At 45.4% G+C, this 69,815-nt stretch overlaps 2 protein-coding genes across 8 annotated transcripts in view; both read left to right on the top strand.

The window, feature by feature from the left end:
- Positions 1-2,917: 2,917 nt before the first annotated feature.
- Positions 2,918-42,193, top strand: C2CD2 (C2 calcium dependent domain containing 2). 2 transcript variants are annotated; one of them, XM_064647023.1, is made up of 15 exons: positions 2,918-3,313; positions 5,240-5,338; positions 14,791-14,910; positions 15,278-15,379; positions 18,500-18,622; positions 18,765-18,885; positions 22,082-22,190; positions 25,033-25,094; positions 26,638-26,777; positions 27,030-27,201; positions 27,940-28,053; positions 30,420-30,547; positions 31,655-31,967; positions 33,643-33,679; positions 36,552-36,661. In XM_064647023.1, the coding sequence occupies exons 1-14, from the start codon at positions 3,020-3,022 to the stop codon at positions 33,666-33,668; spliced, it is 1,923 nt and encodes a 640-aa protein (XP_064503093.1). In that variant the 5' UTR covers positions 2,918-3,019; the 3' UTR covers positions 33,669-33,679; positions 36,552-36,661. The 2 variants fall into 2 exon arrangements, with proteins under 2 accessions (XP_064503093.1, XP_064503092.1); XM_064647022.1 differs by lacking the exon at positions 33,643-33,679 and having other exon boundaries at positions 2,919-3,313; positions 36,552-42,193.
- Positions 42,194-45,869: 3,676 nt separating this feature from the next.
- The window catches only part of PRDM15 (PR/SET domain 15), a 34,199-nt gene continuing 10,253 nt past the window's right edge, over positions 45,870-69,815 (top strand). For 3 of the 6 annotated variants that reach the window (XM_064647025.1, XM_064647028.1, XM_064647030.1), the window contains exons 1-14: positions 45,870-45,955; positions 50,243-50,288; positions 53,483-53,576; positions 56,167-56,320; positions 57,118-57,370; positions 58,486-58,605; positions 60,828-60,926; positions 61,698-61,922; positions 63,345-63,480; positions 64,558-64,739; positions 65,372-65,466; positions 66,343-66,430; positions 67,886-68,053; positions 69,299-69,393. In XM_064647025.1, the coding sequence (XP_064503095.1) occupies positions 50,252-50,288; positions 53,483-53,576; positions 56,167-56,320; positions 57,118-57,370; positions 58,486-58,605; positions 60,828-60,926; positions 61,698-61,922; positions 63,345-63,480; positions 64,558-64,739; positions 65,372-65,466; positions 66,343-66,430; positions 67,886-68,053; positions 69,299-69,393 (1,746 nt within the window). In that variant the 5' untranslated portion in view covers positions 45,870-45,955; positions 50,243-50,251. Of the gene's footprint in view, positions 45,956-46,597; positions 46,660-50,242; positions 50,289-53,482; positions 53,577-56,166; positions 56,321-57,117; positions 57,371-58,485; positions 58,606-60,827; positions 60,927-61,697; positions 61,923-63,344; positions 63,481-64,557; positions 64,740-65,371; positions 65,467-66,342; positions 66,431-67,885; positions 68,054-69,298; positions 69,394-69,815 lie in introns of those variants that run through there. The other 3 variants (XM_064647027.1, XM_064647029.1, XM_064647026.1) reach the window with 3 other exon arrangements.

Consider the following 69,815-nt stretch of genomic DNA (forward strand, 5'->3'; position numbering starts at 1 on the left):
TTGTGCCATCCAGAGGGACGTGGACAGGCTGGAGAAATGGGCTGACAGTACCTTGCAAAGTTCAGCAAGGGGACCCATGAAGTCCTGCACCCAGGGAGGAACAACTCCAGCCACCAGCACATGCTGGGGGCCAGTTGGCTGGGAAGCAGCTTTGTGGAAAGGACCTGTGGGTCCTGGTCAACTGCAAATTTAATATGAGCCAAGGAATATCCTTCCAGCAAAGAAGGCCAATGGTGTCCTCAACTGCATTAGGAGGAGTGCTGCCAGCAGGCTGAGGGGAGTAAATCCTTCCCCTCTACTCAACAGGGGTGAGACCACACCTGAAATGTTGTGTCTCCACTGAAGACAGTCCAGTGAAAGGCCACTAAGATGATTAATGGGCTGGAGCATCTCTCATATAAAGAAAGGCTGAGGGAATGGGAGGGGAAAGAGAGGTGTCATGGAGGGGATTTTATCAGTGTATATAAATGTCTGGAGGGATGGTGAAAAGAGGACAGAGTCAGGCTCTTTTCAGTGGTGCCCAAGTGACAGAACAAGATGCAAGGGGCACGAACTGAAACACAGGAGGTTCCCTCTGGACATAAGGAGAAACTTTTTCACTGTGAGGGTGACCAAGCACTAGAACAGGTTGTTCAGAGAAGTTGTAGAGTGTAGGGAGATATTCAAGAGCCATCAATCTGGCCATGGTCCTGGGCAATGGGCTCTGAGTGGCCCTGATTGGAATGGGGGACTGGACCATCTGACCTCCAGAGGTCCCTTCCATCCACAACCATTCCATGATTCTGCCATGTACTCCCCTCCCTTTTCTTCTTACCTTTGCTTCTAGCCATGAATGTGCTTGAAAATGTCCAGCAAACAAGCATTTGCTGTCTGCTCTGTGAGCCCATGTGGCTTCTGCACCTCATCACCTGCACCTGCACAGCTCCCACACCAGAGCCAGCACTGTGGGATTGGCAATTCCCCTCTGTGATCCACGGCACACATTCGAGGGGGCTGGAATTCCAGTTTCCAGCAACAAAAATATCTTTCTGCCCTTAAAAAGGCCAAAGCCCAAGCAGAGCAAGAACTTACAGTGACACTTCACTACAGCCTCAAAGACAGGTTGTTTTAGCACATGGATTGGGAAAAAAATTCAGGTGAGGTTCTTTGGATGGGAGCTGCCAGGGATAAACACAGACAGAGCAGGCAAAAAAAGGCAGTAAAAAAATGAGGACACAAACAGCGATAAGCTGATAAGGCAGCACTCTGAAAACCAAACAGGAACTTACTGAAAATGAACGTGGCAAAAATAAATAATTCTGGAACTTTTATTTACTATCAAAACACAATTTCCTCCCCTTTATCGCAAAACTCCCACTGATAACAACAGTCATTCAGCACAGTCTGCAGAAAGTGCTTAGTCCTGAATTGATGTTCCAGGCTGCAGATCACAATGAAACACGGAATTGGGTTTTTCCTCCTTCCAGTGAGTTTGACATCCTGAGCAGAGGAGATCAGGAAGCACTGGGAGGAAAAGGGAAGCTCATGTTCGACCTTCCATAGGAAGCAGAGGGGAAAAATAAATGTCTCGTAATCTCCTTGGCTGTTCCCTCAGCCTATGAAGGCTGATCCCAAACTCCCAAGTGTTATCCTGACGTGTAAAGGGGTGCCTTCCTGGAATGCTTGCTTGGTACTGAGGGGAAGTGTGGCAATTTCATCCACTGGGATTCATAATTTTGCCACAAACCAGCTGAGTAAACCTCAGCCTCCTGAACACAAAGATTATATGATCTTCCTTTTTGGGGGAGGAAGCCAGGCCCATCTGTAGCCAACCCACCATGCCCTCAAGTGACATTAAAAGGGTTATTTATGTGTGCAAAGACACGCAGGGCTCTCCACATGGCTTTTCATTTGCAGTTGTTGCTTAGCGTGCAAACGGCATCACTCAGTAGGGAAGGGGAAACCTTTTGCTGCAAGAAAAACAACAAAAATTATTATATTTGATGCCTGTGTCTTCACTCTCCCTACTGAAACTCCCCCTTTTAGCCCATCCTTGGGAGCACTCTTTTTGTCCCGTTCTGCCCCGGATTTTGGTGAGAAGCACCAGCTCAGGGAACACCTGCCCCTGCCCCCTGCCCACCCCGAGCCCCTCCTACCCCAGGGCACCAGGAGCCCACCCAGAGCCCCTCTACCCCCAGGGCATCAGGAACCCACCCAGAGCCCCTCTATCCCCCGGGGCACCAGGCATCCATTCCAAGGGAACAAAGCATCCATCCCAAACCCCTCTCATACCCAGGGCACCAGAGATCCACCCCGAACCCCTCTTACACCTGGGGTACCCAGCACCCACCACGGAGCCTCTCTACCCCCCTCTACCTCCGGGCACCAGGCATTCACCCGGAACCCCTCTTATCCCCGCATCACCAGGCGCCCACCCCGAGCCCCTCTACCCCCAAGGCATCAGGGGCCCACCCCAAGACCCTCTTAGCCCCGGGGGCACTGGGCGCCCAGTCCAAGCCCCTCTACCCCCCTCTACCTCCGGCCACCCGGTATCCACCCCGAGCCCCTCTTCACCCGGGATACCAGGCGCCCACCACGAACCCCTCTACCCCCTTGTATCTCCGGGAACCAGGCATCCGCCACGAACCCCTCTTACACCCTGGATACCAGGAGCCCAACCCAAGACCCTTTTACCCCCAGAGGCACCAGGCGCCCACCACGAGCCCCTCTACCCCCCTCTACCCGCGGGGGCACCAGACACGCATCACCGCAACCCCATCACCCCCCGTCCCCTCCCCGCAGGCGCCGCCCGTGGCCATCCCCGGGGCCGTGTCCGTGCCGGTGGCCGTGTTCGCGCTCCCCCCGCACCGCCCCGGGGCGGGGACTGCACCGTGGGCGGGCGGGGCAGGCGGCGCGTCCCGGGGCATCCGATCCGCCGCTCCCTGCTCCGCCCGCGGGTCGAGCCCAGCGCGGGGCTGCGGCCGCCGCCGAGCGCTCCGCGGAGAGGGCTCCGGAGCCGCGGCCCCCATTATGCTCAGCCATGGCGTGGCTGCCGGGCGGGCTGGCCGAGCTGCGCTGGGGCGCGCTGGTCGCCCTGTTCGTGGCGGCGCTGGCCACGCTGGCCGTGTACCTGGTGCAGTACGCGCTGCTGGCGCTGCGGCGCCGCCGCCGCCCGCCGCCGCCTCTCCCGGCTCCCGCCGCTCCCGGCCCGCGGGACGAGCTGCTGGACGAGGGCGGCTCGGTGCTGGCCTGGGCGCTGTCGCGGGGCAGCTGGAGGCGGCAGTGGCGGCGGGCCTGGGTGGCCGCGCTGCGGGCCGAGGCGGCGGAGCGGGCGGTGAGTGCCGGGGATGCAGGTGAGGGAGGGATGGGAGAGGGGGAGATGCCCGGTCGGGATGCTCCGGGCGGCGCCCCGCGCTCGCCGGGATGGGGGGACGCGGCTCCGGGCTGTCCCCGCTCCTAGGGACGCTGCGATTTGCTTCAGGGATAAACGAGGGTGCTGGCGGCGTGTTTCTGCCCCTCCGTGTGTTTGTGTATTTACACGTGTGCGTTTGGTGGCTGCTCGGCAGGGGTTTGCAGGAAGGAGCCGGGCACAGGCACGGGATGGGCGCACGCGTGGGAGCTGGGAAGGATGGGGAGAAAGGGAAGCCGCGACCCCCGCAGCCCCTGGCAGGGGTTCGCACCGCCGATAACATTGTTCGGGCGTGGGGAGGAGGAAACAATGGAAACTTCCTGGCCTGGGCCTACGGCCCGTCCTTCGGCAAATAATTCCCAGAGCTGGGCTTCCCCCGTGTTGCCTGAGGCCCTGCTGAACCCGTGTGTGTGTGTGTAGTGTAACTCCAAAGGCTGGCGTCCCTCAGACCCGCTGGGTGGTGGGATGCTCAGGGTTTGGTCAGTTTGCTTTTAACCTGGGTCAGGGAGGATGGCAATCCTTCCCATCCCAACCTGCCCTTCCCGCAAATGGCACAGTGTGGGATCCTGCTCGTTTGTGTGTAATGGTATGCCCGGGTCTAAGAGGTGAGGAGCTTAGGCGAGGCTGTGGCAACCTGATTTCCTTGTCCCGAGGACTGAACCCTTGTCATGTCAGTGAAGAATGCTGAGGCTAAACTGTCTAGGAAGCAGCATGTCCCCAGGTCTCCAAATTTCCTTGCATCCCTCTCCCTGGGGGAGACTTCTTAGACCTAGGAGGTTCCGTTCTTCTTGCATGCCAGGGAGCAGGCTGGGGAAGAAGGAAGAGTGGGGCAACATGTGTGTATGAAAGATAAGGAATATAAATTTAACACTTTCCAAATACCACTGTGAGTAAGGGCAGTGGGAGGAAAATACTTCGTCCGCCCTTTCAGATTGCACGAGGAGAAAAGCAGGGGCTGTGCTGAGAAATGAAGGTTTGCCCTGCACTTGTGGAAGAGAAGAGCCCAGACAGCTCGGGCACAGGTGCTGGGAACTGAAAATGAACCGGGCACAAGTGGCAGCTTCCCGTCCCTGCGCAGGGACCGAAGCCGCTCTGACAGGGACACGCACACCCTCCCTGCCCGGGCGAGCAGCTGGAGCGCCGAGTTCCCCGCCTGGCACTGCAGCGTGGCCGTGCTCCCGCTGTCAGGCTCCCAAAACAATGTCAGCGGCACGCAGCTAATGAAATTCCTGCCTGCAAAACAAGGCCGGGTGACGAGGGGAGCGGGGCTGGCGGCCCGGTGCGGGGAGCAGGTGGGGAATGCAGCGCTGATGCTTCTGAAAGTATGACCTCACTGCCAAAACGCTGCCTTCCCCTCGCTGCCTGCGTGGAGGCTGGGTGGCTGTCGGCACTGCCTGCCGTCACAGACAGGGAGGACTGGGGAGGGGAAGCTTTCTTTCCTCACCTCTGCAAGACGATATTTGGGGTTTCTTAGTTTTGGCACAGCCTAGTGCAGCCGTGTTATTAGGCCAAAGCAAACAGGCCTTTTCAAACTGCAGCACTGATAAATCCTCGCTCAAGAGGAGCAGTTTCACTGAACTCAGTTGCTTTGCTCTGCACTGTGCTGTTGTGCACCTTGGTATTCTACTGCAGAGAAAGATGAGTTATGATTAGGCCCATGGTTATGTCCTAAGTATATGTTTTCAGGCTCTACCCTATATTATGTAGTGAGGTGTCGTGCAATTAATACGTAGAAGTTTTGACATACATTTGCAATTCCAGGAACTTGACTGGCGGTGCATTTTTTATCACTTGTTTTCAAGCAGTGGCTTTGTCACCTAATGATGGTTCTTTTTTTTTCTTCTTTCTCAGGATTCTCAGTTGCTCACGTTTGAGGAAGATGACCCACTAGAACCACTTGAGCTGGCAGTTAAAGAAGTTATTAGTGTTGTAAAGTCAGCTGAAGAGAAGGTAAACTTTGGATTTGTTGTGTTCCGGTGTACTTTGGGGCAGGAAATGTTACCTTTTATTAGCGTGGGTGGGAGCTTTGTTTGTCAATACTCCTGTACCCTTGCCCTGCGTTTGCAGAGGCTGGTAAGAGGCTGCCTGTCTTAATAAACCTCTGCATTGATTCACTTCTTTTGCAAGTCACGAGCAGAAGGTGCTCCAGGGCTTCTACCAAATGAACAATAACCAGGGTTATGCCAAGTTTATGGGTACGCCCTCAGTGAGCTCACAGAGCACCCCCACCTCCACAGTCCTTAGGATGGTTCCCCATCCTATTGCTGAAGTGTGGAGTGGGGACTCCACAAAGAAAGAAAGGGACATTTCTCCTCTGGGACAGGAAAACATCCTTGTCTGCCTCTTGCTGTTTGTGTGGCTGATGACAGGTTTGCTTCATAAGTGGGAGCTGAGTAAGGATCATTGGAAGAGGTGCAAAGCCCTGGGGGTGAAGTCTTGACTGTGCTGAATCCTATGAGGAGCAAGTGATTTCTTTCTTCCTCTCCCACTGCACATACTGGGAGGTGTTTTAGTATCTGTGAAATTAAAATAAGGCAGAATGTGGCTCTTAGAACAGGGCAAAAATGCATTAAAAGGGAAAAAAGATCTGTGTATGCTTATTATTATTCTGTATTTTTGTCCTAGTGACTGTAAGTGCTACTTACATCCAAGCTTGTGCTCAGCTTTAGGCACCTGCATCAAATTAGCCTGCAGCTTTTCTTTTAGTTTTGCTCTGTTATTTTGCTTTGCTTGTCTGATTTAGATGTTAAGCAGCTCTACTATGATTCCTCTGAAAACTATGCATGCTTATCTGCCTGATACACAACTTAGAGGCACACCCTGACTGGTGGCAGCTGGGGAATTGTGAACTTGTAAAGTTGTTTGTGCACTTGTTTTCTCTCTTTTTATTTGGTGGTGTTTTGGGGTTTTTTCCCCTCCCAGAAATGGGGCTGGAGAGACTGGATTTAGTGAGGCTGTAGAGGTGACACAAGTGTTAACTCTGTGCCACTGGAGGACACCAGGATGGGGAATTGTAAGGACAGGGGGCTGCTGGGTCTGAAAGGGATGTGCTGTGTAATGTGTGAAGCCAGCACCCGAGGGAGATCTGCTGCAAATAAAAGCTGGCAAGTAACAGCACAAAAAACTGCTGTCTTGCAGTGCAGTGTTTCTAAAACATTGCTGAAAATTGGGCAGGGCTGCAAGGGTTGGACTTGATGATCTCGGAGGTCCCTTCCAACCCAGCTGATTTTGTGATTCTATGAAATGTGCTTTCATGGGAGATGGCCAGGAGGAGGTCTGGGTCTGCTGGCTGCCCTTGGGCAGTGAGAGCATCATCATCTCCAGGCTAAAACTGGTGCCTGTGTGCCAGAACCAAGGCACAGTGCTGCAGTCCTGGGTTCCCCTGAAGTCTTGTCGTACCCAGGGAAGGTTGTGCTGCAGTCCTCAGCTAACCTGGGTGTTGTTTACCTGTAGGTTCTGGCTGCCGTAGCAGGGAGGTAAGTTAGTGCCCACAGTGCCCTGTGGGCACCTTCCCCTGCTGTGGTGAAATTTGGGCAGCTGGAAGCAGTAGGTGCTGACTCCCTGGCAGCCTGAATCCAGGGAACTTCTCTCCTGTACCTGTGGCTTTGGAATCCTCCGCCCTCCCTTGTGCAGTCTCTGGTCCTTCTCTCTGACCTTTGGTTGAACCATTTGAGCATGTTAATCGAGCTGTTCCACTGCAGACAGCAATCTAATGTGGTTTCAAAGCAGCTTAAATATAAGCACATTTAAAAATTTATTCGACTAAACCAGGTTTGCTTTCATCCTCTGGGTTGTTCTGAACTGTTCCAAAAAACCCATTTCTATAGCCTTGTGCACAGCTGCTGGAAGAATTTCTCTAAATTGTTCTTACTCCTTCAGTTAAAGTTACAACCTGAGTATTTATTTGAATTTCAGTGTATAATAACCTTAGAGTGGCACTCTGGTACCTACTTTCCCTTCTTCTTTAGTTGCATACCTTTCTCTAAACACCTCAGGAGTTCTCTTATATGATAATTGTCTCTTACATATTCCTCAGGTAATACCAGGGTCCAAAGGGTTTTTTGGTGGTGTTTTCTTTCGCCCCCCCCCCCCGCCCTTGCTCTTCAAACTCTCAGTATTTGCATATGAAATTGAAATCTCTCTTTGCAGTTTGTCCAAACTCAAGCTTCTGGTACATGTTTGTAAGTCTCTACCGGTGCGACTGGCTCTGGATGCAGTTTGTGACCACGTGCTGTGTGTTTGTCAGTGTTGTAGCATCCCACAGAGCTCTGTACTTGCCTGAGGCATCACCTCACACAAGACTCTTTTCCTGCAACCTGTTCAACGTGCTGCTTTACTTGTGATCTGTATGGAAGGAGCGTGTGGGTGCCTTGGCTCAGCAGCCAGGGTTTGATTTATTGCACGTCGTTTCAAATATGACTTAGACCTTGCATCAGAAGGGTTGTGGCCATCAAAGGAAGCAGAGGATTGAGGGTGAGGGATCAAAATAGCAGTAAACATGGGATGTGCAATGCTTTCATGCAGCTGTGTGCTGATAGAGGCCTCTATCAGGTGGGTGGTCCTCTGTCCTCTTGTATGCTGGGCCATGGAGCACAGCCAGGTGATGAGCCTGGGAAGTCTTGCTCCAAAAAAACAGCCAGGCAGACTGTAATTATTATATTACTGCTGTCAGCCCTGTTTATGACCAGGACATGGGCTGGCACCTGCAGTCCTTAGGTATGTACCCGCTGTCCTGGCCTTGAAGAAGCTGGAAGTGGTGAAACTGTGTTTGCTCCACAGTGAAATGCTGCAGACACGGTTGGAATGCTGCTGCTTCTCAGCTTGGCCAAAGCTGTTGTGATGGGAACAGAGCTGCTCTGTGGCTGAAGGTTACACCACACTGCTCCTTGATAAAGCCTCTGTTTATGTGTCGCCTTCACTCCCAGTTTTGGGCCAGAGCCTAAATATATAGAATGAAGTGGCCTGTTTTCATTGTGTGGTATTGGTTGTTTTGTTTTAATAAAGTAAACATTAGGAATATTCTTAGCTATTTCTGCCAGCCTTTCCACTAGTGCAGTCTGTTTCCAGAGGATTTGAGCTTCACAACAGTGACAGCAACAAAAAAGGCAACAAAAAGGAAGATTCTCTTGCTGGGGACTTGGCACAGAGGGTTTGGATGGAGCAGGCAACCACAGAATTCTTCTTTCTTTTTCTGCTTCATGCTTAACTGGAAAGGGATAAAATTTCTTCAGAGGGCCATTCCTTTAATGAGTGATAATAAGTTGCTATATTGTCTCTTACCTTCAGTTTTGCTTGAAAAGCTGTCCCAGAGCTTTGCTGCTTCAATGACTGGGGTTTTTTTACAAACCTAGGTGGAACTATGGCCCATGCAGCTTTTATTACTTTTTTTTTCTTTTTTTCAGTTTCTGTACTAGTATAACCCTTTATCCTTACTGTGTTTACTCTTCTTCCATGGTTCTTGCTGTCAGTAAATGTATTATGAAGGAATTGTATTTTCTTTGAGCTTTTGTTTAGCTTGGCTACGTAAGTTGCTCCTTAAGTCTGCTTTCACAACGTTGTCTTGGCTCATAAGTCTCTCCATTCTCAGCAGCAGCTCCAATTAAATCCATGTTCTTGAATGTGGTGGCTGAAGTGACACACAACCCTACAGGTGAGGTCTCACTGTGCAAGGAGATAGCTTCTTTTAGTCCCTGTAAGTACTTCCTTGAGGGGTTTTAGGCTCCAATCTGCCTCCTGTGGCTGCTTCGCACTGTGACTGATTTGTTGCAGCCAGGTCTCTCTCCCTGTGGTGTTCTCCCAGTGATAAGATGTTCTCTGTGTGAGTAGTAGTTGTTAATTCTTACACAAACACACACACTGCATATTTTGTATTGCATTTCTCTCCTACATTTCAAGGTTTTTCAGCTTTCCTGTGTGACGTCCTAGTCTTCCTTTGTGTTGCTGTTTCCCAGCTTGCTTTCCTGAGCATCACATTTGCTTTCAGGTTTCTCCTGAGGGATTTTGGATGTTAATTGTGCAATAGGTTTGATGCCTGACAGGCTCCTTCGTAACTTCTTTCCAGCTTTCACCTCCTTGCTCGCTGTCCTCTCCCTATTCAAAAGCACATCCCTGTTCCCCTTAATGTGGGAATGACAGACAAAACAACAAAACGATCCAAGGTACTTCAGAAGTGGGTGTCTTGTCCAAGGAGCACATCAAGCTGTTTGCTTCCCTGGAGATTACGCTGGTTTTGGCGCTGTCAGGTGACCTGTCTTGTCTTTGGTTGCTACTGCAGATGTGTGTGGGCCTCCTGAAGGCTTGTGCCACATCTGCTGGCTTGGCACAGGGAGCAGGGATGCCTCAGTACACCCACACAGGTACATTCTGTCTCTGCAACTGAATTGCTCTCCAAGCTACTGTGGCACGAACTGGCAAACCTCTCCTGGGGTTTGTTGTCTCCTGCTGGCCTCTGTGTCTTCAGCTGTGCTGTCTCTCAGGTGGTTTGACAAGACTTGCAGTTAGTGAGGCCAAACCAGCAGGTCTGCTTCTGGTGTTTATTTATTTCCCCCCTTCTGAAGTGTGAGGACTGCTTCCTGTCCTTGCACCGTTTGATACTCACTTAATTTGATAGGTGGATTGAAAATTCTTCCTGTCCTGTCTCCTTGTACTCCCTGCTTGTTTGTTTTACTCCCTCTCCCCTTTTTTTCCCCCCATACTTGAATCTGTATGTGTCGTTCTCAAAGGAGTGGATAAATTCACATGTTTTATCAGTTTCTGCCTTGTTTCTGTGGCTGAGCTGGAATCTCTCTCTCCTGCACTCATTCCATCACTCACCCTGCCTTCACCATGGTGTTTACCATCAGGTTGGAAAACTGACTTGAGGTTGTCTCATTGCATTTGCAGGCAAATTCACTTTGATACCAGCTCCTAAAAATCCACACCTACCTGTGCCTGGATTAGATATTTCGTTTGTCTTCTCTCCTTCATTTGGTCTGTGTCGCTTGGTAAACTGGGTGAAGAGGGATTGGTGAAGAAGCTGGAGAAACCCCCCTCAAAGAATTTAAGGCACTGGCTCTGGTAAACAAAGAAGATCATGTAATTCTTCTTCTGAACAGCTCAGTGTTCATGACTATCAAAAGGCACAAGTTTCTGGCTGGAAAAATTATCTTATGGTGAAGTTTTAAGCCAAGCACACAAACTGTGTGGCCATTGAAAAGATAAGTTTTCCATGCCAAAAAAGAGCCTTCCTGGAGAAATATGGGAGAAATATTTCTATGGGAGAAATATTTCTCTGGGAGAAATATGGGAAATTGTGAGGATCCTAAATCTGATCCCTACAGTTGAGATCAAGGCAGCTTTCACTGTATGGTTGCCTCATGGTGAATACTAATTTTCTTGTGAAAATGTTAAATGTCTGTGCTACTTACATACTGGTGAGTAACCCCGAGTAACCTGTCCTTTCTGCAAATAAATACCACGTGCTATAAAACTTGATTTCCTTCCAGAAAACAAACAAAAAAAGGCAATCAAGGCCTGTACTGCTGGGGGTTTTACACACACGTGTGATGTGGTCAGGGCCTGGGGAAGGTGAAGAAGATCTTCCCCATCAGGTCTGTCAGAACTTCCCCCTGAAGTCACAGCCCTTCAGCTCAGGGAGGGAACCTGGTGCTGCCCTGGGAGAGGGGAGGGAGGAGTAACAAAAAGGGACTGTGTAAGGTGCAGATTGTTGGGGTGCCAATGCCAAAGCTGAAACCTCAAGGTGAGAGGACACCACATGTGAGGAGCAAGGGCAGCACGGTGCTTCTTGAGATGAAGGAAGGAATAAAAACTGAGATTTTGCAGCTCTGTCCAGAGGAACTGCAAAGGGAAAATGTCAAGATACAGAGGGGGAGGGCAAAGCAAGGGGGGAAGGGTTTTAATAGCTGTGAGTGCACAAGTTTGGACACTTGAGTGTCTCAGAAAAATAGTCTTGCTCCAACTGTAGTGCTTCTTCAGTCTCCTTTGTTCCTGCTCTTGTTTATCTGGAAGAGAATTGTTTTCAGGATAATTGTACTAACAGTTTTAGATACCTGTAAGCAAGCTGTGTCACAGCACCTGCAGCTCACTGGGGGACAAAGCCCAGTTGGGCCGAGGAGTTTTGCCATCACAGCTCACCCCCATCGTGGGCCAGTGTGGTCAGAGATGGAGAGGGGAGGCTGGAGGGTGTCGAGGAAGCAGCAGGAATAACCCTGGTATAGGGGTGATCACGTCCCAGGAGTCAGCTGAGTATGGGAAGGGATGGCAGAGGGCTGAGGAGGAGCAGGGACACAGCCTTGCAGGCAAAGGTACCTGAGGAAGGGCTGGGAACCCCTTCCATGGGAGATCCCCAAAGCACATGGAGAGACCTTGGCTGGTGATGGGGTATTTGTGCCAGGGGAGGTGCTGGAGGGGGAAAATAGCTTGGTCTTGGTTTCTTTGTGCTGCTGCTTTACCTCCTCAGAAGATCTGTCTTGCCTAGAGGTAGGATCACAAAAGAGAGCTGGGGGTGACCCCTCCGGGAGTCCAGAATTAGCTGGTCCCAGCTGCTGTGCAGGGCTTAATTTTTCAAGAGCTGCTTGTTATAAAAATGAACAGTTTTCTAGACTCTAAACCACAAAGTGTTGATGACCGGGGATGTCCCTGGTAAGTGGGGTGGGAGAGAGAGGAACAGAAATGAAGTTGAAGGGCAACTCTCTTCCCATTCAGATTCCTCTGGATGTCTGTCCTTCCTCTTTCTCTCCCCTGTCGACCAGAAAGGGATGCTTTGCCTGATCATCCCTTCTCCAGCTCTTCATCTGTGCAGAGAAAATGAATTTGAGGAAGCAGGTTGGATGGAGGGGAGAGGAACACAGCACAGAAAGCTTCAGTATTTGTCTTTGTGTGACTCCTGGAGAAGTTGGCCTTTATGTTTCTGCTCTGGTCTATCAAAGTCATCTACACTTCTAAAGGAAGGTCGCTTAACAAGGGAAACAATAGTTGTGGTCTCTTTAATCAGCTTCTCACCACTTGTGGCAGGATCTTAAATGGAAACAAAGTCACTTTCTCGTCAAGTTCTAGCCCAGAATTCTACTGCTCTCAGTATTCTGACCCCTTCATCCACCCTGATCCCAGAACAAAGGGATTCAACTGATATAAAGATATGTTATTTTCCTTTTACAAACATGAAACTGCTCTTTTTTCTGATTGGATTAAAAAAATAACACGTCTGTACCCAAAGGCCACAGTTATTTTATTAGAAGTGAAGGCAGAAGGGGAGTAGGACTTAGTAGATGTCTTGGCAGAAAATAAATTCATCAAGGAGACAAAGTGCAAGCCGTACTGGTCTGGGCTTTGAAGCTAAAGGTAAAAATATTTTTAAAAAATAGTTCAGCATCTCTTGACAAAGTGTAGAAATGCACCACCTGCACTGTCTGTTTCCATGCTTTACTTGGAATTAAACATGATTAAGAAACAAGTGGCACATAAACTCTCTGGCCACACTTTGTTTTTTTTTAAAGCATTAATCAACCACATACCTGGCAAGCTTGGCTCCTGGACATCCAGAAATTCCAGATGATTGGCTCTGCATCACATGTGCAGCAAGTCCAACTTGTTTTGCATGCACTGAACTTCCTGTGGATGTGTGGATGAAATGTGCATGGATGATAAACCACTGCATTTAGGACTTGCAAGTGCCAGGAGCTTTTGCATCAGGCCTGTCCTTTTTGCTCCTCTTCCCTCTAAAAAGAGGGAAGAACCTGTTTATTTCTTAGGTGTTCCAAGAGCCACCATGTCAGGCCCTCATGAATGGAGTGATTCTGTGTTTCAGCTCAGCTACAAGTGAAATAAGCAGTTGAGCTCTTCATTCCTGTTAGCTATTAAAAATACCTTAAAATCTTTTATATATTACCATAATAGCGGGTGTTCATGTTGATTGTGTGGGATTAATGTCAGAAATCACTTCCGAGGGAATTTAGACTTTGGGAAAGGGGAGAGGTGAGCTCTCTCTATTTGTCCACTTCTAAACTATAATTTGCAGAAGGCAAACCTGAAAAGGCAAATCTTGTTGCTTGTGGGTGTGGTTGGGATTTTTATTTGTCATCTTTGCCCCCCCACTCCCCCTGCTCCTTTGTAATTAAGTCTCTACCTTAATGGATGTGCTCTGAAACCCTTGATAATGCTCTGGTCATCCTTAAAACGTACCCTAGAGAGCCCAGGGAGATGAAATATATTTAAGGAGAGGCCGATAAGGATCTTCCAGAAGGAACATGATTCACTTTAAAGCCTTCAGCTTCAATTCCAGTGCCCATAAGTGGAGCAGTGAGTGCACAAACACAGTTTAATAGCATCATGCAGAGTTTCTGTCAGACAGATCTCGCAGCGAGTTAATTTGTCTGCGCATTGCATTGACCTGATTACCTTCTCCTGAGTCAGTCTAAGGAGGGCTCAGCTGTCCTTTCCAGTGGAGCTGTGGGGACAGTAACCACAGAGGAGGGACAGTGACAAGCAGATGTCTCCAGCCAGCAGGTCTGGTTGCAAAGTGATCGTGTCTCTGTGGTGTAATGAATGTTTTCTGACTTCTACCCTTGGGGGCTTTTCCTGTGCCGCCAGCCTGCACACTCCAGGAATTTTGCCTGGCAGCTCCAGCACCTCAGTTTGCAGAGGAGAGAGAGGAAAAACTATTTGGTGTTTGTAAACTCAGTGTGATAACAAGTTAAATTACTGCTCGTAAAAGTGAGGGAGTGGACTCGACAAAGTCTGTCGCAGTCTGGTGGCATACAGAGTTTTCTCAGATGTTTAGTTTTCTCACCAAATTTCAGGACCTTTCTTGTTTTGGCCAAAGGCTTGAATAAACTTGTGAAGGCTCCTGTTCTTTCCCATCCCCCTGGGAACTGGAATTATTCAGGCAAAATCCTCTTCTGTAGCAGCAGGGTTATGCCAAAGTTTCACATTCGTAGGATACCACTAAACTAAAGATTGTTTGGTAAAAACAGCTGTCCTGTTTCAGGCTACCTAGTTCTTACCAGAAGAGGAAGAAGAACAAACATCTTTGTCTCCCTTATGCAAAATTGCCTCTTTGAGCTTTTAATATCTAGATATATGAAATTGAAAGGAGTCTTTGTCAGGTGAGGAGTTACTTTTGAATTAGATAATAATACAAAAGAAATTTTGAGAAACACCATAATTTGCAGGCATTAAATTTCATGTGCAGAACTGAACACTGGAACTACATCTTTTTAGAAGAACGTACAGAAGGAGGCAGGAACAATCATGAAATTGCTCAGGAATTTCCCACCTGTGGAATTTGGCATAGTTCTGATAGCCTAAAGTCCTTCCTTAGTTCCTTTCTTGCTTTCACCAGACCTTCTGAAGACTAACTTGTTTTTCTCTTCCTTTGTTTCCCCTCACCCTTTTTACTCCTTCAGGTGGTTTCTTGCAATGTTGTGGGAGGTTCTGTAAGGTTTGTTGTCGCCGTCTCTGACCCTTCGCCCGCGGCTGCCGAACCTCGGTCCTACAGCGTGAAACTGTCTCCACTTCACTTGCAGGTAAAGGGTTCCTCTCTCTTCCCTTTGTTTTGTTACATTTCATCCCTCAGCTGTTTGCAAACTGCGTATTCACTTGTGTTAGCTCTGGTAAAATGTTTAGTAACGTTACACTTTCCCTCTGGGGCAAGTGGTAAATTCATAAATTACGGATAAATAACACGTTGGGTAGAGTAGTCGGATGTATAGAACAGTTCCCTTTCTTGACTGGCAGGCACTCACAAAGATTAAGCACCTTCTGCCTTCTTGGATTGTCACTTTGAAGTTACTTATAACATTCTTCCTTTGTCAAGCCTTAGTATGGGGCTTGGCCTACAGTTTCTTGACGGGACACCAGAACATTCTCCAATAACTGGTTTCTTATCCACAGCTCCAGCTCTCCGTGAAAGACAAAGGAGAAGATGTCAAAGTTGAGTGGTTCCTCATTAACACCAATGAAATCAACTTTGAAATCCAGCCAGCAGTGCAGGAGGTCAGTCAGTAAGTTTTATTTGTTGTAGTGGTAGAGAAAACAGTTCTCCATCCCTTCGGTCCAAAATGTAGTGTAAAGCCTTTGCCATGGCTCAGTCACCAAACCCCTCCATCTCTGAAATCTGGGATCATCTCTAGAGATTACTGAGGCATTAGAGATAAGTCAAGTCTGTATTCGATGGACAAATAACTTTGCAAACATTTTTTGTCCAAATTCAAAAGCGTGAAAAAGTCTGTTCCTAAATACCTTCTCTCTGAGCACTTCCAAAATAATTAAAAAACCCAGTTGTAATGGTATCCCCATCAAAGCGATTGCAAAGTTGCTCCTTTCCTTAATTTAAACCAGTTTTGAAATCTGGCAATGATGGTTCAGAAATAGCTGTGAAAAAATACAGTTGTTTAAGGAAATGATGGACGATCTAAAAATATTTTGATGCTTTTGGAATTGCATCTTATCTTTGTATATAAACAACTGATTTGTTGGGGATTGTTTTACTGGGACATCCCCTGAAAGAGTTTCTTCGTGATTCAAGATTCTCTTCTGCCTTTGACCCTTCACAATTATATTTTTTTGGCATAAATGTGGTGACTTAAGCCTTTCTTACAACAGAGGGTGAAGACTTGCTTGTGTTTTGTGAAGTTGCTTTTCAGACTGAAGGCCTTGTTAAAAAATAGGTTTATTGTAGAGCTACTTCTAAAGACCTGTACTGAATGCCCTAATTTATTACCACAGCTTTTATACACAAATATGTGAAACTCATAACTAAAGACAGACAAGTCTTTTGAAGTGTGCTTTAATGTAGATTTTACTGTGCACACGTAGCAGTGTAAATGACCCTCACGTGCTGGGGTGACATGCTGATTATCCACATATTGAACAGTCATTAAATTATTCCTGACAAACACAGATGACTCTGCAGTCACTGTGAACTTCACAACCAGCTTTTTGAGAGGTGCCCAAGTCCAGCCTTGCAAGGTTGCAACTTGTTATGCTTTGCCCATGTTTTTAGAATGAGCCTGTTAAGTTCTTAATAGTTAAAGGCTTTATTTTCCCTTTGAAGTTTCTATTAGCACTCAGGGAAGAGGGGAGGCAATAAACAAAGATCTAAAACCTGTGAGCAACCTACACCTCAGAAATTGCTTCAGCTCCTAAACTTAAGCATCAGCTTTTGTGTCCTGTTTTTTTTTCCTCTTTTGGAAGCGAGATCGTGTGTACAAATAAATACCTGTAATTACTTGTGATTATCTACACAGTGGTTTTGTCATCACACAGGCTGGGTATAACAACCCATTTTCTGTTGATAATGGCTGGGTGAACCTGAGCTGTGTTTGGCAACCTGGCTGACTCGTAGGGCTTGGGTTTGCATGGGGTGACTTGGTGTGCTGGTTTGCCCCAAGGTGGCTGTGGTGACTGGCTGTGCACCCCTAGCCCATGTCAAACCCAAAGTGAAACCTGTTGACTTCATCATTTTGGGCTTGCCCTGTCGAGGGTGTCGTGGTGGAGCATGACTTTCTGACTAAGGATGGCTAAAAATGAGGTTGGGCTGACAGGAGGCTCTTTAATTGATCTCTTTTCCAAGTAACTATGGAAGCAACAGAAAATACCTATGAGTAGAAGTCCAGTGACTGTGGTTGTTGTTGGTTTTTTTAAATAACAAATATCAGAGAAGGTTGATGGCAAAGCAAGTGGCAACTGGGATTTTAGAATCTGATTTGTTCATCAAGCAGCGTTAAGGTAAAGGCAGGGGAGGGAAATTACCTCCAAAACAGCAAGGACTAACCACAGTTTATCTGCTTATTTAAATAACTTAAGTAATGAAATTGCTGAAAAGGAAATAGCTTTAAACAGCCTAATTTGCTTAAATCTTTTTTAAAGTAGACAAGTATTCTCTGCAAGTTGCAGAGGTGCCTCTTTCCTTGGCAGTTGTTTGAGGGAGCACAGTGTGAGTGCAGCAGAGTTTCTGTGAGACTGGCCCATGCTGTTGTATGTTTTGAACCTGTCATCAAAGGCCAGTTGGGTAAGAAGGCAGTAAAACAGGAATTCTGTACACTGGCATTCCTGGGATTTTTATGAAACACCCTAAATGTTTCTGTAACACTTGGGTAATTGGGGAAGGGCTGTTACTCCAAATCTGTTTGGCCTCTTGTGTAACCTCCCAACAGTAAAGTCTCCCAGTGTGGTATCAGATGGGAAAAGATGGATGAGTCCTCTGTTTTTAGGTCAGATGATTGTCTCCTACTTAAATCTTTTCTTTAAAGAAGAAACCTCACTGAGATTTCTCCTGTGCTACCTTCAGAGCTGTTGGGTGTCAGACTGTCCCTTCTGGGGAAGCTTAATTTAAAAATCTACTCCCTGTAGGCAGCTGAGCAGAAGAGAATTCCTGAGGAGCATGCTATGGGAAGCAGGCATTCTCCAGGAACACAGAAAGGGCAGGGGCAGGTCGCTGTCTTCATACACCTTATCATACCAATCGTGAAGCTACGTGTGTAATCAAAATCTGTGGTCTGTTCTGATCCCTCAGAGATTGTGGTGCTAAGCACAGACAACCTTGAGATTTTTTGAACGGGCAACCTCACGAGCCAGTCCCCCAGAGCACCACGACTACCTGTCCTTGCAGTGCACTTTTTCAGCAAGGTTGAAGACCTCCAGGAGATGCTGTAATATTTTTTGTGTCAGTGCAGCACAGGATTAGTTTCTCCTCAGCTGCTGCAGGCTGGCATAACTCCCATTAAATCTGTGGAACGGTGCCGATCTGCTTATCTGATGACCTGATCTGCTCCCTCCGTGGAGTGCAGAGCAGCACACAATCTTTAAAACACCCATCATAAGATAAAAGCTGTTAGTGAAACTTCTTGTTTTGTGGCTAATAGTCTTCCTTGCTCTCAGAACAGCATGTGACTTTTTTAACTGTTTAATCCTAGTTTTCCTTTAAGGCACAATATAGAAATTTAAGTAATTCTTTGCATGATCTCTTGTTAAATTCTGTTGTTGGCAACAGAAACCACGTCTCCCTCTGACAAAGTTAATGTTTGATAGCTTTGGTGGTTTAGGTACACCAAATTTAATTTTGCCTTACCTTCTTCTGAGTTTTGAGAAGCCTGATTGTTTGTTTCCTCCTAGGGACAGGCAGCAGGGAAATGTGCAATACCTGAAACGCTCAGAGATGTCTTGAAGAACCTCTTTAGCTCAGCTTCTCCATCTGTGGTGTTGAGTGTGAGGCCTGCAGATACAAAGGAGGTTCAGGTAAGTCTTGCTCCTGCCAAAATCCTTTGAGAAGCGTCCTTCTGCTTAGTGTTTTTATTACATATCCATGACTCACAAATGTGACACTAGTCCGGGGTGCTTTCACGTGCACAATCCCTCTTGTTCTGCTTGCCTTTTGCAGAATGTACAGAACACAAGCCTTCTCCCTCAGGCCACTAGTCCTCCCAAACCTCCAAGGGCTCATGAACTCAAGCTGCTGGTGAAGAACATCGCGGTAAACCCGACCCATCACCGTGCTGCAGGTAACGCAGCCCATGAGGTGCTGCTCGTGTCCAGGCAGGGTTGGATTGTTTGGTTTGTGTTTTTTTTTTTCCTTTCGGGCGAAATAATTTGGAAGTTCTGGGTTACGACCTTCTCTCAAAAGGGAGTTGCTTTACTCCGAGAAACAGACTTCATGGAATCGTAGAACTGTTTGAGTTGGAAGGGACCTTAAAGATCATCCTGTTCCAACCCCCCTGCCATGGGCAGGGACACCTTCCACTGGACCAAGCCTCATCCAACCTGGCCTGGAACACTTCCAGGAGCGGGGCATCCACAGCTTCTCTGGGCAACTGCTGCCAGTGCTGACTTAGTCCTGCTTGTGCAGGTTTTGGCTTATGCTGTTGGCAGTGACATTGGTTTGATTGAGTGTTATCTTATTTTTACAGCTGCTTTTCTTTACTTCTCAGCAATTTGCTGGTTCATCTGAAACTCTCCTCCTCTGTGTAAACTCTTCAGAGGTGATCTTTTTTTGTCAGGATTTCTCCCCCTAAGGAAGTACCTCTGGGGGTAAGGGAGGCAGTACCTCTTGCAAGTGGAGACTGAAGCCAGAAAGGAGGTCACTGCCTAGTGAAGTTACTGTATTGGTTTTGCAAAGTAGCACCAAGCCTGTCTTACAAGTACTCAGACTTCTCCAGGTGCAGTCAGGCCTCTGTTGCTGACTGAGGCACGAGGAGGAACATTTCAGGTTTTATCAGCAGAAATACGAATTTGAGGCTCTGTTATTTACAGTCACTAAACAGTTCTGTAACAGTCTTTTTAATGGAAGCTTTTGGCTGCTAAATTAGGCAGGGCACAAGTTTTGGATAAATATATCCTACTTGCTGTACTCCTTTTTTCAGTTAGATGTAATAGGTTTCTGCCCTAGACTCTTGCATAATGCTGCTTTGCTTATCCTGATTGGAAGTGATTTCCCTAAAAATTTCTGCAGGCTGTTTTTTCTTTTAAAAACAAATTATTTTTAAAGCAGTTCTGGAACTCTGTGCTGTGAAATGTCCTCTATAAATAAAACTGTGCTGGAAACTGCAACCTGGTCTAGTGGCAAGTGTCCCTGCCAATGGCAGGGGGGTTGGAACAAGATGATCTTTAAGATCCCTTCCAACCCAAACCATTCTATGATTCTGTGATTTGTTATTACTGTACAATTTTGTAGTGCAAATTAAGCTTTCCAAAAGAGCAAGTCATTTTGACTGCATTTAAAAGCCATGATATGAGATACCTTTATGTGCATACAGTGCATAGAATAGAAGATTGACCTTATGAGAAACCTCTCTGCACCTTCCCTGAAAATGAGAGGAAGAGAGGACAATGAATGTGCTCTGTTCTGGGAACACAGATGTTGGGAGGCAAAATCCCCATTTGCTATTGTCAAAGGAGATGGAGGGAGTTTTGCTGGTTCCTTAGCAACTCTGGGAGTGTAAACATTTGGAATTGAGTTCCAAATGAGAAGCAAAACTTCACACCATGGTTTAACTGGTACACTTGAATTCCAGTGGAAATACTGCACAGCTGGAAAGGTGCTATCTGCTGGACATAACTTGCTGCCTTTTAATTATTGATCCTTTCCATTTTCCTGTCCTTATCTTGCAATAATTCATTATCCTGTTGGAACTCTGAGACCCCATAAGAGTGTGCAGTATTTCAGGCCAACCTGCACAGGTACATGGAGGGTTGGAGAGGGGCAGTTTGTCTGTCTTGACCATTTATCATCCATGATAATGATCGTAAACCAAGTATGATTTATCATAAACCGTGGATGCTAACATGGTTTATAGGAGCTTGTGGCTCTGCTGTTGATGTGTTAGTTCAACTGGTGAATAACCAGTAGCAGAACTGGTCTCTGCTTATGGGCTGTGCCCATTTTTATCTCCTCGGTTTGTGTATGTAAACAAAGATTACCCTGGATTTTGTACTGCATAGTCCACAGGGAATCATCTAGGGCAAAAGTGATTTCTGCTGTTAAGGAAGAAGTTGTTGGTTGTTCACACCAGGGTGTGCAGGGCACAAATGCCACAGTCCCCTGCTGGCTACGGTCGGTGAGTGGCTCTGGTTGTAGTTTCAGGCAGAGCTGTGCAGCTCTTTCTGCCCTGGGCTGCTGAGCACAGGACAGGCTGCAGGGACATATGGCTGGGTGAGCAGAAACCACCCCAGGTTCATTAACTCAGGCTCAGCTCACTTGGAAAGCAGCTCAACTACTTACTCCAGGGTCAGCTTGGATCCCAAATAAGCTGCGTGTACGCGGTGCTTTGTCTCCTCTAATAACCTTGCCAGGCCCAAGCTGCCTCTGTGCCTGAGACAGGGATGATCCACAGCCCTGAGTCATCAGCAGAGGACAGCTGAGAGCTGATGATAGTAAATATAAACCAGTAAATATTCTGGAGAAAGGGAGGCAGCATCTTTTGTTTGCTTTGCTCGCAGTTAGTACTGAGCTTTTTTTGTCTCTTTCCTTGATATTTTGGAACTCTGGGTCTGAAATTTTTTTTCCGAGGCTGTGAAAGCCTTACAAAAGAAGTTGTTTTAAGAGCAACACATTTTGCAAACTATTTCCCCCCTTGGAGCAGCAATATGACTACTGTAATACGCCAATTTGCCACACTATCAAATTCCAAGATCAAGGCAGAGATAAGGCTGCAGCAGTGCTTTAAAATGCCATGAACTTGTTAAAAACCGCAGTCCACAGAGCCATTGTGAATTAGCACTGCTGTCATCAGTCACTCGCCAGCAGAGAAAGCTTGTTTCCATGTCCAAATAAACCACTGTGACCGTGGTCAGTAGGGACTTTAAAAACTTATGGGTTTCTTAAGGCAGCTGGAGGCAACTTTGCTCCCTCCCTGCCTTGCACCCACACCACCACCTCCTCACCGTGCTGTCTCCCCACCCTTTTTGATCTCTTTATGCCTTCACTTTCTTGCTTCACGCCAGAATTTAAATTGGGTTGTCATGTTTCACACTGTGTAGAGCAGCACATAAGACACTGGTGATGCAATGTTGACCTTTGCCATTAATGTTGTCGCTGTACAAACCAAGGGAGGGAATTTATTCTGTGGGAGGGTGAGAAAGTGTTTGCAACAGTCTGTTCTGAAGTGCAGGATGCAATGAAACGGGGTTCTTTGCTTTCTTTTGGGTAAGTGGCCTCTTGCTGGTGGAGTATTAATGGCTTGGTTTTTCTTGCCCTCACAGGCAGCACAGACCTTGTGTGTATAGTTCAGTTGAATGACCCTATGCAGAAGTTTTCCAGCTCTGTAGCCAAAAATGCTGCACATCCCTTTTGGAAGGAAGAGTTTATCTTGTAAGTAACTTACCTACTGAGAGTACTTTTGCAGTAAAGCATCTTTTTGTACTTGAACTGTATGAGGGAAGAGTGGCATTTGGAAATACAAGCAGTTGGGTGGCCTCAGAGAAATCTGGAGCTGATGAGGACTTCAGGATATCTAATTACCCTCTGCATGGACATGAGATCAAGTAGGTCTCTAGATCATCCGTGGCAGGTATCAGATTCCAGTAAATGACAGCAGTAACAGGCATAATAAATCACCCTGTGCTTTCATACAGTGCCAAACCAAAGTGTTAGCAAGGTTTTGAAGTCACTTTACCTTGAAAACTGCTTTTGAGGGAATGTAATGTCTCTCCATTCACTCCCCTGAGTGGAAAAAGTAAATGTGCAAAAACGATTGACCGTCTGAAAAAATGGTGGCTGTGACTAAAAAGGGAGAGTAAAACTTAACTAGCTTTTTTTATTCCTGTAGAGCAAAAATGGGACTTTTGGGCAGCTTACACGGTGTTCTGTGATTCACACAGTTGCTGTAAATAAGGTCAAAAGGGAGCAGTTCTAAAGCTATTTTCATTTTCACTTTTGAACAGCAGAGCAAAAATACCTGGTAGCTTCTGTATGTACGAGTATAGGAAGGAGGAATCACTGATGGCAGGGTAGGTCAGAGGATGTTCCTTTAGTGGCTTTAAGCACATGCACAGTGAGGCAGAAGCAGCTTTCCAAGGGAATTGTGTAGAATTGTGTATGCTGCCATACAACATACTGCAGACACTGCTTTCTTATTTTTTCTACCAGATTATTAAGGTGAAAGGCACTTCACGTGCAGTGGAGTCTCTCTGGTTCTTTCTGTAGCTTCCCTCTTCTATCTCAGTTCCATTCTTCTTTACATATATATAAAAAATACATATTTTTTATATGAGAGTAATGCTGCATGGTTTTGTGTGACATTTTTCTTCATTGTCTAGTCACAGCCTGGCATCCACTGGATCTGTTCCTTCTCTTGCAAAGCAGAGATTTGGTCACAAGGAACTGAACCTGTGCCTGTCTGTGCTCTCTTCCTTGAGGAGTGATGTGCTCCTCCTCACCTTTGACCAGTCATCACAAGTTGTACAGGGCTTGGAGAACACCCCTCTGCATGTGCAGGGGATGATGATGATCAGAAGTCACTGTAGTTAGCAAAGAAACAGTGATATTGTAGAACAACACTGGAAGGCCTCCACCTTTCTATGTGGCCTGAGGGAGGTGTGTGCACCTGGTTCCTGCTGTTCAGTGGAAAACCATCCAGGAAGCTTTATCCCTTCAACCAACAATTTGTGAGGTCTGATTTTAGTTATGAGCAGCTACAGCTTTGGAAGACAGCCACAGACCAGACAACCTTCTTCTGTGACACTGTGCTGTGTTGCCATCAAGACTTAAGGATTAACATGATATGATTTCTTCTCCGTGGTGAGAAGGGGAGAATTGTCCTTCTGTTGCAGCTTTCTGTTCTGGAGCATCACAGAGTGCTTCAGCCACCAGTGGGTCTGTGAATCACTTCAGCCATCTGTTGGTGGAACAGCACCCGTGCTCGATGCTGCAGAGCAGACAGGTTCCCAGCAGTTTTGGGCAGGAAGTTTGTAAGAATAATACCCTTTCTAACTGAAAGTGCAGACAGAGGGCAGGCAGGATGTGATTAACTTGACTGGAATTTGGCCTTGACACCAGGGATAATGCTGGGGTTTCCACACTGCTTTTCAGAAGTGCATGAGGTAAGCCTGGGGACTTTTACAGATGAGTGATTAGGATTTTGGCAGGATTTTTTCTGAACTTCATTCAAGTTCATGGACAAGCCCTTTTCTTTCTTCACAACCAAAAATATCCTCCACTCTGAGGACCAGTGTACTGAACACCATGTCAGGCTCTGCTTTAGCTTTGTGGCAAAAGCAGCAAGAGTACCAACAAAGTGCTTCCTTTCAAGTTTTGGAGGTGCAGGAGAGGGTGGTAGTGGCAGGGAAAAGCTTAAAATGTGCTGCATAGATGGTGTCCCACAGAATCTAGTGGAGGTGGGATGTTTGCAACCAAAAAGACATAGCAAAATGAAATACATATATGCCCTTAGGGTTTTTGGCAGAACACCCACTGAGAAGGTTATAAACCAGAGTTTTACTGGAGGGTTCCTCAGTAGGTACCCAGTTTGCTTCACTGTCTCAGTCAGAGGAAAGGTTTTGTATCTGTTGTCTGGTCCCTCTTGTGAAGTGCCACATATGCCAGTAATTCTGTCAATAGTTCACACTGTTCCTGTCACACAGAAATCAATTCTTGCAACATCCCTGTTGCTTTTCCTTATTTTGGAAAAGCAATACTGACTCTTCTCACTTAAAACTATAATTACTTTTATTTTCTTGCGTCTATCCTGTTTTTGCAGAACACTTTCCTGCTTTGACAAGGGAACCCCACAGCTTTGAATGGGTTTTTGAAAGAACCTGTTCCAGCATCTTGACTTACAAATTTGATCCTTCAGGGAAAAAAAAAAAAAAAAGCTTCTTAGTGCTGTGGTGTAATTGTCAGACCAGGGACCAACATCAGCTTGGAGGGCAGTGTTTGTCAGCTGCTGGGGAGAAGAAGAGCCTCTGAAATTTTAGGAGATTGAACCTGTGCCACAGTGGTGGAGGGAACCAGGCCATGGTTTTCTGACTGTGATCCCTTTAGGGAGGCTTACCTGTGTGCCCAGCAGCCTGGCAGTGCCACCTCCCTAATCAGCAAGGTGCACTTGCTTGGCATGGGAGAGGGCTGAGAAAAGCTGGGGAACAGAGAAAAACCTAAGTAGGGAGGAAAATCTGCTTTCCTGCAAAGTCCTAACGTGGTTTTGTTTACTTCACAGTGAACTAAGTGCCAAATCAAAAGCATTGCAACTGCAAATAGTAGAAGATGGAAAGATGGATAGTAAGTATTAAGACTGAATTGCTTTGCATGATCAGCTTGTGAGCTTTGCTGACTGTTGACAAGTCCCCTTTTAGTTCTGGATGGCCAAACTGATGGTCACACCCATCAGTAACTGTGGATAGAAGAGAGAATACACTGGTCAGGTGCCTCTGTCCTGCTCTGGGTTAAGGTTGCAGAGAATCTTTTGAGTTTCTTTCTAGACTCTCAACATACTGAGTCTTCCATGTACTGATATCCTATATTTTTCAGCCTTCCAAACTTCTAACAGATCCACTGTGAGCCTTTTTGGTTTCAAGTTAAGCTTTCGAGGCGTTTCTGTGGCTGAAGGGGAATCTTGAGTGTTAATCCTAAATCCTTCCTTTTCAAGCCCCAGAGGCTGCCTAAAAATTATCAGATATAAAACATGCTCATTATGATTATATTGGATTAAATGTAAAAGGGGGCTGAAGCCTTTTTGCTGCTTGATTCTGTTGTTGCAGAATTATTTTTAATAATCTAGATATACAGACTTGTGTGATACCTTGCATATGATCTGCAATTATTGGAGGGATTGGAAAGTTAAATGTAGGCACAAGCTTGAAAAAATTTCTCTGATATGGATGCAGTTTTTTATTTTTAACAAAAAATGTGGAATCTATATAGAGTCAAAAATGAAATCTATATAGAGTGGAATCTATACAGAGTCAACAATTGTATGTTGTTCCTTGCACAAAGTTTAGTCTTGCCTGTACCTAAGCATCTTTAACAATGGATCTTGCAAACAACACCAGTAATGTTCCACATCCTACTGAGGGTGTGACTGTCAGCCTGTTTTCCTGAAGAAAAGGGTCCCAGTGGATTGCACTGACATTTGTCTTCCTGCCCCTCTGCCCCCCCCATACCAGCTTAGCTGTTCTTCTTCCTAAAATTTGAATAGAAGACTCAAAGTAGAATCATATTAACAAGCAGAGAGCTGAGTAATGTGAATATAATGTGCTTGTCTTTGAATTTCACAGAAAACTAGGATTTCATCTCTGAAATCATGCAGTACTTTTGCTATTAGTTTGCTGTTAAATCTTGTGGAGCTGAAAAAAGTCAGGAGAGGAACAAGAGAACTGCTGAACTTGCACTGAAGTTCAAATTGAGAAAGACAATGATGCACTAGTCTAGCAGGAATCCAGAGCGTTCTCTGGAATGAAAGATGCAGGTAGCTGGTTGTGGGGATTGTTCAAGGACCTAACAGGAATATTTCTAGTTGTTTTCTTTTTCCCTAAACATTCTGTGTATACAGGGAAAAACAATGGCCAGAAATAGTAGTAAATATTAGTAAATAGTAGTATTTAATTTCTCCATTCTTTCCTGTTGCACAGTGTTAGGCCAGGCTGAGGAACAGTCATAAAATGGAAAGAAAACTGTGAAAAGTGCCAGGTTTCTGCCCCATGGTGTAGAACCAGTTTCTGGAATTAGCTGCCTGTGCTCTTCCTCCCCTTTTCCCATCTCCCCCCCCCTTAAACATACTCACAGCTTAGGTGTGCACTGATTTTGTTGATTTTCTTTTTTCCAGGTCCTTTATCCGGGAAGGTGACTGTACCTCTGGACTTGTTCAGGAAACAACCCTCTGGCCAGCAAAGCTTTGCCCTGAACAGTGAGGCCAGTGAGGGCAGCTCGGAGCCAGGGCCCGGGCTGGGAACCATCAGTGCAGAGGTACTGCTGGGTTTGGATGGGTTTGGGGTGGATCTTTTGCCTCTGGAAGTATAAGCAAGTGCTTATCTTGTGCTTTTGGCTGAGCCAGAGTAGCACACTCTGATTGTGCAGTGTTTGTGTCTCACCAAAAGAATGAGCTCTTGAGTTTGGCTCTTGAGCATCAGCAAAAACATTAAAGAAATACTAGGTAGAAATACTGTCCTTCTTGCTTGACTGTGCTTCTAAGGTGACTTTTTTTTCTGGTCTCCTTAGTTCTCTTTTATAGAACCCAATGAACTGAAGACAAGGCAGGTCTCCTCCCCAGTGCTGGCCACCAAGATAGAAAAGGATCGCACTGTGATGCCCTGTGGGACTGTGGTCACTACTGTCACTGCTGTGAGAACCAAACCTCGTCTGGAAGGGAGAGCATCTCCCCTGAGCACAGGTGAGGGGCTCCAGTTCTTCCTGTGCTCACTCACAGGGTTATCCATGGGCCCTGGGAGAAGTGCTGTGGGGTGGGATGTAAGGAGAGAGTTCTCTGATGTGTTGGAGTGGGGTTGCTCTTTGTGTCCTCTGGAATCAGGTTTTTAATTTTCACGGAACCTTGTTCTTACAAGAGGAACAGTTAATGCTTCTTTTAATACACACTGTAAACCTTCACAGTAGGGTGATAATGCAGAAGACCTGGATTTTGGAGGGTGGTTTTTCACATGACAAGTGTATCAGACTCTCAGGGTGTTTGCTGATGACAGACCATCCTGTGCCTTCTAACCTTGATCTGTGTTATCATGTGTAATGAAGGTTGGTATGTGACAAAGCCCTTTTCAGCGTGTCTTTTAGGAGCAGATTTTCCAATTCTTCTTGGGATAAATATGAAAGTAAAACCTGTGAACAGTCTTGATATGAAGTCTCACAAAGACGAGCATTAAGTTATTCAAGCAGATCTTTTACTTAAGTGGGTGTCATCTAGCATATTACAGTAGAAGGTTTAAAAACAATAAATTCCTACACTTCACAGGTCTTTCTGGGGTCAGGTTACAATAGAACATGTGTTGAGAATGTGTATTAAACAGCTTTCTTAAACACTTATGTTTTGAACAGACACAACAGCTATAATAAATTCTTATTAATGTCATAAAAAATGTCTCAAATAGTTCAAATAACCAAAAAACTTGGTCCTCAGATTCTCCTGTGAAAACTCCAGTTAAAGTAAAGGTGACTGAAAAGGATCTCTCTGTTGAAGCTCTCCATTCTCATGGTGCTCCAGTCAGCAAAACTTTGTCATCTTCAGACACAGGTAACTGAAATATTCAAAGGTGCTAATGAGGACATGTCTCTCTCTGCTGCACGTGGGATTAATGTGATCCTGTTAAAATAACAGCCAACCCATATGGCTGCTGCCTGTCAACAGCACTGAGATGTTTATGTTACAAAGCACTGTGGTTAAGGGATATGGCAGTCTTGCAGTGAAAGTCTGGTTTTCATTGGCAATTTAAATTACTGGTTTTGAATAAATAACAATGAGCTGTGGTTTGGAGAGGGGAGGTGACTGCAGGAAAGCCAGGCTGTGTTTTCTTTTACTTTTTAGTGAAAGATTCCTCCTTTCATAAAGGCATGGGGGATGCTGCACAAAATCAAAACCCTGTGACAAGAACCTCTTAAGGCCATTGTGAAGTCCCCTCTGTCTGAAGAGAACACAGGGGTTGGACTGATGTAAGGAAGACTGAATTCTCTTCCTAGCCTTAATCCTGGGCTTTTTTTTGGGCTAATGCAAATACCCAATCTTGCTGTGCCTGTTTGTCCACCTTCCTAAGTCACCTGGCATACAGGTGCCTGCACAGTGGCAGGTGGCATTGATAATAACTTTAATTATAAATTCACTTTGAATTGTATTAAGTCTGATCTTGGCTCTGGGTTGTTTTACCCTTGCAAGCTGCAACTCTGAATCTTCTGCATCTTCTTCAGTCCTGTGTGTGGTCACCACTGAGTCTTTCAGGAGCTCTGTGGGCGACAGGAATAAAAGACGTGACCCAGTCTGGCTGCCAGTGACACATAATGTGGAGTTAAGATTGCTCTGTAGGGATTTCAGTGGAGATGGGACAATCTGGAGATGATCTAGAGTGCTCCTGGCAGAGTCAGAAGGTTTGCTGAGAGACAGAAATGGGGTCAACAAATATGGGGAAGAGCATGAAGCACTAACCATGAATAGCTGTGATAGCACTTGAATCTTGTCCCACCTCCAGGCTAACAAGTGCTGTGATAACATGAAGCAATGTGGAATATTACTGCCTCAATTTGGGAAATGTTGAGACAGTGCAGTACTTCTGAGTTGACTCCCTTAAGCATTTATGATATTAAAGATACAAAACACTTACTGGAAAACTCATCTGAAGGCAGCTTAGACCCTAATGGTACAGACAGCGTTTTTAATGGGAGTGCAGGGGAATTTCTGTGAAATGTTTATACAGTACAGCAGGAAGAATAACTCATTAGAAGGAAAGGTTAAGCCAAATGAAAGAAACACAAAGAAGCTTTTGGTATGGCAGTAACTTGGGTAACGGTTATCATAAACACCATGGCAAAATTGGAATAAGCACTCTGGAAAAGGTGCTGTGTCGGTGCCATGGTTCTAAGTGATGACAGTAATGAGAATTAACAAGTGCCTGGATGGTCTCAGCTCTTCCTGGGGGCTTTGCAGAGGCTGGGGAGATGGAAAAGTAAAGGTTTATGATGAGTGTGCAGACATGCACAACCCTTGTGCACACATATACTCTTAAATTCCAGGCCTCATCTTTTATTGCATTAATGTCACAGTAACAAAAGACACTGCTCAATTTAATTAACACTGGTGATATTCCTGCCTCTGTTTTTTGGTGTGGGTTTTTTTTGCTGTTAAAACTCTTAGCCGAAAAGCTCACCTCAGACAATCAAATATGGGGATTTTTGTCTTGCTGACTTTCTTTGCCTGATTTGTTCCTCAGCTTGATGAATTATCAGTGTGTGTTTGCTGTGCCCAAAGTACTTTGCATTACCAGATGCCAGAATTGGCCATGCTTAAAAATAAATATGTTTGTCACTAAAGAGCATTTTATAAAGAAGGTTTTACGTTCCTGTGCAATGTTTGGAGGGGAGAAAGGGGGGGGTGCACTTTATAGGCTTTGGAGGCAGCTGATGAAGAGCAGAGTGACTGACACTTTGCCCTCCCCATCCTATCAAAGTGCCATAGCAAATTTGGAAATGCTGAGCAAGGATGTTTGGAAAAAGAGCAAAATAGCTACCTGAGGAAGCAGTGTCATGCACCAGCTTTGCACCATGTTCTTTGTGACTTTGATACCTGATGCTCTCACCACTGTCATCACAGTGTAGCAGTGCATTGAAATAATTTGATGTGTTGTCTAGGCTTCCAGAAAAACTCCTTTGTGCTCAGGGAGAGGGTTTGTAAGTGCAGCTTCAGTACCTTTTCTCCAAAGAAAGGGTTATGGGAGGGAAAGACAAGACCTGACCGCCGGGTGGTGAACTGGAAGATGTTTTGGTGTGCCTGGTGTTTGTATCATTTCTGCCAATTTCTGTGAATTTTAAGTCAAGAACAAACTCCGCCTCTCTTTGCTCTGTTTTTTCCTGTTTTTTTCCTTTCTCCCCTCTGAAATAATCCTTTCTTTCCAGAGCTGCTGGTACTGAATGGCACAGATCCTGTGGCAGAAGCAGCCATTCGGCAGCTGAGCGAGTCTGCAAAGCAGAAGCTGAAGTCTCCTAGAAAGAAAAGCACCATTATCATATCAGGGGTGTCCAAGGTAGAGCAGAAAACAACCCTTACATTATTATGTTAGAAAAAGCCTTTGCTCCACTGACTGTGGCATTAACGTGGGTTCTGCTGTCTCTGCAGAATCCAGGTCTGCGTGCCAGGTTGCTTCTGTAACTGTTTCAAGTTAAGCCAAATCAGGGTTTTGATTGTTAGTTTTGACAGCCTGACTAAAATGCAAGGTGTGCTTGGATGGGAGTGGAATGATTAGGGATTTGGGAGAACAAATATGGGTGAGAACAGAAGATAATCAGTCCTTCGCTGTGTTTCACCCATGTAGGGAAGATGCACAGAAAAAGAAAAAAGAAAAAGATTTCTCTTTTTTTTTTTTTTGTTCAAAGCTGTTAAAACAAAACCTTCTGGAAAACCTCCTGGGCTCTGTTCCAGAGGGAGGGCAAACAGAAGACTGGTTTTCATATGGTATATAGCATTCCTTCAGACTTTCTTCATCCACAGCCTCAGTGTCCTATTTGATGGCTGGTGCCTGCCTGTAGTCCTTTCCCTGCAGGTTGCTCCATGGATTTGTACTGTGCAGTGTTGCTGTTAGGGACAGGACCTCTAAAGAGCTCTGAGTGAAAGTCAGATCAGTGGGCATGGATCCCCTCATCATCACTGTGCTGTGATGAGGGGGAAAATGTGGATCAGCAGCCACAGTGCCAGATGTATCTGCCTGGGAAATGAAGGCACTGGGACTTCTTGGATTTGGTTTTAGCTGATACAGCTGACAAATCCTTCTATAAGATGAAATGCTTTGATGTTTCTTTTCTTAAAAGGACCAAAAGATTCTCTGTGTATGCTGATACTTCATTAGAGCAGCACATGCAGGAAAGAGTCCTATTGTTTGTAGTGGGGCCAAGGATAGGTGAGGGGCAAGTACTTAATTTATTTTTTTTTCATTTATATGGCCTTAACGACATGATTAAAACTTGGCTACGTGCTTCTTTAGTAAAGCTAAGGAAGCTTAAAGGGTCTTTATCTGATAGTCCTGAGCAATACAAGTATACAAGTGTAAAGAGGAGAAAATAACTTTTGCAGGGAGTCTTGCTTTCCTCCAGCAGAATGGCTTCTATCAGTGTTGTCTCTTATTTCTGCTGGGCAGACCTCTTTATCTCAGGACAGTGAAGCTTCACTCATGATGGACTATGCTGCAGCCATGGACAGCTCCTGCAAAGAAGCAGATCCACCCCCTGTGGAGGAAGCTGTTGCAAAAACCACCCCTGATGAAAAGCTGTCCCTGGGTCCCTCAGAAACAGTGCCTGACACCGGCCCGCAGCACAGCACCCAGAAGGCCTGGGGTTTGGAGAATGGCAGCCAACAGTGGGACACCAGCACCCTCTTAGACCAGACCTCTGAAGAAATATCTGGGAGCTCACTGAGCGTTTCAGAAAGCGGGAGCATGAAAAAATCCAAAGGTACGTGATCCTTGCTTTCCACCTCAGTGACTGGCTGCTGTCTCTGCGTAATTGGCAGTCAGGCAATGCTGTAGTAGTTCATCCTTTCTTGCTGATTTTTTTTTTGTCCTTGAACTCCATGTGACTGTGGTGTTGGTTGAAGCTGTCTCACCAGCAGCACAAAGGGTGCAGTCCACTGCTCTCTGAGCCAGCTCAGGCTCTCTTACGCTGCCCTCAGTCAGGAAGCAGAAGGGCAGCCCCATTACTAACATGAAAATGGTAGGGCTCACAGTTGCTTTTTATACATTCCTTCTCCTCCTTCACACCTCTGAGCTCAGGACTCCCCTCACTAAAGTGTGTGTTCAGGAAGCAGCTGAAGCAGAAACTGCCTTGTGAACAGTTTCTCCCTTTTTCACTGATTTCATTAATACGTAGTTTGCTAAAGAAAATGGAATAAAAGGTAATTTAGTAAGTAAATAAAGCGTCAGATCATTTTGCTTAGGTAGTTACACACCTGAATAGCTGCAGTTTGAAAGTGTCTTAGGATTCTTTGTGTTTCCTTGATAAATCCATTAACCTCTGAGCACTGGTTTGTGGCTATGTGGTATTAGGACTGTTAGGATGTCTGACACAAGGGCCAGTGCAGTGGACTGTGCCCTGAACAGGCACACACCAGTCTCATGGGCTGCACCTTGAAACTGAAAAAAATACTATGTTTTTCACCCACATCCATCCCCCTTTTGCTTTATTATTTTCTCTTCCTTCCTTGCCCAGAGATCCTCACTACAAAACCTCACTATTTCACTTGATTATCACAATCCCCCCCACGCAGGGCAGACACTGGAGCCCTTTGTCAGGGCCCTCCCTTAGAGCCTCGAGTTTCTCTGGCCTTCCCACAGCTGTATTGCTCCACATGAGAGATCAGGGTGGCACAGCAACAATCGGTGTCACATACATGGCCAGGCACTGGAAAGTTTCGGGTGTGTTTGGGGTGAGGGTAGGGGGTTAGTTTTGAAGGGATTTGTTTCATTTTGGAGCCTGGAAGAGTTTAAGAAGCTGTAGGAGAGATTGCAAAACCTCTGGGCTCTTCTTTTGTTGTTCTAAAACAAGCAACTGCAAGTTTGTGTGTGAGCTGTTGTCTAGTTCTGTTTTTCCCTGTGCTGTGTGTTGCAAAGAGATCAGCCTTCTCAAGAGCCTTTTCACACAATGTAGTGTAAGGCTGCTAAAAACTGCAAAGTGTCTCTAATTTGAGAGAGTTGTATCATCTTAAAATAATACTTTAAGAAAACTGGCTCAAATCCCTTTCTTTATACACAGATGTCTTTGTGGAAGTCTTGAATCTCCGCTTTGTCACAGCTGAGTAGCTTTTGTGGAGTAAGATAGGAAAACATTCCCACCCCCCTGCCTTCAGTTAGCTGTGAACAGTTCAAGGTTTCTGTTTGTCAAATGCTTTCCCTTAAAAAAAAAAACAAACAACAAAACCCCACAAACATATAAAACCCCTAACACAACAACAAAAAACCCAAACAAAACTGAAAGCCAACAAAACCCCTTCTGCTTTAAAAAGCCTTGTATCTGTATTAATGTCTTAAGGTTAGCACTGGTGTTTTTTTTTACTCTTGCATATTTTTGTTTGGTGGGTTTTTTTACCTTTCTGACTTCCTCTTTCTTACCCATTCCCTTTTATAAACTTAAGAGGACTACTATGCCAGCCAGAATTAATTACCCACACAGTAAGTTGGTTTTGTGTATTTTTTTTCCCTAAGAAAATGTAGCTTTACAATGGGACACTCATTGTAAAAACCGAAGCAAAACATAGTTTGGCACCTGTTTTCTTCTTCCCCCATCCACTTCTTTCCTCCTTCCAAAATTACCTTCCTGTGCTCAAGTGTCTCAGCAGATTAGTCTGCTGTAGCAAATTATTCTTCTGGTGGTCATGCTGTTCAGGTGGGTCACAAAGAAATCTCAGCAAGGAAGGCTGAGATTTCTCTCTCCATCATGCCCATTCCTGTAACATCTGATAATCAATCAAACTCTGCTCATGCAAACCACGTGTGACCCCATAACTGGATATACATGGGCGAAAAACTTACTTTAAAACCTGCTGCTTACAGTTTTCTAGGTAAAGCTTTTCTACCCTAACTTGCAGAGCTACCAGGGCCTCAGCAGGTATCTGCAGAACCACCTGTATAAAAGCTGTTTTGGAAGTTGGGAAGGAATGGAAAGCAATCTCTATTCATATCCTTGTAGATGTGAAAGGAAATCTTCCTTGATTAACAGAAGTGACATTCAGAAGTGATCACAGCCCCACAAGCATTTTCAGCACACCCTGAACTAGTGCAGAGGAGCCTGTGTAGCCCAGCCAGCTCATACAGTAAGCTCTCTGCTCATCTCCTGGTGTTAGGGGCAGAGCTGGCATATGGATCCTGTTGGACTCGAGAAGTGAGCATGCAAATAGCACGAGCATTGCCAAGCTGGGGATGTGCCCTGCTCTGCCTCCCTGACAGGGCTGCGTGTCTCCACAGCAGTTGGAGCCACTGCCAGGCAGCACACACCAAACTGGTACAGACTGATGGGGATGTGGCAAGCTTCCAGACAGCCATGACCTCAGCACCTCCAAAAAACACAGGGAGCTTTCATGCTTGGGGACTGCTGCTTGTGCTGAGCCTCGGGGGAGCACTGCCCACGATTTTTCGGCTGCAGTGAGTTGTCCCAGGCCACCAATTTTCACAGCATTCTTGGTTCGGTTCTGACTCCTGCTGTGGAAAGTCAGTCTGAATCACAGAATGGATAGGACTACATATCTGCTTATGGATGAGCCTTTCTGTCCTGCTCCTGCTGGCACAGCTTCAGCTGCAGCTGCCAGGGCTGCTGGGCAGAACAGCTGCCTGCTCAAACAAGAGCGGCACAGCAGCGAGGCCTCGTGGATCCCCCCCAGCCTTTGCATATTAAATACAACTGACAGTGCCCTGGGGTTGAACACTGCTTCTTTTATGCTGCTGACAACAGCTTGAAGTGGTGCTGCCTTGCCAAAAAGATCGATCAGAGGGTGATGGGAGGGCGGTCAAGATTCAAATCCACGAGTCCCAGCTGCTTTCAGCTGATTTCTGCTTCATCCCTGTGAGAAGCATCTTGGCAGCCGGCAGGCAGAAAAACATGCTGGAATATCCTCCCAGGTGCTGAGCCCGTAAAGTAATAAACCCAAGCACATGTTTGCAAGTGCTCTGGTGTGAACAAAGCACCGTTTGGCTGCGTGCAGCAGAGCTGCCGTGAAATACCTGTTCTGCAGCTGTCGCTGTGCAAAGTGACACGGGGCCCGTGCCGGGTCCGTGGGGGACAAACACGTAATTCTAGCTGTGGCACAGCATTGCATGAAAGAACTGGTCTGTGTGTTGCTTTTTGTATCCATCTGCAATGGGAGGAAAAGCAGAGTCAAGACCGTGCAGCGACAGGAATTAACAGCCGGGCTGAGAAAGAATGAGGAAACCTGACAGTGGTGCCGGGAGCAAGGTGTGGAAGCTTTGCCAGGGAGATGGCTGTCCTCACGTACTGGTCTGACTGCCAGAAGGTTCCTGTGTTGGCTTGCTACCTGGGTCCTCCTCTGTTCAAATTGGCTCCTGCCACCTGGGACAACACCAGCACCCAATTCTGCACCAAACTTTCCCTTTTAAACGTGGAGCTGATGTCCCCACACCAGGTCGAGCGTTGCTGGTAGCCTGGAGCAGTGTCCCTGCCAGCTGCAGCCAAGCTGCCTTGCATGTCAGGCACACGTGCACACGTGGAAAAGGAAGGTGGAATTTGGCAGAACGGCTGCAAAAAACAACCCAGGCTCGCAAAGAGAGGAGTGCTGGTAGCTGGTGCTGGCAGCATGAGTCCCTGGTGAGGTGACAGCTGCAGTTGCCTTGGCTGCATGCTGGGTTTTGACAGGGGATCAAGGGAAGGAATACAGCAAAATACAGCAACTTAATTTACCGCAGAAGGGGTTTGGGCGGATTGCTGAACCTGTTGGAAGCAGATGTAATATTATTTTTAATCTGCTTGAAGTGAGTTGCTATTCCTAACAGGATTTTAAAATAGCAAATGCTTCCTGAGTGTTGCTGTGGGTGGTGCTGTTGAATTCATGTAGAACACACCTGCTTCCTGGCTTCTCTGAGCCCACTGCACACAGGTTCAATGCCAGGTACTGTTCTCTTTCAACTCAAATTGAAATGCCACCTTCGGTGTATCACAGGCCGATCTTTTCCTCTTTGATCTCTGAAACAACGAAGAGTAGTAACATTACCTCCTCTATTCCATTCTTTTTGTAAAATACTTTCTCCCTTTATTGGTTGGAAGGATTGGCTCTGCCTCTTGGACACGTGAGAACCCAGTGTACAACCCACACCAGTGGCTGTGCATGTGTGTATGACCACTAACGCAGCTTTCAGAAGAGCATCTGAAACTAAGGGTGTGTAAGGAAGGAAACTTCCACAAGATGTGTGGATTGACTTTAGAAGCTGAAATCAAAGGTCAGCTTTGTTTAGTCAGGCTGCCACTGAAGCTGAGCTTCAAGAGGGAAAGCAGCCTGTTCCTTCTCAAGTGTCCTTTTTTTTTTCCTTCCCGCAGGTGGGATTCTGAAAAAAAGCGCGAAGCTCTTTTTCCGCCGGCAGCACCATCAGAAGGATCCAGGAATGAGCCAATCCCACAACGACCTCGTGTACCTGCAGCAGCCCCTGTCAGAGGAGAGCCGCAAGAAGGGAGGCACCCTGTCCCGGATCCTGAGCAGGAAGCTGCTTTCAAGAAACAAAAGCAAGAGCAAACTGAACGGTGCTCCGGGAGAACCGTACATATAAGACCGGACCCTCTCTGCTGGGATACTTGCACATCAGTTGAGCATTTGTTTACAGAGCAGTGCTAGAGAGTACAAATATGGCTGGTGACTTGCGTAAAAGGATGTTCACTAACACAGTGGTCTTTTTTCGTTTGTTTTTCCAAAACGCTTTTTCTCTCTGATGATGAAGTTGCTCCTCCAAATGCAAGCAGTGCTACATTAATCGTGAAGGCTTTGGAGAACCACGTGGTTTATTGTGGAAGATGAGGGAGGATGGGGAGTGGTGCAGGTGGGGACCAAGAAGGCCACTGGTATCCTGGAGTGCATCAGGAAGAGCACTGCCAGCAGGTCCAGGAAAGTGATCCTGCCCCTCTGCTCAGCCCTAACGAGGCACATCTGCAGTGCTGTGTCCAGCTCTGGGCTCCTCAGGACAGGAGGGACATGGAGCTCTTGGAGCAGGTCCAGAGGAAGATGCTGAAGGGATGGAGCATATCTGGGAGCAGGAAAGGCTGAGGGAGCTGGGGCTGTTCAGCCTCCAGAGCAGACACTGAGAGGGGACCTCCCCCACGTCTGGAGGGGCTGCAGGGAGGGGACAGAGGATGGACCAGGCTCTGCTCGGGGGGGCCCAGCAATGGCACAAGAGGAACGGGCAGGAACTGATGCCCAGGAAGTTCCACTTGGACATGAGAAAGAACTTCTTTGCTGGGCAGTGACCCAGCACTGAACAGAGACCAGAGAGGGTGTGGAGTCTCCCTCACTGGGGATATTCCAGAACCATCTGGGCACAATCCTGTGCCATGTGCTCTGGGATGACCCTGCTGGAGCAGGGAGGTTGGACCAGATGACCCACTGTGGTCCCTTCCTCCCTGACCCACTCTGTGGGGAGGACCCACATGTGAGCACCTGGTTTATGTTAATGGGGAGCTCAGAACTGAAACATTGTCCCTGGGTTATGTGACTGAACCACTACAGAGAGAGAAGACACCACTGTGCTCCCTCACTGCAGCCTGCAACAGTAGCAATGCAGGGCTCAACTGATTTTTCTAGTCAGGCTGAAAGGGAAAAAAAAAAAAAAGAGACCCAGATCCAGTTTGTATTGTAATGTGGAAACGGGTAAGTTTTCAGAAGCAGAAGGAAAATGCTGATTCAGATATCCTACTGTAATAACTGTAGCCTGCTGTAATAACTGCTCGGTCCATGTAGGTGGAGAGATGCCTTTGATATTAGCCATAAATCAATAAATTATGCAAATATCTGTACTAGCATATTGTTTAATGTTCTGTGCAGAAGTTATGCTTAACAAAACAGAACTTTTTTTTTTTTCAAAGTTTACTTGAGTCTACTCTCAAACAACACATTTACCAAGTCTTATATGTAGCTTTCCTTCCCTGTGTGAGAAGCTGCACTGCTGATGCAAAAACCTGTCTTAGGGGCTCTAATTCCTTCTCCCAATACTTGTTAGACAAGTATATTAACCATCATATCAAATGCAAAGCTAGGAGCAATAAGTGGTGAATAGAGCATAGTTAACCCTACAGTGCTTTTCATTAGACAGCCTGTTTTTCTTGCCAAACACTTACTAAGATCTTAGAAAACACAGTTGTGAAGAAAGCTTTTGAAAAAATAATAACAATTCCCTTAGTTCAGTTTCTAGGTCTGCCGGTGTTGTCATGTGGTGAGTGGTTGGTCAGATGAGTTTTTTAACTTTTTCTCCTTGTTAAATATTGCAGCTGGCTCCTTTAAATTAAAATGAAAAACTGATGGAAGTAAAGGCATGGTTCTTGTTTTGGCTATCAAGAGTAAAATGTCAGTCTTTCATAGGTACCATCTTTTGTGCTTACCTGTACTTTTCCATGATTTACATTCCTGCTGAGGACAAAGGACCAAACCTGTTCTCTTCGGCCAAGAAAAACATCCATTCATTCCATCTAAATTACTGAAATGAATGGATGATAGATTGGTGCCTACTTTGCCAATAGTGATTTTCCCCCTGGCCCTTTTCCTCCCCTTAAGCTGTCCCAACTCTTTGGCACATATTTGGGCTTTCAATTTAAACGATTCATCAAAAATAGAAAGTCACAGAGGAATAGAAACACATTTCAAAACTTCTGATGGACTCAAGATTCTTTGGTAAATATTTGTACAATGAATATCAAAGTAGAGGGGGGTTGGTTTCTTTTCGACCACGAAAATATTGGAGGAACTGTCAGAACTGTCAGAATCTTTTAACTGTGTAAAAATACTGTTTATGTGTAACCTCCAAAAATCACTGTGGTAGTACAGCAGACCAGACTATCAAATAGTTGTATGTTTAAGGATGCTGCTTATCATGAAAACACTTGAAGGCATTTTAATGTTCTGTATTTTGAAAATTGGTTTCAGATGAATCTTCTAGAGCTGTAATGTGCTTAGAAATCCCAGTTCAGTAATACAGGCTTGTCCAGCTTGAATCTGCTTGAACACTTTTGTTTATTGTTAATTTACTACAGAGTTGGTTTCATCATTTGTTCTACAGTGGTTCGTGGTATGAGCAGTAAAACCCTTGATGTCCTGTTCTCTAGACATACATCTTTTCCCTTGATTTTACTTGGAGCTCTCTGCATGACAGGGCAGGGTGGGGGTCAAGTCCCTGCCACGTTTAAATGCTCGGTCTTGTTTGCTGAAGGAGAAAAACACAACTGGTCTCCCAGTTGAAGAAATCAAACTGAGCTCCATGGGTAGCAACACCTTTACCCTAAAAACAAAGACCTGTGGAACTGAGAATGCAGAAGCAGTAACACTGCTTGAAGCCTTGCTGAAGTTACTGAACTGGGATTTTCATTCACAGAAGCTTTAGCTCGTACTGTAGAACGAGGTGGAAATAACACCAAGTAACTTCCAGAATACAGGAGTAGGGCTTGCTCTTAGGTTACCCCAAAGAATACATACACACTGAAGATGTGATTTTTTTGGTTCCTCTTAAGGCCTTGGTGATCACCTAAATGCTTGTCTTGATGGTGGGAACCAAGAACATTCTATACTACGAAGTGTGTGAAGGTCTGAGCTCGCATGTATGGAAAGACAATGAATTCTTAAGATGAGGAAAACAAGGCATTTGGGGTAAAAAGGGAATCTTGTTTTTTTTTACTTGCCTTCACTCCTCAGGAAAATAAACATCATTTGGTTTGATGAACTGGCTGGTTCTATCTATATCTGGCTGGTGTGTTCCTCACCTCTTCCTAGTCCCCTGCAAATAACTTATGTCCTGTTGTAAAAACAAGCTGAGGTACTAAACACAAAGGGACAATTGAGTTGCTCAGTCTTGACAACCCCAAAGGCCCAGAATATTGAATCCCATTCCCCCCTTCTGAGACAATTAGGTTGTCATTTAAGATCAGGAGATCTGAGGATGTACATTTTTGGGGTACTAATATTTAGGTCAGTGTGAGATGGATCCTGACAACCAGTGGTATCTACACTGCTGGTTTGGGTTGGGAAGACTGGATTTGTCAACTGGCACAACTAACACTGTGACATATCCTGCATGTGTCCTGTGCAGTTGTGTGAAGGATGCCAGAGGGAATCACTTTGCTTTTTTATGTTTTGCCATCTTCATGATTTTGATAGCTATGCATTTGAATAGTAGATGAAATCTCTACAGAATATTATTACACAGAAGACTTCTTGTTTTCTGCCTTCCAGTTTAATGTCAGAACAATAGCTTGGAAACAACCTGTGAAAATACTTTTTCCTTTTCGTCCCTTTTCTCATACTTTTTTGTTTCTGGATGTTCTGTACAGCAAAGACGGCATGGTATTTATTTTATGAGGACTAAGAGATGAAGGCTGGTTTTTCCTTTCTGAAGAATTTTTCTGCCCATAGTTGAACCTTCCTAATCTATGTTTGTGGCTTGTTTTGCTTTATGGTGTTTGAACTTTTCATTTGCCTCAGTGGAGACAGCCTACATCCTTCCTAACCAAGATTTGCCTTGGCTTTAGTGTGAATTTTGACCAAGTAAATAGGACAAGAATTAAATTTCTCTTTGTAGATTAAAGCAATAAAACTGCCTAATATCTCCAGTGTGAATACAAGCCAGGTAACTTTTAAAAAGTGACTAAGGTCACTTTCAGAGTCACTTTGAAGAGGAGGGGGGCCTTCATCCCTAGGTCATTGCTATTTCATCCCATTCACTCCAGGAAGAAATGACAGTCATTTCACTCCTAACAATATATGAAATTTGTGAATCTGAGGTGGCAGGAAGGAAGAGGAATGCCAGAGTGGAAAAAAGTTCATTTTAAAAGCAAATCACCTTTGGCAAACTTCTTCAGCTTAATGGACAGGCATAATGTAGGCATAAATACTGGGCTTTATTTTTATGCTGTCAGATTTTCTTTTTTCCCTGCTCTTTCTGTGGGAGAGAAGTTGGGGCTCCAGGCCATATATAGACCTAGTTACTGTCTTGCTCTTGAGAGGATTTGGCTTACAGCACTGCTTCTTTTGAGGAAATTGCCTGGCAATGACACCAGTTTTGGGGATCAGTGAAATTTTACAGCCTTTCCTGGTACTGCATCTCCTCCCTGGTTCTAGGTGGTTTTCAAGTGAAAGCTTTCTGTTGTGTATTTCTTGTAAAGTTTTGGTGTTCTTGATGTGCAGAGTATCATAGGAAAAAGCAAAAGTCGACTACATAAAATGCTACCAAATGTGGATGGGGAAGCAAAATACGAATTTTGCTCTTCTATCACCTTTTTCAGCTCTGGTAGCTCTTGGTTACGAGGAGCAAGAGCTCTATCCAAGGTGAGAGCTGCCTGGGTTTTTCACTTCAGTTTATTGCAGGTTTTGAATTGTAGAGCTGAAGTTTGAGACAAGTGCTTATCCTGGTACAGAATTAAGTATGCCATAGCTCCAGGCGAAGACATTCCTGCTGTGAGTGGGAACAGCTGACCTCATGCTTTGACCTCCACAGGATCTAAGTGGATTTATTCATGTGTTTAAAGTCAGCATATGCTTCTGTACATTGCTAAGCCACAGCCTCAGTGACAAACAACTCCAGATTAATTATATAACAAGGGTGATTGCTTTAAGTTAAGGGTGAATAATACCACTTCACTCAGGATATCCAAACTGCTACTATGCAAGGTGCTGGCATGGTGTGAAAATTACTGGGAAGGATGGATCTGGAGTCTTTCCAGTACTATAACTCTGTATTTCCCAATAATGTATTCTGCTCTGATATTCCGGGGGGGGGGGGGGTAAAACATTTTTTTCTAGCACCAAGTTGTGATGGTCACGTCTTCTGTGGTGTTTGTTTCTTTTTTTCTTTGTGTACACGAATTTAAGTTGGTGCAATTAAGAAATATACGATGTACAGATTTATTATATCATTAAAAAAAACCCAAGAAGAGGATTTTTTTAAAGAAGTAACTCTTGCTGTTCATACAATAAAAGCCTATTGTCTCTGTGTAGTGTGCTGTCCTACATACCCAGCCAGCCAAGCATAACAGATGGATTTCTACTCTCCTTCACTCATTCGACCTGTTGCTTAACACAGTCCATTTACCTGTTTGTTCAGGAGCAGAGTTCTCTACCTGCCCTGTGCTGACACTGTGGGTTGTTTCTGATAACCCTCTCCTATCAGGTGGCCCCCTTGTTGCCTGAGAAATCACCTGAAACATGGATTGGGTGGGAATTTAATGGCAAGAAGGAATTGTGGAACTTGTTGTAGTTACTTATTATTCTTTCTCTCAGTTATGTTGTAATACCCTGAATTGGGGGGCAAAGGGGAAGGAGTGTTAAGGCCTTGATCCTGTGGAGAAGATGCCAGTACTAAAATAGAACAGCCTGGGAAATGAGGTTCTCTTGCAATTATTTTATTTTAAATGTTATGTTATAAATCAGTGCTGCCACAAAGCCCTACCAGACCGGGGGGGGGGGGGGGGGGGGGGGACGACACACAACAAAACTAAAACAACAGAACACACAGCCTATTAAAAAAATAATAGGCATTCACATGAAAATAGCCACAACAGTGTTTCTATTTCTCTTCCAAACGTGAGTGCTGCCCCTTCTTTTACAAGGAAATATTATGTTTCCTTACTTGGGGTTACTGCTCACATTTACGTGCCTGTTTATTTCACTGCTTTGCTGAAAGTTCCTAATAGTCTCCCAACTTTTTCCTTTTCCTTCCTGCTCTAATCAGGGGAGAGGTTTTATACTTTGTGTGATGCCATTTCTGTACATTAGCAAAAGTGACAAGGCCTATCAGAGGGAGAGCAGGAATGGATGTAGCACTGTCTGGCACCACACCCTTCCCTTAAGTTCATCGTTCTTAAACAATGAATGTTTTTATTATCTCTCTATCCAAGCCAGCTAGTGTAAGGTGCAAGTTCACAGTCTGATGTTAACCCTGAAAAAAAAAAAAAATTTAGACCTACAGGATCCAGACTCACATGCATTCTAAACATACAGATAACTATTCTGAATTATTTTATACTTATTCCAACAAAGTGAATGCACTGCAAGTAGGATAACCACCCTTGTGTACTGGGTGCTGGAAAAAACTAGGCAAAGGTCCATGTGAGTATGCACTGAGATGTACAGGGAAAATAAATTAAAGCAGACTATACAAAGCTAAAGGCCAGTCAGCTTCGGTCTGTGAAAAGGCAAATGACTTGTACCTGCAGTTAGATCCTTGAAAAAACTCCCCTCACTGCTCTTGTGCTCATTGAAAACTTCTGGTGAGTCATTTTGAAGAAATAAATGGTTCCCCCTCCCAAAATTAACACTGTCTTGCCAAGAATAATGTTTTCAAAATTCAAATGCTGCATTATTTCAGTTTACCCAAGCACCAACAAGAAGACAGTCCCAAGATGGTCGATGTCCTGGGGTGCATCAGGAAGAGCACTGCCAGCAGGTCCAGGAAGGGGATCCTGCCCCTCTGCTCAGCCCTAACGAGGCACATCTGCAGTGCTGTGTCCAGTCTGGGCTGCTCAGGACAGGAGGGACATGGAGCTCTTGGAGCAGGTCCAGAGGAAGATGCTGAAGGGACGGAGCATCTCTGGGAGCAGGAAAGGCTGAGGGAGCTGGGGCTGTTCAGTCTCCAGAGCAGACACTGAGAGGGGACCTCCCCCAGGTCTGTAGGGGCTGCAGGGAGGGGGCAGAGGATGGACCAGGCTCTGCTCGGGGGGGCCCAGCAATGGCACAAGAGGAACGGGCAGGAACTGATGCCCAGGAAGTTCCACTTGGACATGAGGAAGAACTTCTTTGCTGGGCAGTGACCCAGCACTGAACAGAGACCAGAGAGGGTGTGGAGTCTCCCTCACTGGGGATATTCCAGAACTGTCTGGACACAATCCTGTGCCATGTGCTCTGGGATGACCCTGCTGGAGCAGGGAGGTTGGACCAGATGATCCACTGTGGTCCCTTCCAACCTCACCCATCCCGTGATTCTGTGAATACTCTCTACACATCCCTTTGGAAACTGGGTACTTGTTGTGCAGAAGGGTTCATGGGATGGGTAAAGTGAGAAGCAAGAAAGGCCCTGGCCTTTGCCAACTGTTAAAAGATGTAGCCAGACATGAAAAGAGCACATCCCCTGGAGAGGACAGAGCTGGTGCCTGCTTTCTATCACCTTTAAATCTGAAGCAGTGCTCTGACTGTGAACCAGTCACACCACAGCGGCACGGCTGCGTAAGGCTTTGAGGGGACTCTGATGCAGGTAACACTTCTTGCAAGAGCTAAAAACTGGGGGCACCTTCCTTGAACACAAAAAGCCTGAGTAGTTCATTCCGTGGCCACCTCCTCTGAGGGGGTTCTTGGCTGCACAGAGACACTTCACATGGGGAGTGGTGAAGTACCCTGAACTGAAGGTTTAAGCCCCCTGGGGGAAGAAGAGCACTCTTTGTTTCCTGGGCACCAAGCCTCTGTGGTGGCCCATAAAAATATAGGCATTGCTGCTTAGGTTTCTGAGTGATGTGTGTCTGCAGTGCCTGCTGTCAGGCACAGCAGGGCTGGGCCCTGATAGACCCTGCTAACACCAAACTGACGAGAGACTTAGGAATCACAGAATCAATTAGGTTGGAGAAGACCTCTGAGATCATCAAGTCCAACACCACAATGTCAATTAGACACTGAGTGCCATGCCCAGTTTTTCCTTAGACAGCTCCAGGGACGGTGACTCCACCACCTCCCTGGGCAGCCCATTCCAATGTTTAATAACCCGTTCTGTGAAGAAATTCTTCCTAATGTCCAATCTAAACCTCCCCTGCCGTAGCTCAAGGATATGTCCTCTCATCCTGGCGCACTGAACCTCTCTGAGGCTTGGGATACAGAGGCACAGGTGCTCAGGTGCATGGCCAGGGCTTGGCTTTGGAAACACAAGGCACGTCCAGAAAGGGCAACGAAGCTGGTGAAGGGTCTGGAACACAAGCCTGATGAGGAGTGGCTGAGGGAGCTGGGGGTGTTAAGCCTGGAGAAAAGGAGGCTTGGGAGGGACCTTCTTGCTCTCTACAACTCCCTGAGAGGAGGTTGTAGCCAGCTGGAGGTCGGGCTCTTCTCACAGGCAACCAGCGACAGGATTAAAGGAAATAATCTTAAACTGTGCCAGGGGACGTTTAGGTTGGACATTAGGAAGAATTTCTTCACATAAAGGGTGATTAGACATTGGAATGGGCTGCCCAGGGAGGTGGTGGAGTCCCCATCCCTGGAGGGACTGGACATGTCAACTCAGTGCTCTGGTCTAGCTGACACGGTGGCGTTCGGACACAGGTTGGACTCGATGACTTCAGAGGCCTTTTCCAACCTGTCATTGACTCTGTGATCCCCTTCGAACGCTCCGGGACGCCTCCAGGCAGCACTGCCCAGGAGGAGTAGGGAAACCCGGTCGCTGCGAAGCGGGTGCTCTGCCAGGCTCAGCGCAGCCACGGGAGCCGGAGGAGCCTCCCGGGGAAGGGCTGCGGGGTCTCGGGTGCGGTGCTCTCCCGGGAAGGGCTCCGGGTGGCGGAGGGGAGGCATCCCGAGCCAGGGCGGTGAAGGGACATGGACAGGGACGGAGATAAGGGCAGGGACAGGGATAAGGCACAGGGACAGCGCCGCCGCCCCCCGCACTACACTTCCCGCCCTGCTCCGCGCCCCGGCCCCGCCGCCTTCCGCTGGCGCGTGGTTTCCGGAGCGGATCGGAACCCGGAGCGCGGATCCGATCCGGGTCTGGCCATTGCCGGGGCAGGTAACGCCGGTCCCCCCGCGCTCCTCCCGCCCGCACCCCGCGCCCTCCCCCGGGGCACCCCCCGCCCGGGACCCCCCGCGCCCGCCCCGCCGCGGCTCCTCCCGCCGCCCCCCGCGCCGCGCGGCGGGGCCGGGGCGGGCGCGGCGGCGGCTCCGAGCGGCTCCCGGGGCGGCGGCGGCTGCGGCCCCGCCGCCTCCTCCTCCCCGTCCTCGTCCTCCTCCGCCGCCGCCGCCTCCTCCAGGCCGCCTGTTCTTTGTTACAGCGGCCGGGAGGGCGGTAGCGAAGGGGGCGAGGCGGGTCCGAGGCAAAACCCGGCGGAGCCGCTCCCGGATCGCGGGCCCCGGGCGGGCTCCGGGAGGGGGCGGAGGCGGCGCGGTCCCGCGGGGCGGCGGGGCGCGGGTGGGGTGTCCGCGGGGGGTCGGCCCGCGGAGGGAGAGGGACCCGTCGGGGCCACGGGGATGCGGGGCCGGGAGCGGGGAAGCGCCTCGGCTTGGCCGCAGGGGGTCGGGAATGGATCGGGAGGGTGGGGGCGGGCAGGGGGGGAGGTTCCATGTGTGATCCAAAGGGAATGGGGGAGGAAAAGGAAGAGGCAGGTGTAGCGATGCTGATCCTGCCCCGGTGGGAGAAGGTGCGGCGGGAGCCCGAGGAGACAAAAGGAGGGAAAGCCGCGGACTGCGGCGCTTCGCACACGTGAATTTTCTGCAGTACGCTCGTTTTCATTAAACTTTGCATATACTTCATGCACATGGTGATGGGGAGCGCTGGGAAGGGCAGGTGGCTCCGACTCTCCCAGCCGGTGTGTTATTCCGTGTCCCCCCCCCGACTGGTGTAGGAATCGCCCCCTCTCCTCCTCCTCCTCGACAAGAAATGATAGAATGGCCATAATTTTGTGGGAATGCAAGGCCTCTCTGTAGTTTGCCAGATGTTCTGCAATTACTTTGAGCAGTAGCATGAACAAGTTTGACTACATCATGAGCAAAACTGCATTTTTAAGTGCGTTCTCGCACACGTGCATCTGCAGCACCCGCCCACTTGTGCTTTCAAATTATTTATTCACACTTAATAGAAGCCCATTCTCAAACCAATGGAAAACTGAAGAAAGGCAAACTTTAATTTTAGCTTGTTGGTCATTAAGTTCAAACACAGATTTTTAGGCGTTGGATTTATTTTTTAGTTATTCTTGCTTATTTTTTTTTTAATCCATTTGCAAGGTCGGAATTACTCAGCTTACCACTGGAGCCTCATTTCTTCCTTCAGCAGTTTATTGGGGGAAAGTGTGTTTTTACATCATTTCTTACATTTTTGGATCCTTTATGGCACGAGTGGTTCTGTCACAGTAACTCACATGTCATGCTCTGCACGCAGGTACCTGTGATGCTGCAGCCCCTCAGTGTCTTCATTTGGGTTCCCTCAAGTTCCAGATATGTTTGGAGGCCCGTGTGGCAGCTGGAATTTTTGCATGTAGCTGTGTGCTCTACTCTCGGGCACAAAGTCACCCATTTAATTATACAAGCAGAAAAAAAAATGTGGTTTTCTGCTCTTTTACTGCCATCAGAATTAGGCCTTGTACCAGGTCTTATTTCTTCCGCGTAGCTTTTCACCTGATTATTCACTGCTAATGATCACTCTCTGTTTCATATAAAAAATACCTGGAATTCCAAGAAGGTTTGATTATCTCTGCAAGACAAGAGCAGAATTATGGGCAGTGGGATGAGTGACTTAATGGAGTATTTTTCTGGTACAAATGCTTGAAAAGAAAAAAAAAAAAAGTTAGACATGGCCCAGAGCAACAGCAGAAAGAGGGTAACAAAATTCTGAAGCCTGTCTTCAGTGCCATCATGTGAGCCCACGTGGAACATTGTGACTCTGTTTACCAGCTGGAGCGGGTGGCATGGTGTCATTTATCTCAAAAACTCTTGGGGAAATACATGTGAGATTTGGGAGGAGTTTTGAAGCCCATGGGTGAGGAGTGTGAGTCTGTAAATCTGAATTTTGAAGCAGATAGGGGTGTTTGTTTCAGAGCCCAGCGGGTCGTCGTGCCGGGCGCGGGAACGGTGGGTGACGGATCAGAAATCCTGCGACGTGCAAAACAAAAATCTTTGTTGATGAAAACTGCGCTAATGCAGGTGATAACTGAGGTGTGGTGTCCTTACCCACTGCGTGAGGGACCTCTGAGGGACCTTCACGCTTTCTCCCCATCACCTTGAACAACATTGATGCTACTGTGATTTCTCCGCCCCTTTGTTGCTATTCTCATCTGACGGGCCCTGGAACAAGACTGATGTTGCTGCTCCTGTAACAACACATGTCCTCAATCTGCTGTTTGTCAAGGATGCAACACAGGAACATCCTGGAAGGGGAATGCCTTTGCTGAGTAGGTCACACAGCAGCATTGCTGGTGTGGCTGCACTGCATCCCCCCTGAACCATTGACCAAGGACGTTATTTGTTAATTCAGCCATATTTAGGATGAAAGTCTTGTCAGGACATCAACTATCTAAAAATAGTACACCTTTGTACACCTCTTGAAATAGTGCAAAGCATCCACATAAAGTCTTGGTTAAAAAGCAAACCCATTTTTTACATCAGCTTACAATGCACTTTCTGTGGCTGGTTTTGCACCGTTGTTGTTTGGATTTCCCTAAATACGTGTTACATTGTTTGCTGTGCTTTCAGGGTAAGAGCTTTTGGGGAAATTTCCTGAATTTGCTGTTGTGCTCAGCACTGGGCTTTTGTATAAATGTTTGTTATGTTATATGAGCTTAGTCCCCAAAAGCTGTAGCCAAAAAAGGCCCAGCTTTGTGCCACAGATAGGCAGTGTTGCCCCCTTCCCAGGGCAGTGGGTGTTAGGAAGGATCCTGCAGTTGGCAGGTGGAGTTGGGCAGGGCAGAGCTTGGGACAGACCATGTGGGAAAGTCAGGCTGCCCATACTCCATGACCAAAATTCCCCTTAGGCTGTTGCCCAGATAGCTGAGTAACGGGATCCCTCCTGCCATGACCAAGAGCCACAGTGACCAGGTGTCCCTTTGTATTCCCATCAGCTGTGATGGCTTTCCACCCAGTGCATCTCTGTGTGAGGATGGAGCCCTTTGCTAACTGGGAGTTGTTTATGGATTGGTGAAGGAACCTGTTTGCTGCTTCTGGTGGAGGCTGGAGGTGGAGCAGGGTGTGGGTGCAGCTGGAATCAGACATTGCTCCCAGGCTTTAGCAGCACAGTTGGCACAAGTGTGGAATCCTTCCTGAAGCAGTGAAAAGGATTGTGTGGGACTTGTGCTGAGAGGTACCTGTGCAGAAGTAGCTGCTGCTCTGGGCTCCAACCTGAGGCCTATTTCCACAGCCCAGCTAGGCAGAGCACATGGAGCATCAGTCTTCAAGAGTAAACTCCTAATGGGGAGTCCTGCTCCTGCCCTGATCCTGAGTAATGACTGTTCTTGTGCATATCTTTGGCTTGGCTTTTGTTGCAGTAGTAGCAAATGCTTTATCTATTTTCAAACAGGGCCCTGCTAGTTTGGTGTGTCATGTTTCCTCTCCTCTTGTCCTCCTCCCTCTCACAGGTTCTCTCTTTCTCCTTCCTATTCTCTTCTTGACCAATATACTTTCTATTTCTAGAGCCTCATCTCTTTTAGACTTGGGTCACGATCTTCTTGTTGCTTTGCCTCTTACTGGGTTATTGGAAAAATTGCTTGTTTGAAGAGGAGAGCCTTTTCATGGTTAGAAAAGGGAGAGCTATCTGCTGTTGTGATCTTAGCCATAAATAATCAGACTTATTGCCATAATTTAATCACTGAGGAGCAATAGTGTTCATGCAAGTCTTTAATACAGGTCAACAAAAATGAAATGAATGTAGATTATCCTTATTTAACCATGAAAGCAAATTGGTGAGTTACTATTTCATGGAAGGCCAGTGTCAGAGATGGGATTTGTTTTCCCAGGTTTTCTGATGTTCATTACCTCAATATACCTTAGCCTTTAGAATAAATCTGTGACTTTACCTGCAGTTTTTAGGTTCTTAGGATTATTGTGTTTATTAAATAAGTAATCTGCCTTTCAGAGATAATTTTTTTAAGCCACTGTTCAGGAAAATGTTGCACGGGGGCCTTGTTTCTGCAGTCACTGGGGGTTTTAACAACTTTAATTTCTTTAACTTTCCATTGATACTCCTTCAGGGACATTAGTGTGTTTGGGTGTGCTCTGGGCCAGTCAGCATCGTTACTTCACAAAGGGATGTTTACATAATATGGAAAGTAAAAGTCATTCGGATCTAACTTCATCTTTTGTATTTTGGCAGGTTTAAAAAATGGCCGAAGATGGCAGCGATGAGATTATGTTTATTTGTAAGTATCAGGAAAAAGATCCGACTCTCATGTTGTGTGGCTTGTCTACTCAGAACGTTTGAAATTAAAGACTAAAACAAACTAAGATTTTATTTAGAAAAATATTTTATTAAAGGAAGCTCAAACAGCTTATGGAGGAATAGAGAGGAGGGCGTGTAATTGAAGCATACACATTCTGATCCTGTTGGCAAACACACAAGGAAACCTCTGAATGTGAGTGAGCAGAACAGCTTTTTCATGGCTGGAGTAAGTGAGAATGAAGGCCTAACACCAGTGTAAGCCTTTGTTTATCCAGGCAGCTTTAGCAACCCCGAGGTGTCTGTGAGGAACTGTGACCTCTGCCCTGACCTGAAGATCTGCACCTCCACAGGAGGGGGAGGCAGGCTCATTATTCTTTCAGAACAAGCCCAGTTTGAGATGCACCAACTGCTCTGACAAGTCTCACTCGTGGCATTCACTGGCTGTGGTTCACGTTTCTGCCCTCTGTGTAACCCCATGTGCCACACCGGGCTCTGTGGCCTGGGATCTGGACTGTGGGATCGTGGTGAGTGAGGGAAGGTTGCAGCAGTGGTGTGCCAGGGAGTGTGGTGGGCAGTGTCCCATCCTTGGTGGAGCTTGGCCAGTAGCTCGTTTCCCAGTGGCACATTAGCCCTGCAGCCTTGCCTTTGTCACCAGCCTGGACATGCAGGATCTGGTGTCACCGTGGAAAAAAATTAAGAGATGCAGAGTCCACTCACCTACTTGTGTGAGCAGAGAGGGCCCTGATATCGTGGATCCGATCAGGGCAGACCAGAATGTGTCCTTGGTTTTTGGATCCACAGTATTTTACCCCTGATGGCTCCACAGGTGCACTTTTAACCTTATGGCAACTATATCAGGAAGTTCCACTTTTCCCTTCCACCACAGATTCCTTCAAAAATAGTGTTGACTGCTGGCATTTTTACTGAGTTGCAGATACCAGTAGTGAAGTTACCTTGTCTTCCCATAAAAAGATTCTGGTGGATAGCAACAAGAATGGAAATGTGATGCCATTCCTTAATTGCACAGATAGAAAGTCACACACACGATTTTCCTCTTTCCAGTGAAGTCCATGGTCTTTGAATGTCTCGAGTTTTCTTGTGCTCTCCATAATTAGTTTTTCCCATGGGATGTGGGGACTGCTTATGTTCTGAAAAAGCGAGTTGTTACAAATGATACTGTGCATTCCCAGAATTAACAACCCTGAGTACATATTTCATAGACAAGAGAGTTTTGGAATACTTTTTTATAGAAGTCTGTGAATACAGTCCCCCCCGGAGGTATTTTATGCTTATTCCCATGCTAATTTTTGTGTTTGTCCTGTGGTTGTAATGTCTTGGTTGCTGTAAGGTATCCCCTGGATATTGAGACATGCCACACAATGCCAGTGTCGTATTCCGCTGGATCTGGTCATTCCTCTACAGAGGAGAGGAATGTGTGGTTTATTCCTGCATGTAGTTGTGGACAGTGCAGTCTGAACCCATACAGTGGCTTATCTTTGCAGAAGTGAGGAGTGCCTTGATGCAATCAGGAGAAAAGAAAACCACAAAGTTTCCTTTGACAGCAAAGCCTGTGTGAGAAGCTGCTGCTCTGGCTATTCCTTCCTGTCCTCTTTGGTTATGACAGCCCTTTGTGGGTGATAATCCAGTTTTTTTCAGCAGTCTGGTTTACACATTCCTCTGTGGCTCCTCTCTGCTTTGGGAAATCTGTATTTAGCCCAGGTTATTTCAGGAATATTAGGCACAGTGTGAGCTACAGGCTCACCTAAAGGAGTGGGGATGGTGGGACAGTAAACAGGACAGCTGTAGGCTGAGTTTAGATGCTGGTGCTGCGTGGATGGAACTTCCCCACGGATTCTTTGCTCTGACACAACTGTCTGGTGCTGTACAGCAAGCCAGACTGGGAAATTAATTCAGCTGAAAAATAAACTGATGGGAAGAGCTGGTTGTCTCATTCCTCGGTTCACCAGAAGGCAGCACAAACAGGAGGCAGCAGCCAGGCTTGGGGGTTGCATCAGTCAGTACTGCTGTTTGTCAAATATACGTGAATTTTCACTGCTAAGCTGTTTTTGTTGCCAGAAGAAGAAACAATGTGGAGCTGTGTATTGCAGTTTGGGATCCCCTGGTTTAGAAGAAGTCCTTTTATTCACTGGGACAAATACCTGGGGGGGAGAAGTTTCCAGTTAGGAGTTCAGAGTAGCTTTACCAGAGGGAACATACCTTGGAATGACATGGCTTTTGTCATGTCTCTTCCCAAACAAGGTGTAGTGATCCTCCTCTTTGCATCCTTACTGTGGTTACCTGACTTGCCCTTGTAAGTGTGGAGCTCAGATGGAAATGGCACTACAGGAATATAACCCCTGTGTGATGATCTCCTCTGAAGCTGTGTCAGCAGCTGACCAGGCAGGGCAGTTTGGCAGCTATTTTTTCACAGCAAAGCAATGTATATGCATTTGGAATCCTGTTAAGTTAGCTTATTTTAGAAAGCCTCAAATTATCGTGGTCTGAAAATGGTTTCTTAGGAACCACTCAGTTCTGGGTAATTTACAGCCACTTAAACTAAAAGTTAATTTAGGTAAACTGACAGTGAACTAAGTGTATTGTGCAGCCAGATGACTTGTTTGGAAAGGCACCAGAAGGTATCTTAGAGGTCTGTCTCCCTGCTCTGTGGGTGAGAAGTGTGTGTGGGCCAGGCATGGCTCTGGGCAGAACTGGGCTCCCAAAACATGCTTGTGCTGAGGTCTGTGCCAGTTCTGGTACTGATTTATGCCTCCTGTCACTGAAAACACCACATTAGCCAAGCTGTTTCTAAAAAACCAGGTTCTGGGGAAGGTAGTAATGTGGTTTTCTTTATCTGCGACTTGTTATAGCACTTTATCTGAAGAATAATGCCATCTTTAAGCAGAATATTTACTGTGGATGTAAGGCAATTATTTTCCCTCTGAGAGAGAATTTAAAAAATTGTCTTCTGATAGCACTGATCACAGTGTGTTATCTCACCTATGCAGGTGCCAGCTATCAACTCGATGTTCAATTATTCATGTTCTTTTAAGCAATACAAATAAACATCTGCCTCTCTATGTATGTATTTTGCCTGGTGCCAGGTTTGGCTTGGAAGAAGGAGGCAGCTGTCTCACAAAAGTGTTTTATCAACCTTTTCTCTCTGCTTCCTTGCAGGGTGCGAGGACTGTGGGCAGTACCATGATTCAGAGTGTCCTGAGCTGGGCCCAGTGGTGACAGTCAAAGACTCCTTTGTCTTGAGCAGGGCAAGGTAAGGAATGTTTGAATTAGTCCTGCCTAACCCAACACCCCTGTTAGTCCTTTAAAACATATCTGCTGGCTAATGGGTGTCGCTGACAGCTGGAAAGCGAAGTCCCAGTGGGCTGCAGAAATTTATGGGAAGCACATGGCCTTGATTAAATAGAAAAATTGATGCACGCACTTGAGTGCTGTACTGAACTGAAGCCAAAAAAATAACGTGCCACTCATCAGGATCTGGTTTCTCCGCAGAGGTTTCTGGCAAAAAGTCAGGTAGTGCCAGATGGGGTGATGACTCCTGTCTTGGTTGAGTACCTGGCACTTTTTCCCCTCCTCAGATGCACTGTATTAGTTTCAGAGAAGTGTGTGAGGATTTCTCATTCATGCTGTATCCTCCTGCTTGGTATGAACTCCATCATTCCTCCGCTTAGAAGCAAAACAAGTTGTTCTCATTATTGTGGGTCTTTAGGAATGATTAGGGGTAATAGTTCTGTCAGAAAATCTGTGACAGCCCAGCAGAAACGCTCATGTTTGCCAAAAGAAACGAACAGACTAAATCTAGTTGGGAGCAAACAACACTGAGTAGTGATTTTTAAAGAGAAAGACAATCAGGCATTGTCAGCAAAATTCATATTAAGATGTAAAATGTAAGGCTCAGGAAAGGAACCAGCTATTGTGAAGATGTAGTACAAATCCAAAAGGGGAAGAGAGTTCAAATGGAGTTCAAATGGATTATATAATGTGCTCAAGGCTTCTATATTTCTCCTCAGGGGAGTCACAGGCAGAAAACATGGGCATGTGGGCAGCAAGTCTGGCACCTGCTGGCTATGTAGGCCGTAGTGTGTATTCCCAGGATCGTTTTGTAACAAATACTGGATGTGCAGGATGTGCCACGTGGGGCAGGATGCTTCTGGTGTCCCACCCTGTACACTGGCAGCACTTGTGCAGGAGCTGTCACTGGTTTTCTGGGCCTTCCTGGAAAAGGAACTGCCCTGGCAGCTCCTGCCTGGCAGCACCTTCCTGTGCCTGGAAAAGCCTGCCATGGATGATCTGCTGCAGCAGATGTTAACTGTTAACAGCCCTGACACTAGAGGTGCTTTGTCTTTGGGGGTAATTTCAAAATAGGAACAACAGAAACTGGGGATGGAGGCGCTTTTCTTACACACAGAATCTGGGCAGTGCAGTAAGTTCCACCCTGCACTACACAGATTGAATGACTGTTGTTTCTTACCTTTTATCTATTTTCTTTTTCCTTGCAATTTAATGCTCTTACTTATTTGTATGGTGGAAAATTACCACAGCGTCCAGAATTTCCAACTGTGAGTGTTTGCAAATGTGGTGCTTGCACTGGTTTTCAGGGTGGTTTTTTTTTTGACATGCAAATGCCAAGTTTTCCCTAGTGGAAGTTTGGGCTGCTGGACAGTAGATTTGAAAGCAGAATTTAAAACTGACTGTATAACAGAAAAATGTATTTATTTTCCTGAAGAGTTTACAGCCGAAATCAGGTAAGATAAGAAAAGGAAAGAAGAAATGTAAGGGCAACCTTTATTTTACATCTGGGAACAGTAGCTGAGAGAGTGAGTTGTCTGAGATTGAGGGCAAGTTTAACCACAAAGTGGATATGACTCTTAAAAACCAGTCTAGTTGTTTAACCACAATTGTTGTTTCCTCTGTCCTAATGAAGAGATGAAATGAATAAACCATAAAGATTATAAAAGAAGTGTTGAGAAACATCTCCTGAGCTTCACTGTCTCTAACATTGCTTATTCTATGTTTAAAACTGAAAACATTTTTTTCAATTAATTTGCTTATCACTATTATCTTCTTGTATTTCTCTTCATCTAGACACTAAAGCAGTTCTGCCAGTGTCAACTTTTGTAGTCAGTAGTCTGTCTGATTATTTTTAGCTTTTCCATCTGTTAGCACAGACCTGAAAAAACAGAGTTGCATTTGGGGTCTGTAAAACCAATACGGTGGTTCCAGTCATATGATTTTTTTGGGAAGATGTTCTTTGTGTATTCTGTGTAGTAATAATCTTCATTGCACAGAAGCACTTGTGATCAATGTATCAGTGTTTGTAATAAGGGATCTACAAAGCAGATGGGAAACTTCCAGGGCTTTTGATCTGCATAAGTCTATAAAGTGTTAATTTGGGGAGGGATATAGTTTATTTTTTAAAGTAAGCATGATCATAACCAAAGATATGTAGGATAATTCATTTGGGAAGAGGCCTCAGGATATTCCAGTCAGAACTAACATCCATGCTCAACCACTCATTTTTATGCATATTGTCCCTTCTGCTTTTGCCCGTTTTTGATGTCTTTCCCATACTGGGAGCCCAAAAAAGGAGGCAGTAAATCATCAGGATCTCATGAGTGCAGAGCAGAGGGGAACAATCAGTTGCCTCAATCTGTTGGCTGCTCCTCCAAATCACCCAGGCTGTGTTTGGCCCCCTTTGCTGCTGGGACATGACCTCATGTCCACCTCGCTGCCCACCAACCCCCCAGGGTCTTTCTCCCTGGTGATGGTGCTGGCTAGGGTTCTTCCTGCAGTGTTGTCCCATGGGTAATTATTTTTTTCTTAAGTCTCTCTTCAATTTTTAGGTCATCTCTGCCTTCTAATTTGGAAATAAGACAACTGGAAGATGGGACTGAAGGAGTGTTTGCTCTGACCCAGCTGGTGAAACGCACCCAGTTTGGCCCATTTGAGTGCAAGAGAGTTCTCAAGGTGGAAAAAGAATCAGTTTTTCCCCTGAAGGTGAGACACAGCACATGAGAAGCGAGAACAAAGCTTCAGTTTTACCTGTGATGGATTTATGCCATCTGAAACTATGGAAAAAAGTGTATGTAGGGGGATTATTTGGATCATCTTTTAGGTGTGCTCTGTAATGGATGAGTTAAAGAAGCAGTCTCTGGGCAAGGTACAGAAGAACCAATCTAGTGGATCATTCTGTGTTTGAAGTGTTACAAGAGGTATAGTCAGCAAAACTGGTTGTCTTTCACCTTCTGCATGTGATGATACAAGAGGGACAACAACTATGGCAGTTAACGAGACCCTTCAATTGGATTGTTTAGCTTTATGGAACATGCAGAATAAGTTGGGTTTTTTCTTCTGCCTTGCATTTGTTTTATTCCTCTCTTGACAAGTTTTGGCAGGAAAAATGCTACACTGAAAATGGAATTCGGTCTTAGTTTTCACGATACCTAAGTCAGAAGTAAAGACTTAGGAATATGACTTGGGCTGATGGGTGTTTTGCAGCGTATTTCACTCCATCCTCCTATATCCAGCCATTTTATGAGAAACTGGTGGCTGTAGCAAGAACTCTTAGGATAGGAAGTCAGTTTGTTCCCGTCCTGCTCCTGGTAGTCTGTCTCAGACTTACTCATCTGAAGGTGCGACCGATAAATGAAACACGCCTCGTGCCAGTGTTGAGGCTTGCCTTGTCTCTGCTGTACACTGAAAAGAAGCCATTGCAAAAGCAGGAAATAAAAACCTTCCTTGACTTTGTGTTATTTATCGGGGTTTTTATTGCATGCACATGTTTTTCTTGGTAGGTGTTCCAGAAGGATGGGCCCCTGGTGTATTTTGACACCACAAACGAGGACGATTGCAACTGGATGATGATGGTGCGACCGGCCACCGAGTATGAGCACCAAAACTTAACTGCCTTCCAGCATGACAATGACATTTACTTCACCACCTGCCAGGATATCCCGCCAGGGACTGAGCTGCGAGTGTGGTATGCAGCTTTTTACGCCAAAAAAATGGAAAAGCCAGTGCTGAAGCAGGTCCCTAGTGTTGCCAATGGTATGTGTGGGGGCCTTTCTTCCTTCCTAAGGGCCCAGTGCTGACAGGGACTGACAGTCCCTTGCTGTTGTAGTTGACAGGGCTGTTTATCCAGTAGGCTCTGCCCCCTGAGTCAGGTTAACCTGCGTACAGGGGTACCCTGCAAGAAGAAAGCACAGATTCTTCACCATGGTGCAGCCAAGTTTTTGAAAACAGACGGCCTAGTTGGAGATCGAGCCTCTTTAGAGTGAACAAACTGGATAAATAGTTCTTAACTAAAGAATTGGTGGTTGCATTTCTGTTTTTCTGGGTAGAAGGGCAAAGGAACTCGAGTATCAGTGAAGTCTAAACATATGTGCAGATTTTCTAAGGAAGCCATTCCCCTTCAGTTGCAGTGAAAGTGTTTTGGTTTTGCACAAAACTGTTACACAGTTCTGAAATAACTACATTTGTCTTAAGACATGGGACCCACTAGAATAAGATCCACATGACTGTTTGTGCATTGGAAAGAAAGGCAGCGGATTTTTTAGAATCTGAATTAGAATTACCAGAAGTCTGTTGTTCCTCTGCCCCTTTATTTGCAAGGGTGTTTTCCTCCTGCTCTGGAGTTGGGAGTGTTCCCTGAATGGTATTACTGCTATGCTGAGTATAATTTGGGGTGACAAATGCTTGGGGAGAGGCCATTGCCATCAGCTTTATGGTTGAATCTTGATCATAAGCAGAATCTCAAGTGCTACAGCTGAATTATTGCAGTGAACAGGTTTCTGAATTATGAGATGTTTTTGGTTGGTATTGAGAGGTTTCATCTTTTTCCTCTTTAGTTTAACCTGTTCATGTATTATTGCATGGATATGGGCATTTAAAAATATTGCTTTAGTATGTCCTGCTCTTTCTGTTCAGCACTTTCACTGTATACTCCAAAATATTAAAGGCACATTGCATGAGATTCAGGTATAAGAATGTCCTGGTTAAAATTTTACATGAGAATGTTTATTTGCAGGCCTGCTACAGAGTAAAACTTTTTGACTTTGTGGTTGTTTCAAACCACCACGACTATGGTTACTGCTCTCAGCACAGAGCAAGAGAATCAAAAGGTCTGGAAAGTAAAGAAGATGAACTGTTTTTCCTCTTCACAGATGTGTGCTTGGCAGTGATGGAATCTGATAAAGAAGGGAATAAGGTCTCTTCAAAACCTTCTGCTGTCTTACCCCATAAAAAAACGAAGAAATCCAGCATATCAGCAGCTGATCCAGCAGGTAGGCAAAATTACAGTGTTTTTAAGGAGGTAGAGAGCAGATCTACAGAGCTCTTAGGTCTAACAGTTCTATGTATATAATTGTATATATATGGTTATATAACTTACAGCAAATATTAATTTAGAGAGGATTTGAAAGTCTGGATTTTTCTTTTAGTTTTCATGGGTGGAGGCAATCCTAAAGAAAATCTTCAGACTCCCTGTGCAAAGTGTAACAGTTCAAATGATCAGGTTCCAGAAGAAAACATGACACTGTTGGGTAGGTGTAAGAACAGTTTGGAAATTACAAAAATACTGGCCATCCCCAAATTACAATAATACCAGAAGCCTATTCATGTTGAGACTGTTCTGGATTACAGGGACTCAAATTTAAATGAATTTATAAATAATACACATACTCTTGGCAAAGAACATATGGCTGAGGAAATAGGACAATTAGAGTACCTAGTGTGGAGATCAGGATCAAAAAAAAACATTCTGGGCCTGTTCTTTAAAAGGTCACTTTCCTAAGTTTTGCTTATTAATACTAAAAGTAGCCAGGAGGAGAGTTGTTGCAGATGTGTACAAATTGATTCTTTAGAGGATCCATTTGTTCCTCTTGGATACTGTCACAGCTAAAAATGGGAAGTTGACTGGGAAGCTGTCTTTGAGCTTGGCATTACTGATTTTTCTGGGGGTAAATTATGAAGAATTTGAACAGCCCCTCTCACATCCTTCATCCTGCTGTCTGAAAGTCCAACTTCAACAGAAACAAAATGCTGCCTGTTGTATTTTGGGAACCCTAAAGTGTTCACACTGATGTTGTGTTTTGGTGCTTCCAAACCAAAATATTCTCCTTTTGATTCTGACTGTTTGCCTCAAGTCATGCAAAGCAGTTGCCAACTGACAGATCTGTGGTTCCAAGTAAACCACGTTGCCCTGAAGCCTCCCTGGAAGCCTGAGGAAGTGGGAACTTAAACAAGACCTGACTCTTCCTGACGAACCAGAGCACAACTAGGGTTTCTGGGCTTACTGCTTGAGGCAGCTGAGGAGCAAGGGAAGTGCAGAGTCAGGGAAAATTAAGCTATGCGGAATCTTGGGGTTTAGATTTGCTGGTTTTGTCCTCCTGGACAGAGCTCTCAGGAAGTTCTTTATGTACCCTGTGAAGAAGGAATTTCTGTTGCTGTACTATCTAGTAATTTCTTATTTATTTATTTATTACAGCATGGATGAGATCACACCCCTGTAGTGCAGAATGTTGAGCATAACTCGTAGCAGGGAACAGCCTCTGCCTCAGAGAGTCTGTTATTATGGTTTAAGAGCCAACACTGAAAAGGAGGAAGAACTTTATTGTCCCCTCACAGATGGGGTTCTCAGGCAGAGAGAGATGAACTGACCTACTGATGATCATCCAGGAAATCTGTGGCAGAAACTGAAGCACAGTTTGAATTCCCTGTGCTGCCATTTACTTACCCAAACTTCAGTGTGATCCTCCTCCTCTGAGGGAGTATTGTACACTGTGGAATATTCAGCTTTGTGTGAGCCAAAAAAATCTCTGAATTGGTCCAGATTTATTGGATCCTCTTGACAAATTCAGACACATTATTCAAGGACTAAAATACAATGGACTGTGAACAGAGTAACCATTTTCCTCTTTTTTTGTCTTTTTCATTCCAGTTCCATTTTCCCTCTAATTTTTTCTTTATTTTCGCTATCTGGCCTGAACTTGAAAAAACATTAAATTAAAACATTAATATGGTGGTTTCATAGCACATTTGATTAATGGAACTGCTCAAATCCAGGTTTTCATTGTTCTCACACTTACTTCCATTAATCCAAATGTTCTTACTCTGCAATGCTCTTCACAGAGAACAAGGAGGCTTCTCCTGCTTCTTTCCTCAGCTGACCCAGAAGAGCACTGGTAACTCCAGTTTTAAAGGTGCTAAAAATTGCATTATATCATGACTTTTATAAACACAGTTCTTAGAAAGTGAAAAAGGAGCCCTCAGGGCTTTACAAGAGCACTGATACTCTCTCCTGGCATCATTTAGTATCTTCTGGTGTTTCAAATGTTCCTGTTTGGAAAACCCTGAAGTGATCCCAGCTGATCCCCATGGGCCTTTTATACCGCTTAAATTGTAACCTGTGATACTCAGGGAGGTATTGCAAGATAAATAAAGCCACAGGGATTTACCACCTTTCCCTTTCCAAGGCTTTTCAGTGTTTCTTCTTGCTGTGATTTAGTGAACACTCCGGAAGGCAGTGGAACAGCAGAAGCAAAGCCCAGCCAGTGGATGTGTAAAGTGTGTTCATCTGCTTTCCAGGAGCCTCAGCTGCTGACAGGTAAGAAGTGCTAGAAATTCATGAGACAATACTGAGAACCATCAGCAGAATTCTGCTCTTCCACAGCTGCGAAGCCACGACAGTCCACGATGCAGTAAGATAAAGGTTTTAGTTTTTGTGTTCCTTTAAGAAAAAGGGTAGCAGGGAAGGTGATATTTTGTGTGATATTTTGGATGTGAGTGGTCAGTCTGTGGGCAAACAACTTTATTCTTGAATCTAGAAGAAATAAAACTCGTTTAGAGGATGACATGTGACTGTCAGGAAAATCAAGGATGGGGAGCTGCATGAGCAGCTGTCAGTGATGCCAGCTTATACTTCGTAATATTTTCTGTCTGATATTTATGGCACATATTTAGTAAAGGTAATGAAATACTTTTTTTTTCTGCATTTTGTTTGCAGCTATATTATGCAGTTTTAAAAAAAAATATTTAGAAGCTCTGACCATTCAATGAATTGTTTTTGAAAAGGGGGCTTAGCCCCTAAATAACTTGGGCATTTGGAAAAACATACCTGTTATTAGTATGCACAACCTTACTGGATATCACAACAGTGATATCCAACAAATCTCCTAAAAAATTCAGTCCCTGTAATTGTGTAAATGTTTAATAAATGATATGCTTTTATTTAGGAAAGTATTGGGACTGGTTTTGAAATAATTTGAGTCTCTGCAAAGAGAGATGAACCTGATAGATGGGCTTCAGCTGGATCCATTGGACTATTTCATGACAGTTTCTTTCCTCCTTACTCTCTTGTTCTTTCCCATCCACCCAGAGCACTTGCTGAGTCACCTGGAACAAGCCAAAGGTGCCCCCCAGCCCAGCCCAAATGATGCTGTGGCAGAGAAGGCAGCAGAGGCTCCCCCCACGGAGCAGCCAGAGCCCAGTGATGCAGCCAGTGCCAGCACAGACTCCAGGAGAAAGGCCAGGAGGGGGAGAAAGGCCAAAACACCAAAAGCAGAAGCACCTCTTGTCGTTGATGAAGAGAAAGATCCTGCAGGTGAAACAGAACTTAAGAAAATGAGAAAGTGTTAAGGAATGTATCCACTCATACATCTGTATTGATGCCTTCTCAGGAAGACCTAGAAAGTAGCACAGAGACAAGACGGAGGTTTTTAGTTAGACCAGCAAAGCAGACAATTAACAGGCTTTGTTAATTATCTCCAAGGGCCTTGTCTGTGCTGGATGTTGCAGGACCTACATTTAGATTGCCTGCATTCTCCTGTGATGATTTTAGTAATAGAGAGGCCCAGAGAAACACAGGTTTATGAGACCTGCCTTGCTTTCTGCAGGGAGGAACAGGAGAGAAAGTATCTTCCCTCTCAAGAGGAGACATCTTCCTCTTGACCTTAAGGTTTATTCTTGAAAGAGGCCTTTTTCAGGGCATTATCTTCCTTGAAGGGAAGTTCTAGTAGGAAATTTTACAATGCATGGGCAACTGACCTTTTAGTGACAGGTGGAAAGGTAAGAAATTAGATCTCCCTATTAGATTTTGGCTACATCTTGTCATTCAGCAACCACTTGCTCTGACCTGGAAGTGACTTGTTAGCAATCCATTATTTGTCACTGACAAATAACATTTGGAACCTCGTGAGGCTCAACAAGGCCAAGTGCAAGGTGGTGGTCTTAGAACAGGCTGGGGGATGAAGGGATTGAGGGCAGCCCATCTGAGAAGGGCTTGTGGATGCTGGTGGGTGAGAGGCTGGACATGAGCCAGCAGAGTGTGCTGACAGCTCAGAAAACAGCCATGTCCTGGGCTGCCCTCGAGGGAGGTGGTTCTGACCCTCTTCTCTGCCCTCACGAGACCCTACCTGGAGTGCTGCATCCAGCTCTGGGCTCCTCAGCACAGGAAGGACATGGAGCTCTTGGATTGGGTCCAGAGGAGGCCTGCAAAGACCTCCCCTGTAAAGACAGGCTGAGAGACCTGGGGTTGTTCATCCTGGAGAAGTAGAAGGCTCCAGGGAGACCTGAGAGCCCCTTCCAGTGCCTAAAGGAGTCCTGTAAGAGAGATGGGAACAGACCTTTTAGCAGGGCCTGTGTGACAAGACAAGGGCGGAATGGCTTTAAACCAAAAGGACAGTTTAGATTAAATATAAGGAAGAAATTTTTTGCAATGAGGGTGGTGAAACACTGGAATAGGTTGCTCAGAGAGGTGGTGGATGCCCATCCCTGGAAACATTCAAGGGCAGTTTGGTCAGGGCTCTGAGCAACGTGGTCTAGTGAGAGACCTTCCTGCCCATGGCAGGGGGATTGGGCTAGATGACCTTTAAGGCTCCCTTCCAGCCCACCCTGTTTTATGATTCTGTGAACGTGTTTGCAGACAATTAATTTGTCCATTGCCACATCTTGTTACAAATTCTACATTTGAGGTTGTATTTCTAGCTATCCACATTAATGCTGTATTTTTATGGTGTGTTTGCAGTGGAACATGTGGCTGACATTGTAACTGAGCTCCCTCCAGAAGAGCTAGCCCTGCCTCCACCTGCAGAGGAGAGGATTATGGATTTGGTTTTAGGAAAGATGCCTAGCACCACAAATAGCATCAGTTCAGTGACAAAGTAAGTGTTCTGGGATGCACGGTTTCCTCTTGGGTTTAATTAAGATTATGTAGCATGTAGCAGCTCTGCTAGATTTCTGGGCCCACAGATGCTCTTTTTTATCAGCATAAAATTGTGTGATGGTGCTACTGCTGCTGCTGCTGCTATAAGAGCTGATTTTTGAGTGCCACAAAGATTGGCCTGTGCACTGGAAGATGGTGTGATATTGGTGGTAGAATTTTGGAACATAAACGAGAATTTCATTTTCCATCACAGTGCTGCTTTTATTCAGTGTGATTCCAAAAGCCTCCTGCAGCTGCAAGGTGAAATATTACTCCCATTGAATGTTGGTGATAAGACAGGCAAAGAAATTTTTGCTAAAAAAATACAATTTGCTAACTGTTATTATTATTATTCAGTCTTGCTTGTCATCTTAACTCATGAATGACCTCATGTTGGTTTTGTGTGATACTTCAGATTTAGAGCAGTGGGAGGGGAAAACTTAGGTATAACAGAACCTCAGGGAGACTCTTAAGTATCGTTTGATTAATTTGGATTCTTTTGTGTCTTTTTGTCTTAGTAAAATTGGCCTCTTGAATTATTTTTTTTTATAATAAAGCACTCGATTTTTCAAAATTAGCTAGTAATGCTATATATTAAAGTTCTTAGCAGACACAGAAAATGCATTTCAGAGTGTGGTTGTGCTGGGAAATAGCACAGTGCTGCTGCCTGGCAATGCCTTTTGCCTGGGAACTGCCAAGGTTTCCAAGCTGAAATAGCACTGATGTTTTCAGAGGGTGAGCAGAACAGATCCTTGCTGTTCCTCTGAGGGGGGCTGCAAAGAGAATCTGCTGCTGCTTTTTGCCTTGTTCATGCTGGGTGAAGATAATTTGGAATGAGACACACTCTGGCATCTGCTGCTTCCAGGGGGTGGCCAGGGGGGGCACCTTGGCATTGAGGAAGCTCCATCCAGGCTCCCTCCCTCCCTCTCTCCTGCCAGGAGCTGAGCATTAACACTCCTCCAGCTTCTGCCAGCTGGTGGAACTCTCTTGCAACCTGTGGGATACCTTTCAGTCCCTGCCTTTTTCTCTGATCCAGTAGGTTTGCTCATCACCAAAACACCATGTCCCTCAAAAGAAGTTTAATTCTCTCTAGTAGACACAGGATACGGCGGAAGCTGATAAAGCAGCTTGGGGAGCACAAGCGGGTCTATCAGTGCAGTATCTGCAGTAAGATCTTCCAGAACAGCAGCAACCTCAGCAGGCACATCCGTTCTCATGGTGGGTTTGCTCTTCACCTCACTTGGGGATTCATTTTGTCTCTTGTTGCTTCCACCTTTGAGTAAAATAGCTGGGATATTTTATATATTGGGATACGTAGCTATAAGAGAGCTATTTTTCATTTTTTCCTTCTCTTAACTCTCTCTAGGAAACTCTTTTAGTTATGCAGACCAAAGCATGAGAAGGTAACAGCTGAAAGTTGAAGCTAGAGTATTTAAAATTTGAATTGAGTACATCTTTTAAGTAAGGGCAAGGATGCACTGTTTATTCCAAAGCTATTCTTGCCTTAAAATATATACATATATATATATCACCTCCACCTTCACAGGCACATGGGTAACAGAGCTGTGTAAATGCCAGCTGAGTGCTTTTTAGCTTGTGATCTGCAGTTCCAGGGGTCTGTGTCCTATTCTAAGGGTTCCTTGAAAAATAATCACCGAAAAAGGGTGGGGGAGCTTAACAAAATCGTTGGAAATGGTTAAAATCCACTATTTAGATCTCCTGAATTACTGTTTTTCATCACTAGCCTGTTTGTTTGCAGTTTGCCTGTGCTTTGATTTCTCCTGTCTTGCTTGGAGATGGTTATAATCAATCACTGACTACTGTCCTTTTATCTTGATTGATCCCCTCAGGTGACAAACTATTTAAATGTGAGGAATGTGCAAAGCTGTTCAGCAGGAAGGAGAGCTTGAAGCAGCACGTTTCATACAAGCACAGCAGAAATGAAGTGAGTGGAAATGACCCTGGAAATGACTCTTGGTCTCTTGCTGAGGTTGGGTGGGAAGGTACAGTGATATTCCAGGTGCCAGCTGGGCAGCTTGGGTCAGTTCCATGTGAGCAGGGATCCCATGGGAGTGAGACAAGACTGATAGGGGAGAGGTAACATCTTCTGCTTGATGAATTTGCTAAGTGTGGACGTGCTTTTGAGCACGTACAAACCCTTTTCCATATCCAAATTTCATATAGAAAGTTGCTTCCAGGCATCAGTTACAGCAAGACAAGCTGGAGTTAGCTAGACCTGGATGCAATAGAGGTGAGATCTGACTTGAATTTATTGTACTAAATAGGACTGTTCCAGTCTTGTTTGCCTGTGTTTTTCATTTATCACCACCTGTAGTGTCCTTTAATGTGTGAGCTCTGGGCAGAGTGTGAACTTTGCCTATTGGTGAGGGCCTTTTGGTGCTGCTGCCATAGGAATATTAATAACACACCTATAGTGGCACCTTATTAGTGAATATTCCCTTTTCTGCTTGGCATCAAGGTTCTTAGCTCTCAGATTGCTGCCATCTGTTCTGGAGGATGAGTCAGATCACATCTTATTTCCCAAACATTCTGTCTCTGTGTTGGACTGGGTGGTTATCAGGAAGGCTGTGACATGAACATAGTAGCTATATGGCCTTTTTTTTTAATAGCTCAGATGTAGGAACATGGCAGGATGACACAGCATCAGAATTTTGCATTAGTGTGTATTTAAATGTCCTCTTGAAGGAATAAAAATTGGAAAAGACAGAAAGCTGAAAAAATAGTTGAGATTTAGAATTTCTCTGTCAGACATGACTTGGATTTTTCCCCAACTTAAACTCTTCCTGTTTGCAATCCTCAGGTTGACAGTGAGTACAGGTACAAATGCACCACGTGTGAAAAGGCCTTTCGGGTAGAGAGTGCACTGGAATTCCATAACTGCAGGACAGGTGAGAATGGATAACTGTTCCACTTCCTCTGGCATCTCTACTCCATTTTGGGGAGATGTGCACAAATCCATCTCAGCACAGAAACTACAGAAGGGCAGTAGGAATTTAGGTTTTTATCACCATCATCACAAGAAACAAACTGTCCTGTTTCCCTCAAAAAAAAAAAAAAGGTTTTTTGATAAGAAAAGTGTAACCAATAATCCGTAGAGCAACATGTGCAGTTAGGTACTGCTTTGTTTAGTATCTCCTGCTCACTTGTCTAATACCCTCACTGGTATTTCATTTGTATGTTCACACATAACCTGTCACCATCTCTGTTTGATTTTCTTTCCTGAAACTAAGTTCCACCTCATTTCTCTGAAACAGAGGAACTGGAAAGGGGATCAGTACTAGTGATAGTTGTAGTTTTCTGGAATTTCAGTTTTATTCAGATTTTTCACGTTTTATACTTGCAATAGTGTCTCTTAATGTCACTAGAACCTTTTCTCCCATAGCCATCCCTTGTGATTACTCATATTATTTATGCTGGGTGATCCTATGCTTAAAAAATAACATCCTGGTTTACTTTTGTGGACCCACCATAACTGTCAGTCCAGAATCCCCCAGGTAACTGCCCCTTAGAGCACCATTCAAAGCAGGGTTTCTCATTTCCTTTCAGAGGGTGCAGCTTGTATAAAACCTCAGCTTTGTGCAGAATGGAAAGTAGTGCCAAGTAACCTCAGTATTCTGTTTATTCAGGGACAGCAGCTCATTTTCCCTCTGAGCTGACCAATACAAGCAGCAGTTTTTCATAGAATAGAATCACAGAATCATTAAGGCTGGAAAAGACCTCCAAGATCATCGAGTCAAACCTTTGACTGAAAAGGTCAAAGTTTTCTCTATTCTTCAGGGCATCAAATTGTAACTTCTTTGGGATTGTTGCAGCACTGACAGAGTCTCTCTACAGGACCATGTTTTTGTGTTGCAAGAACAGTCTCAACTACTGAGTACAAAACAAATTCCTCACAGGCCTATTGTCGTGTGATGGTATATTTTTGAGGTTTTATACTGTATTCTGGAGTGTTCTGTACTGGCTGGTGTCAGGAGCCAATGCTGACAGAAATATTCTGGTGCTTAGACACAGCTGTGGTTGACTGTTGCTCTGTTTAGTGATTGTACCAACACTAAATATTCGAATCAGTTGTAACAGAATCCACTCCAAAACTTCATTTTAGTGTATGCTAGACCACAGTGGAAATATCCCATGTGAGGAAGTTAAAATGCTAGATTCCACGTTCAGGTTAGCATCGTATATATTTATTACCTTTGAAAAAAAATAAATTTAAAGAAACACACATGCTTTTGCATTTCCCTCCTCAACCCATGCAATGATGAACAAAAGAACTACCTGCCTCAGAAGCATACAAAGCCTCTGTTCATCTATAAAGAGCTCTGCATGGTTTCTTTTGCTTACAGATGACAAGACTTTCCAGTGTGAGATGTGTTTCAGATTCTTTTCTACAAACAGCAACCTTTCAAAACACAAGAAGAAGCACGGGGATAAGAAGTTTGCATGTGAAATCTGCAATAAGATGTTCTACAGGAGGGATATCATGCTAGACCATCAAAGAAGACACTTGGGAGGTAAGTTTACTGCAGATCAACCTAATTATTACTCTCAAACAGCAGTAGAGGTGAGAAAGTTAGGGAAATGATTGTGTGCATTAGATTCTTCTGAATGGTAGCTTTTTATTTTATTGTCAGTTACCTGATCCAGAGTAGCAAGTTTAAGCAAAATGTGACATTTATTAAAAATAATAGTCATGGATCCTGCAGGGGAGTTGTCTAATTGTGTGAAAAACTTTCTAGGAGATGCACCTGCCTTTTTTTTCAGCCTCATGTGATTGAATCCAGTGCTACTAACAGTCATGTGAAAGCTGCTTGGCTTGTTAAGCAGTAGTTTAGACTAGCTGATTTTAATTATGATTTGAATTCTGTTTGAGTTTTTTAAAAAATTGTGTGGTAACTCGAAAATCTGAAGGCAGAGAATTAACTTGCCATGTACAACTGTAAGTGGCTACTATATAAATATAGTATCAATGGGATGCTGTGGGATGTTATCTTTCAAACACTTGAGAATATATAAGAATGAGATTATGAGAGTTTGCTGTTCAGAATCTCAAGCATCTAAGGATGTTATAGGTACTGAAAGACTGGAAAAACTTCATAGATTGCTAAATATGTATTAAAATGCCTTTGTTTGTTAAAACCAAAGGTGATTTAAAACGAACAGCCAGATTGTCTAATTTTGTGTTTGGGGCATAGCTGATTGTCACTGGCTCTTTTTGTGATTCAGACCTTTTGTCATGAACCAGAGGAGAGCCAGAGGACAAGGGGCTGAATGGCAATGGCCAAGTGTCTCATGTTTAGCTGTCACAGAAGAGCTGGAGCCCTCTGTCCTCTTAAAAGGAGCAGGGAAAGAGGTCTGAAATCCTCACTGAGCATTAAAGCTGATGCTGAATTGTTGCCTCTTCTTAGAGACTCTCCCTCCTCTCCCTCTTCTTAGTGCAAATGTTTGATTGAAGTACCACGGCCTACTAGATCTGCCTGTTTCCTGGTGTTGACAACAAATGTCTGTTTTCAGACACTTTACGGTTGGTGTAATAACCAATAAGCCATAGCACATCACTTTGGGAGACTGCTTTTATATTCTTAAGACACTTTTAATTTAGAAATCATCCTTTTGTTATCAATTAAATCCTGCATCGAGGGCCTCCCCAGTGTTTCACTCTTCTCCCCAGTACTCCCCTGAGAGGGCATGCAGATTGGAGTGGAAAACCATGGTTTATTTTTTTGTTTTGTTTTTTTGATGGGGACTGTTCTGTGAAGGGGTGAGGCGTGTGAAAAGAGAAGACTTTGAGCACAGCACGGAGAACATGGTTCGCTACAAGAAGGAGCCTTCGGGATGCCCCGTGTGTGGGAAGGTGGGTGTGTGTGGCCAGGTCTGCACTGTAGCTCCAAGGATACCACAGTTTAGTCTAGAGAAGAGAAGGCTGAGGGGGGATTTCATCAATACATACAGATATCTCCAAGGTGGGTGTCAGAGGATGGTGCCAGACTCTCTTCGGTGATAGGACGAGGAGCAACGGCCGTAAATTAAAACACAAGAAGTTCCACCTCAACATGAGGAAGAACTTCTTTCCACTGAGGGTGGCAGAGCACTGGAACAGCCTGCCCAGGGAGGTTGTGGAGTCCAGTCAAGACATTGCTCTTTAAACAGCCGTAGCTCCATTGTATCCAAGCCCACTGTGATGGTGGGAGCTGTTAGGACAAAGAAAAGAACAAAAACTAAAGTTCAGGCAAGACCTTTTTTCAGGACATGCAGCACAACGTGGAGTGTCACACA

This window comes from Pseudopipra pipra, chromosome 2 (genome assembly GCF_036250125.1).
Source record: "Pseudopipra pipra isolate bDixPip1 chromosome 2, bDixPip1.hap1, whole genome shotgun sequence".
Classification (NCBI taxonomy): Eukaryota; Metazoa; Chordata; class Aves; order Passeriformes; family Pipridae; genus Pseudopipra; species Pseudopipra pipra.

What these genes read in the sequence shown, in the direction of transcription:
- C2CD2 (XM_064647022.1), top strand. Translation starts at nt 3,020, where the DNA reads ATGGCGTGGCTGCCGGGCGGGCTGGCCGAGCTGCGCTGGGGCGCGCTG. An exon ending in CAGATACAAAGGAGGTTCAG is followed by an intron (nt 18,623 to 18,764) that starts GTAAGTCTTGCT and finishes TGCCTTTTGCAG; the next exon opens with AATGTACAGAACACAAGCCT. An exon ending in TCATATCAGGGGTGTCCAAG is followed by an intron (nt 30,548 to 31,654) that starts GTAGAGCAGAAA and finishes TCTGCTGGGCAG; the next exon opens with ACCTCTTTATCTCAGGACAG.